Source organism: Bemisia tabaci, chromosome 9, assembly GCF_918797505.1.
Source record: "Bemisia tabaci chromosome 9, PGI_BMITA_v3".
Taxonomy (NCBI): Eukaryota; Metazoa; Arthropoda; class Insecta; order Hemiptera; family Aleyrodidae; genus Bemisia; species Bemisia tabaci.
The window spans coordinates 22,732,498-22,804,169 of NC_092801.1; the positions used below are offsets into that span (position 1 = coordinate 22,732,498).

At 35.8% G+C, this 71,672-nt stretch overlaps 4 protein-coding genes across 5 annotated transcripts; 2 read left to right on the forward strand and 2 right to left on the reverse strand.

Moving 5' to 3' along the window:
- Positions 1–215: 215 nt before the first annotated feature.
- Positions 216–12,380, forward strand: spas (spastin). Its single transcript, XM_019047933.2, has 8 exons — positions 216–1,101; positions 2,164–2,334; positions 3,090–3,253; positions 4,206–4,385; positions 5,347–5,604; positions 6,256–6,446; positions 7,100–7,293; positions 9,735–12,380. Exons 1-8 carry the CDS (start codon positions 660–662, stop codon positions 9,896–9,898), a joined length of 1,764 nt encoding a protein of 587 aa, XP_018903478.2. The 5' UTR covers positions 216–659; the 3' UTR covers positions 9,899–12,380.
- A 4,384-nt stretch (positions 12,381–16,764) lies between these two features.
- Positions 16,765–25,734, reverse strand: Rox8 (TIA1 cytotoxic granule associated RNA binding protein Rox8). Its single transcript, XM_019047953.2, has one exon. It carries the CDS (start codon positions 25,549–25,551, stop codon positions 24,352–24,354), a length of 1,200 nt encoding a protein of 399 aa, XP_018903498.1. The 5' UTR covers positions 25,552–25,734; the 3' UTR covers positions 16,765–24,351.
- A 747-nt stretch (positions 25,735–26,481) lies between these two features.
- Positions 26,482–51,323, forward strand: mmm (missing minor mitochondria). Of its 2 annotated transcripts, none has more exons than XM_019047980.2 (25): positions 26,482–27,148; positions 28,266–28,462; positions 29,683–29,919; positions 30,510–30,671; positions 31,977–32,140; positions 33,701–33,891; positions 34,773–35,023; positions 35,624–35,863; positions 36,696–36,883; positions 37,119–37,214; positions 37,763–37,881; positions 38,655–38,881; positions 39,553–39,732; positions 40,378–40,503; positions 40,992–41,225; positions 41,999–42,143; positions 43,031–43,153; positions 44,022–44,152; positions 45,300–45,477; positions 45,778–45,893; positions 47,296–47,495; positions 48,438–48,525; positions 48,974–49,147; positions 49,934–50,169; positions 50,655–51,323. In XM_019047980.2, exons 1-25 carry the CDS (start codon positions 27,106–27,108, stop codon positions 51,241–51,243), a joined length of 4,635 nt encoding a protein of 1,544 aa, XP_018903525.2. In that variant the 5' UTR covers positions 26,482–27,105; the 3' UTR covers positions 51,244–51,323. The 2 variants fall into 2 exon arrangements, with proteins under 2 accessions (XP_018903525.2, XP_072160221.1); XM_072304120.1 differs by having other exon boundaries at positions 39,553–39,630.
- A 3,356-nt stretch (positions 51,324–54,679) lies between these two features.
- Positions 54,680–65,788, reverse strand: Ent1 (Equilibrative nucleoside transporter 1). Its single transcript, XM_019047981.2, has 10 exons — positions 65,319–65,788; positions 63,931–64,185; positions 63,108–63,202; positions 62,278–62,328; positions 61,476–61,708; positions 60,535–60,669; positions 59,935–60,046; positions 59,336–59,421; positions 58,704–58,912; positions 54,680–56,354 (listed from the first exon to the last, which is right to left on the reverse strand). The coding sequence occupies exons 1-10, from the start codon at positions 65,447–65,449 to the stop codon at positions 56,243–56,245; spliced, it is 1,419 nt and encodes a 472-aa protein (XP_018903526.2). The 5' UTR covers positions 65,450–65,788; the 3' UTR covers positions 54,680–56,242.
- Between the last annotated feature and the right edge of the window lie 5,884 nt (positions 65,789–71,672).

Consider the following 71,672-nt stretch of genomic DNA (forward strand, 5'->3'; position numbering starts at 1 on the left):
TGCAGAAGTACCAATAAGTTTATTGAGATTCTCGATTTCAGGTCCCTTCTCCCGTCGGTGACAATGCATCATTTAAATAAACGAATCAAATAAAAATAAATGAAGTGCCTTTGCGTTAAAGTTTAAGTACTTAATAGCCAAACCATGGCCAAACTACTTGAAGTCATATTCCCATAACAGATTTTAAATATTGGCGCTGAAAATCTTGATCACAAGAGAGCAGCACTGTAGTCCAGTGTTTGTGTTTTCCCGTCTGTAATCCATGAAAAATATCGATCAACTTTTCTAGGTTATTTATTGTGACTTTCCCCGGATTTTCCCCCGTGAAAAGTAGAAGTGGAAAGTTAGTCTTTTTGTAGTACTCTTGTCCTGTTCCATTTTGCCCAATTGTAGCTGTGGATAAAGTTAAATTCATGATCAAACGTCGATTTTCTGTCCGTGTGAAGTTAAAGCACCATGACTTCAACAATATGCAAGCATGTCAGTGCACCCTTTCTTGCATTAAATTATTGAATGTGGTAATCAAAATGATTTCTTTGTGCTGCAACAACTGACGATTTCTTAACTCAGTGCTTTCCCTTCCTAAATCCGTCTTTTGCATTCACCCATTTAGTTTGGTTGGTGTTTTGAGACATCACTCTTTGTTCTGTCCAGTGCTAATGTTTGGAAAAAATTCAGCAAAATGTCATAAGAAAGGGAATCATGCTGAAAAGAAAAACTTACTGCCTGTTACCTCCGTAGTATCCATCCATGAAAAGAATTTACGCTTTGTATCTCTGCCTGTAATCGTTTGTTTTTCCGTAATACATTCTTGTTTGCACTTTTTGCTTGTGCTCTGTAAATACCTTTGGAGCTCCATTGTTAAATTGTACAATCTTCGTAAACTGAAGTTCTTGAATCGTAGAATTGAAAGTTCTGTTGTCATAACTGAACTACCGTGTGAACCTGTTGAAGATCAGCCAGCTGCACCGGACAAAATGAGGTCGAATCTAAGCCACTCTGTCAGTAACAACGTCAATGAGCTGCTAATTAAACAGAAAGAGCATCACCGGAAAGCTTTTGACTGCATTACCAAAGCTCTCAAGATTGATGAAGATAATGGTAAGTGTTGGATTGATTAATGCGCTTGAGATCAGAGCTTTTTTGTGGGTGTGTTTTTTCATTCATGGTCTACCTTTCAGACCCCTATTAGTGAGAAAAAAAGGATATTGTAAGTTGTCTTACATTTGCACAGAGTCTAATCATGGAATCTGTTACCTGCCTTGAAGATTTATTAATTTTAGCACTCAAGATGATATGATTGTAATCTTTGAATCTGATGGCATCATTTGTCTTCAGAAAATATAAGTAAAACTAACATTGCAACCTCAAATCTCAAGTGTAGCAATAAATATTCTTTCGCAAGAGTGCATTAAATAATAATTTGCAAGAAAAATACAACCTGATATATGTGGGCAAAACAACGTAAGTAACAGGATGGGAGAATAGTGCTAAGCCCACACGATTACAGAGGTGCAATCCCTATGCAAATTATCTGGTCGTGATAATGAAAATGTGAAGGCTGCCGAAAAAGAGAATTAAAATGAGAAAGCAGAGCTTGGCACTTTAATTATGAAACACAAATCTTTCAGGGAGAAACTGCTGAGCACATTGCTCTCAGTACTGTATTTACTAAGTTTACACTGAACTGTTCGTTTTATGCAAAGAAAATAGTAAAGCGTGCAGTCTTATGTGGACAGCAATGTGAAGGCTGCCTCAAAATATGTGTGGGGAAGGAAGTCTTATGTGGACAAAAATTTGAAGGCAGCCTCGAAAAGTTGAAGGTAAAAAACTTTCTGCATCCTGCACTTTTCTGCGGGAAAATCATGGCCAGAATATTAAAAAATCAGAATTAAAGTCACGAAACGAACTCTAATTAATTTCAGTGCAAGACTGTGGGTCAGAAGTTTCAGCTCAACTGAGGGATAGAGGTTTCAGCTCAGTTGAAGGATAGAGGTTTCAGCTCCTCAGGCAGAATTATTAAAATACAAAGCTTACAAAGCAAGGGTTATGCCGAAAGAGCCACACCAGTTTGGGTCTTTTTTTTACCCCAGCAGATCAGTCAGTGAGCGCTAGCTTATTAAATGCCAAAGGAAGTTTTTAATTTTTTTTATCTTTTCTCAGGTAACCCCGAGGATGCTGCTAAATTCTATAAGCGAGGCATCGCAGAACTGGAAAAAGGAATTGCAGTGGATTGTAGCGCTGGTCGTGGAGAAGTGTGGGACAAAGCGAGGAAACTCAGTGACAAGATGAAGACTAATTTAGCAATGGCCAAGGATAGACTGAATTATCTTGGTGAGGATCATTCAAACTTCTTTTGAAAGCTCTTCATTTTAAGGACAGTCTTTTCAGTCCAAACAAATTCATCCAACGGATAATTCAACATATCTCTGCCAAAAGAACTCTAGACGAGTAGGAAAAATGGGACGTGCTCTAGAAAGCTGCGCAAGAAAAAATGTTAAAGCGGGCGCGATTCCTTTTGAAGAAATAGAAAAGCTGGATTTTAAATTTTGTCAAACGGAACTATGTGGCACTCATGAGCTGTGGGCATGGAAAAAGAGCGTTGTGGACAGAGCTCATGAGTTGCTTACAGCTATGATCTCTCTTTTAATTTCAAATTTTTTACTTGCTCTTAATTAATTAATCTTAAATTTAGAATTCTGAAATGAAAAAGCTGCTTAAAGCCAGAGGTGCAGAAACTTCTAAGCTTCCACATTTTCACGCGCTCGCCAGCTGGTTTTCCAAATTTTTTTCTCATCAGTTTTCCACAAAATTTCCCACCAATCTTAAAAAAGATGATGTTTTTCTTTGTTTTCCTTTGATTTTCGACTTGTGACCCCTCAAAATGTTCCCTCCTTCCATCATTTTATAGGCTTTTCGAAATTTTCACTCGCTAACCCGGGCGCGCAATCGGGCACTTTCTGCACCCCTGCTATAAGCTTACTAAAGCTGCTCTGTACGTGAATTTAAAGGGGCTTAAAGTCAGAGGGACATGATTGCATCGCAATATTTTGAGTTACACATTTTGACTAACTCATTTTTTCCCTCAGAAACGCACCAAAGATTGCAAGTGATGGGAATCAGAAACAATGGTCGACCAACATTGCCGAAAAGCAAAACTTTGCCTCGATCCATGGGTTCGCGAAACGCTGCTGCATCTATGCAGCCTGGGAACAGATCTAATACTCCGCCTGCGCTCAAAAAACAGCTCTCGGTAAGTGTGAAATGAGAGCTGCAGTTTTATTTTTAATAGTTAATATCATTCCCAATTCATTAATTCCTGTGGAAACACGGATTTCAAATTCATTGCTTAAAAATCCTTCAAATCAGAGGGTCTGGATCCCCTCATGACTGGAAAATTTTTCTTTGATTTTCAGGAATTTTTACCTTTGGACACCTAGAAAAGTCGGACTTTTTTGCGTAGGGCATCGACTCACCAGCCTAATGAAAAAAAAAAAAAAATAATCTAAGTAGAAGTATTTAAAGGTCAAGAATAGTCAGACAATTTGGAATTCCTATAGTCAGTTTAAAGTGAAAAGTCAGGGAATTGGAAAATTACTAAATTCTGGTAACTTTTTTGTGCCTACATGCTGAAATTTAGGCATATTGCAAAAAAGCCTGTGCTTTCTTTGAAGTAGTAATCGATCATTCTATTTCATTGATAGCGGAAGACAATGTCTCTCTTATTTTCCCTCATTTCATACCTTTAAAATAATCCAGTTCTATCAGTATGCAGAAACCAGTTTTCTAGATTTCACTGACTGGACTCCTGAGAACCAGTTTCCCCCTCCACAAATCCTTACTGACACTTCTCAAGTCATTAAACTACTCTCCAGTTAAGTCTTTTTCAACTCCTTTCCTTTCAGTTTTCATTTTCATGGGAAGTATTTACTACATGCTATGTCCCATCTGCGTCACTGTCCAAGAATATAGAGAGAAAAAAAGGATTAAGAAGTTAATCAACAACTCAAATAATTTTAGTTTTACACCTTTCAATCGTCAAAATATTTACTCACTGCGTTTTTGTTTCTTAAGATGATGGTCTAAATGGTTTTGATTTTTCCACCTCAATAGATTTGACTCAATCTGAAAAATGAAAGGAAGAGTCTTTGCTTATGTATTAATGTACTAAATGTCTGTCTTTCTCTCTTCTTTTGTTTATACAGGGTCCAACTAGTTTAAACTGCTCTCCATCACATTCGATGGCGACACGGTCCAAACCTGTCACGCCTCAAAAACCAAGTAACTGCCTGAAAGGAATCGACACGAAGCATGCCCAAATTATTTTAGATGAAGTCTTGGAAGGTGGACCTCCTGTTCACTGGGAGGATATTGCAGGGCAAGAGGTACTGCTTTATCACTGAATCTGTGTCATTTAAAATGTCATTACCGGTTTAAGCCTATGGCTTTATAGGAGTATGTTAATACTAGCTCTAGTCTTATCTAATCTAATCTAACCTAAGGCGGTCAAGGTAATCAAGGATGCCCACAATTTCAGTTTCATATTGAAAGTAGCCAAAGATAATTCTTTTGAAAAATCGTTTACAAGTCCTGTCGGCATTTTTTTTATAAAAATGAACTCCTAAATAGACCATGCAGATTTCCCAACGCCAGAACAGTTCTTTTTAACTTGAACAAACATTTTGCTAAAGCATTAGGGGTGTTCCAAAAGTACTGATAACTTCCTGTTAGGAGGCGAACGGAAGCAGGTATGAAAATATGGTTTTTATAAATTTAAATCCCTGTAAATTACCTAGGAATCAACACCGAATAGAGCCCTGCAAGCCAAAATTTACCGAGTTTTGGAATTTTGCATTGAAGGTACGGAGCTGACTTCGCCCCTTATCAAAATGTGCAATACTTTTGGGACACCCCATGTACCTGTGAACTATCTTTAAATTCCAACTGCTTTGTGTAAATAATATTTGGAAGACTACATCCAGAATCAGCCAAAGAGTATTTCACATCGTTTAATTTCCTCTCGAGTTTAATTTTATTTCTCCAAATAATATGCAACCTGATGCCTTAAAACCTAGTGGGAATTTCTTTGAGAGTACCTATGAGGAAATGTTTCATAAAAAATCAAGGCAGAATTTTGGGAAGTTTTCATTCAAAAAAGTAAAAACACGAAAGGAAACTAGGCAACGTTTAAATCAGTCAAGCTGACTCCAGTTGAAGCTACCCATTTCAACTGTTCTCAAGAGTCAACAGTTCAGAAAACTTGAAACGTTTTAAGTCCGTAGCCACTTTGATAACAAAACTTAATTGCCAGTGAGTTCTAGCAATTTTTTCTAATTTTTATTCCAGGTTGCCAAACAGGCATTACATGAAATGGCAATTCTCCCTGCTCTCCGACCAGAGCTCTTCACTGGTTTACGCTCTCCTGCAAGAGGACTACTTCTCTTCGGACCACCTGGGAATGGTAAAACATTACTAGCCCGAGCAGTGGCTACATCGTGCAATGCTACTTTCTTTAGTATAAGTGCAGCTAGTCTTACTTCAAAGTATGTTGGTGAGGGTGAGAAGTTAGTCCGTTCCTTGTTTGCTGTGGCTCGAGAATTGCAAGTAAGTACATAAATTTCTGCCAAGTATTTCTTCTCTAGCTGTTAATACTTGGGCGACGGACATGTTTTCTAGCGAACATAACCAAGAGTTAAGTGTACTATTGAGTGCTGGCACCTCTGACATGTTTCCAAATCATGGTTCTACTCATTTTTGAACTGGTGTCAGGTATCTTGTGAAAATGTGAATTAGAACCGGTAAACTTGTTTCTAAGATGTTTCGTGGAACTTTCATACAATAGCTTGTGGATGAATTATCGTTTTACGGTCCCATTAAAAATGCCCCATCTCACAATATGCTATGTTATCATGCTGAAAAAGTGAAGGAAGTATGTAAAAAAAATAATAATAAGTAAATACATAAAAAACTGCTAGAGCATGAGACAGGGTCAACATTTTGAAACAGTTTGCATCTATGATGTGCCCAACAGTCGCAAATTTGATCTCCTCATTTTTCATGCGGCAGAATAGTGTTATCCACTTAGTCTGCGCAGCAAAATTAATTTCTAATTTTTATTGTGCACTGTTTTGTCGAAAGAATGGCTTTTTAATCCTCTCTTTTTAAGGTGGTAACTCACATGACATTGTAGCTTTCCAAAAATAACTCTCAAGTAATTACGACATAAATTTCATGAATTTTCATTTTTTGCTGCAGCCATCTATAATATTCGTTGATGAAGTGGACTCATTTCTTAGCGAGAGGAGAGAAGGTGAACACGAGGCCAGTAGAAGACTGAAAACAGAATTTTTAATTGAGTTTGATGGTCTGCACTCGAATTCTGAGCATCGCCTTCTTGTCATGGCAGCAACCAATCGTCCACAAGAACTAGATGAAGCTGTCCTGAGGTAACACATCACATGATTAAACATTCATATTTATGCATTCACTACCACGCGAACCAGTTTTCCATACTTCCTCTGAGATCTTAAATTATTTTTATTCAGTCAGCATGTTCACTGCCGATGTATTTTTGTGAATATGTTCCTGTTAGGCCGGAAAAACCAAAAAACAAAAAACCAAAAAACCAAAAACATAACTCCCTGAAAAAACCAGTAGAATTTAAATGCTTCAAACGACAGTGTCACCTGCTGTAGTGCTGTCTAATTTAGTGTATTAAGTTCAACAAAATTGACGAGTTGTGTCAACTTTTTGAGGCGCCACGATGGCCCAGCCACTTAAGGCAGAACATTGCTTGAAAATATCTAATTTTATAGTTCAAAATTGTTCAAATACTGCACGGTGCCTGCTGTTATGATGGTAATGAGACAAAGTTTGCTGACCTCTGCTCTAAGCGGGTGCTCAATTGTGATTCCAGAAGTTCCGCTGTTCTTTTTGGTCATTGTTTCAAGCAAAAGTCAACGACAAGAGCATTGTTGAAGAACGTGTTCATGCATGCCATATGAACATGTTTTGGCAATTGTGTATTTCCCTCAAAAAATACTTTGAAACTCTCAATGCTTTTCCTCTCTCGTATTCAACTCGCATTGTCTGTTTACAGGAGATTCACAAAGAGGATATACATAAGCTTACCAAACGCTGAAACGAGAAAAGCTTTGCTGCAAAGACTGCTCAGTCGGCATGACAGTCCTTTATCTGAAAGGGAACTAACGCAAGTTGCAAAAATGACCGAAGGTTATTCGGGTAGTGATTTGACTGGTCTAGCCAAGGATGCCGCTCTCGCTCCCATCAGAGGTAAATTTTCCAAAAAAATTTTTTCGCGGTTTTTTTTTTTTTTTTTTTTTTTTTCGCAGAGGGTTTTTTTCGTGGTTTTTTTTTTTTCTGTCTCAAATGTAATCATAATCTTCAGCTGACCAATCAGGATTGCTAAATTGAGTAAAGCTTTTGCAAAATTGAATTCTCTCTTAAATGCTTCAGAGAAATCGAGCAGTATATAGATATTATTCGTTATTGTCTCACTGCAGGTATCGAATACCTAGGGTTGAGATTACCAAATTGTTCTGAGGATAAGAATTGACTGAATCGATTTGATACAATTTTCCTTATTATTCACGATTTTATCAAAGTGGATCTGAACGTAGTGAAGTGGGGGTCAAAGGCTGCGGTTCCTTATTTCTGTCAAACAACGCTCTATTAGCAATGAAATCAAGTCTGTTGTGATGGTAATGCTAAATTACCAAAATTCAATTAGCCAATATTCAAAAATTCAAAACAGTTTCAAATATTTGAAACTTCAACCGCAAGAAGTATCTACTTCTTGCGGCAAAATTCTCAAGATCGCAAAGTCATTTCTATTTCGGGAGCAGAAGACTGCATTCTGAAACGAGAGAATTAAATGGGGGAAAAAAATCAAAAAACCTTTCAGAGCGTATTTTACTCAGCCAGAAAACTTTCAATCCAAAGTATTAAAGTAGTAAAGTAAGTATTCAAGAAGTAATCGATGAATATTGCTTGAAATATCAAATCCAATAGTCCCGCGACTCTGAATTTTTAGAAAAATCAGTCAATTTTAGATATTTTGCCACCATATTATTTTTGCCGGCACTGAATGATTTTTTTTATGGCTAATATTTGGCATTCACGCTACCTTTAGTTGGGGTTTTTTCCACCATCATTTTTAATAATTTTCCAATCATTTTCATCATTTTTTGGAATGAACAATCACATGAAGACAAACAGGAAAAAAAAGAGAAAAAAACGAAAACTAAAGCATTTTTCACCCTTCTGTGTATGCTCTTAAATAAGCTCTCTCTAATCCTTTTTTTTTTTGTCATGGTAAGAAAGTTGAAGTAGGTGGTAAGTAAGATTAACCTAATAGAGCAAAAAATTTAAAATTAAGCTTAAAAATTTACAAATATTGAACTTAAGGGTTGCTCATCTTCTTTCCTAACATTAGTAATTTTTGCAGAAGTGACTTGGCAACTCTGTATTAAACAGCATGGTAGTTCTAGTTTCCTGTTTGGGTCACCAGAGAGCGCATGAGTGTCTATCTGTGGATTTTTAGCTTTTTTATTGCTATTTCGTACAATTAAAAACATATTTACATTTTAAACCACAAGAAATCTTGAGAAAATATACATCCATATGAACTTATGTTTTCTTTCCTAATTTTAGTATCTAATAACCACTCTTTCAGTAATCGAAGCAATCAACCTCAACCATTCCATGCATGCTGGTGAAGTAGGTCTTTTTCTAAGACCTCTGTTTGTCGGGATCTATTTTCTGTGCTGACCAGTCTTACTCAGTAATCACGAATGATGAATTTGTGATGATGATGATGAATAATTTGACGTTCCCCCCAAGGGCTCCATATTATTGACCTCCCTTACAGAGATTATCAGTAATATACATGTCATATCAGAAGTCTTCGATCCCCCTAAAATGTATTGTCTCCTCTCTATCTATCAAGTCATCACAGTCTCTTTATTGAGGTCAACCTGGGAAAGTGATCCAGGAATTGGACAATGTTGATTGTGCTGGTTCAAATCTGACTGGCATACAACTAATAAGCGCCTTACGTTCTAGAGTCAGCGCTCATGTATTATTTCTTTGAAAGTCTTCGCAGAGGTGTTCTGCAAGCATCTGTGAGGCCAACTGCTCACAGATAGACTAGAATTGACTCCAACTTAGATGCTGAAATTCCAATTTTTATTCCCAAATATTTTTTGAAGTTGGTAGTTTTGAAGGGAGAATAGCTCAATATTAAGCTCGAAAAAGTGTCTTCCTGACCATTTGGCTATCTTTTAAACATCTCAGAATTTAAGAAAACATTATTTTAGTAATGGAGCTACATAAATAGAAAAATATGCAAAGTTTACTTTTTCATGCGAAGTTTAGTTTGCACCACTTAGGAAAATCTTTAGAAAAATGGTTCTTTAAGAAAATTTAACTTGGCCATGGTCCCTTTTTGCGTTGATAGTCTTGCACACTTTATTCACGCAACCCTTTATTCAAAACTCAATTTTTGAACTGAAAATTTCTGATTGTTTTAAATCAGGTTTAGCTCAACCTGTCATTTCGTTTCTTGTATAAAAATGCTGTTGAAACACTCCTTTAGTGTTACAAATATCTTGATGTTTTTTGTCACCATGGTCGCTTTTCTTTTTTCTCAGACAGTCGAGGTCTTTCAATAAACTTGTGCAACTTACATATTATTCCTTGATTTTTGTCAACAGAGCTGCAGTTTGATCAAGTGAAAAACATGGACCCGTGTAAAGTTCGCAAGATAACTTTCCAAGACTTTGTCGAATCACTGAAAAGAGTCCGCCGGAGTGTGTCTCCAAGCACTTTGACAGCATATGAAAAATGGAATCAAGACTACGGTGATATTAGTTTATAGGTTGTTTTCAAAATTTTCCGTTTCTTTATTGTTATCATTTTTGCCAGCTGTACCTCTTAATTAAAATTCAGTACCATTCTATCTCAACCAACTGCTCTCTTTTGAGATAGGTCAATTCTTAAAAAAAAAAAAACTGTTCTGTATTGTTTTTAAGTGCCATTATAAGGCATTTGCTTTACCCTCTAATCAAGGCGGATAAAGAATGGTAGTCGCATTTTGCACCTTCTGGACATCACACAGCATCGGGTACGTTTCGGGTACATCCTGATAGCATGGCAAAGCGTGTACCCTCTGCGTGTTACAGCCTCTAAAATGGCGGCTCAACTCGAAATGCGGCCACCTTTCTTATCCGCCTTGCCCTCCAATGTTTGAACACTTTCAACTTTCATAAAAATTTAATTGTCTGCAAATCAATGGCACAAAGAAGCATGGGCTTTTTTCTCTATGAAAGTGATGATTTCCCTGCTGCCTATTGCATCGAATCCCAAGATGGGTCTTTTCCTCTACCCTTTTCGTCGTAAGTCAACCTTACAATTTCAATGTGCCTCGTTCCTCATTCTCTCATTTTGATGATTATGAATGTTACTGACAGAAGAAGTTCCTGCAACATTTGATCTGTACCTTCATTCACATTTGATTTCATATTTACATTTATTCGATACTTGCGATGTTTGTATTTTTAGTTCTTTCCCCTTGTTTTATTTAGCGTAGCTTTTCAATGTTTGTCATGGACCCGGTGCTTTAGATTTTTGTTACTGTTTATATTCTTTACTAACAGGCATATTTTCTTGAATTAATTCAAATTAATTCTGTTCTAAATTGAGCTACTTACACCTTGTTTACACTTATGAACTTGTCCTCAAGCAGCATTAAACAGTCGCTAGGAGAGAAGTCAGTTTGATGATTTAGTTTTAGCCGAGTTAAAGTATTTCTGACAATGAGAAAAGTAAGGCTATCTTTCGACTGTTCTGACTCCTGCTTAAGGCTTTTTAAAGTAGTTTGACAGTAGTTTGTCCTTGTCGGTCCACTCAAAGTGTTTTACCGGCAAGAAATGAGTCCTCCTGCATTTAGTGGCCATCAAAACATGAACATGTTGCCGCCTTTATTTTATTTTATTTCTTTTTATTTTCTTTTTATTTTTTTCCAAGTATATCCTCTGTCATCTTAGTTTAGGTCTTATTTTTTACGGACTTTTACTTTTCCTCACTTGTACCAGTAGGAAGGTAGAAAGTTGATTTATTTACGTTTCTGCTAAAATTTGTTTCTTCCTCTACCTGAAGGGCAAAGAGGAAGTTGGAAAGTTTCAGCAACCCTTAGAATAGAGTTATTTTCTGCAAACAAATCTACTCACCTGCCTACTTTTTTGCTTTTTGGTTCCCCTTCCGACTGTTTTTAACTCGAGTAGGGTTCGGCTCAATCGGGGATCATTGTCAATTTTTAATAATTTTTACCTGTTCCTCCAGATTTTTTTTTTTTTTTTTTTGTGATTTTCTCCTATCCAATGATCATTTTGACCAAACGAAGGCCATCAACAGGCCAAATACTCACGAGGTACACAAGGTTACAGAAAGAGTCAGTTTTATAAAAGTTTTTCAGGTTTTGAATAAAATGATTCCAAAAAAAGAAAAAAAGTGACCACATTAACGTACATTGCGAGTTTAAAGTTCCATGATGATGGCCATTGTTTGGCCAAAATGATCGTAGCCTGGAATAAAATTACAAAAAGAATATCGAAAAGAACATATAAAGTTATTTAACATTTAATTTATTGTTTAAAACTTGACAATCTATATTCACATGAGGACTGTAATAATCTCTCTTTTTACTCCAAGAAGGTTAAATCAACAAAATAGTTGGTTTGAATAAGTGATAAAGTTGCTAGACTGAGAGTGTATGATATTAATTAATGTTGTAATTGCTGTCAACAAGGCAGCATTTCTAATGTCGGTTTTGCAGTGAAAAATTACCAATATACTTTTGATCTTATTTTTGTAAGTGTATTTTGTATCTTTACTTCATAAATATCTCTCTCGGGAGCAGCATGTTTATTCAATTGGCATAATACTTTACTGCTTTACTGCTAAGTGATTTTAAAAATAAGTTAGATGCACTATACTGCTGGCAGTTCAGTACTATATTCTTGCATTGAACCATTGATAAATATTATTTTCTCTATTGGCACATCCTCGGTTTCATAAGACAGCTTTGTGTTTTAAATAATCGCACAGTTACGTACTGTGCTCCAAATTCATTTTTTTTCTCATGATTTTTTCCTCCCTAACTTCAACCTCTCAATTGATAAATTTATGTGGATGGCTATAATCTATGAAAAAAAGCAAGTCAGTCGAAAAATCTCAAAACTTTTGCTCCATTATGCTTTCTCAGAGGGAAACTTACCCATCAATTTCTGATAATAGTTTGCCTTTAGATAGAGAAAATTGTGGAAGTCACAAAAAAACCCTACTCTAATTTCTTCCAACCCCCCCCCCCCCCAAAAAAAAAGAAAAAAAAAAACTTTTAAGTAAGTACCGGTGTTAGTTCTCCTTTTCATTTCCACATCAAATTTTCATGTTCAAATTTATTTTAAAATGTGCCGCTGATCAAATTGTTTCGCTTTATTATCAATATTGACAAGTTAATTAACTGTTCGAGCATCCGTCCAATTCAAATTCAATTGCGTGATGTGCTTTGAGCACACACAATCTACTTTGTACAAAATTCAATTGCTTATAATGTCTTAAAACGTATGCAATTACTTTATACTTCTTTTAGTGAAAGCTTTATCATGCAGCTGCAATAAAATAATTACTCTTGTACGACCAACAACAACAAGTTAAAACGAGTCGTGAATTATATTGAAAACCTTTGCAAATACTTGAATTATTCTTTTTTGCTACACTTATTATTACTCAGATTTTATTTACATCGCCGTTCCGTGGACAAAAGGACGTAACTCCACCTTCATGTTGCCAAATTTCTGCTCTAAATGTGTATTTCTATTAAAAAACAATATACAGTTCTTTTCACTGAAAATTTCAGTTTTTTCCACTGATTACTATAAAAATCCCCAAAATTTGAGGCTGCAATCGATAACTCGTTTAAGTTACTCATATATGTGAAAATAAAATTGTGTTAGTAGATTTTGTAACCCTGGAATGGAGATACGTTCTTTCGTCTGGCACACGACGCCAAAAGAGCTTTTAGTTTCAGCTGATCAGGAATTCGTTTGGAAACCGACAACATTTTTCATATTTGTAGGCTATATTCGTCTGCCTTACAGTCTCTTCTTTTATTAAGCACCGATGTATGTTAGGAAAAATTGCTCATATTTGTAGAAGCTTTGCTTCTGCATTTTGCCTTTGTTACTCAAATTGATTCACGTTACTATAAGAAAAATTATATTAAGTTTTTTTAGTTGTAAGAAGAAGCCAGTAGATGCGATATAGTCTCTGCTTAGATAAACATATTCAACTTGTATATAATTCCTAGTCTTAATTGGAGCAGATCATATGATATGCTTTCAGCTGTGATTTATATTTTGTCTGATCTTATTAAAATTCATCCTAGAAAGGAATCTTTCCTTTCCATTTAAGGTTGTTCCTGAGCACCTCATAGAGCGATTTAATCGCGGATGGATCAACTGATAATTTCTGGATTTTAGAACATTTTTCAAGAACTTCCAAGCATCTTACTACGCCGTGGTGCATCAGGTATTTGAACACAAAATATGATCAAGAAGCAAGTCAAAATGACCCCAAAAGTTCGGTTTGAGTGAATACCGCTAATGGATCGACAGAATGATTTGCAATGTTCATTTGGACTGTGCTGTTTTGAAGAGTATTTTTTTGCCAGAAATACCTGACGCAGTGCAGCGAAATGAGATGCTTGGAAGTTCTTAAGGAATGTCCTATAATCCAGAAATCATCAATTGATTGATCGACAGTTGAATCGTTTTCCAAAAAGCTGAAGAACCACCTTAAGGGAGATGATTAGCAGAAGAAGCAGAAGCAGAAGATTAGAAACAGAAACTTTTTGTTGAAATATGGAGACTGAAGAATAATTAATTTTTGAGCGTGGAGAAAATGCAGGAGTGGGTGGCCAGTTAAGATTCAAAGGCCATTCTCCGCATCATTTGATGATGTTACTGGATATGACAGGGTGAATTTCCAGTTTTTAAGAAAAAGCTACCTTTTACAGCAAAATTGACCAATATTAAAGTTCAATTAGTTCAAGCATGGTGCCAAAGTAAAGGGAAACATAGTTTTGGTGATTGTCTATGTCCATGTGCCTAGTCTCTATCTTTGTTCATGTGTGCAACACCGGTGGGAGAATCCTCAATCGACCATCATTTTCTGTAATCTCTCTGTAATATTTGTTTGTTCTCTCCGGCCCCTATAATATTTTAGTCCCTTGCGATCAATTTTTTTAATATTAAGGTATGCTGTAGTTGTTGCATTCTAATTTTATGAAGTAAATTTCTCTATGGGAAGTGTGCCAGAAATTTCGCATCGACCAATCATGATTTAGTTTTTCTCAACATTTATAAATATAAAGGTAGGCATGTTAATCAGAGTAAAAGTGTGGACAAAGCTCAGGAGACTCATTTGATAGGCTGCTAAAAAAACGGGCAACCTTATCACTTTTTTCAAACACAGAGTCAGTTTACATCAGCTCTGTTACTACATTAGTAAATTACACTGAGAGTATGTTAAAATGCCCCACTGCTATTGCCACCCAATTGTTATCGGGTGAATTTCTTTCTCATTATGATCTACCGTATTAGCAACATATATGCCATTCCTTCTTGTACCAGGAGTGGCCAGAATTTTCATCTTAAAAATCCCCGACCCTTTATACATCGCAAGCTATGTAAGATTCAAGGTCCCAGGCTAAACATAAACATGCCTCTGCGACATAGTGTCAAGCTTATGAGGCAGAAGTCAGCCAGCTGTTATCAACCTCAAACCAGTTGTGAACAAATATTTTTTTGACCCTGGCTTCAGTGCTTTTTTTCAACTGCTGTCAAAATTTTAACCATGTTTTACAGGCCCCAAGCGAACACTTGCTAGAGACACATTGGCATGTAATGTGTTGACATTCCTCAAATTTTTAGATTTTAGTTCTCGGTCAAAAGATTTTTTATTCTGTATAGATCATGCGGCCTTGAAAAGTGCTTGATCATTTTCTTACAGTCAATTGTGTTAGGTCCTTCATTACATTTAAGCAATGTGACAACATCTTATTAACTCGAAGAGTCAAGACTAATCCACACAGGTGAGTCATTCCATTAAACAAGTTTCGAGACCCTTTTGCACATTAGTGCAGGAAGTTTGAAGGCAATGCATTCCTTACGGTAGAAGCCCATTCCATGTCGCACTGGCTGCGGTTGAGTGAAGGTCAGATGCGCGATGACTGACCTGTGAGGATTGGTTTTGTTTGAGAGTGTTAATTTTAAATCTGAAATGCAGGAAAAGTTCTTTTCTGTTCATAACGGTATTTTCTAAAGAATCCAGAGGCTTAGAGAGATGATCACAGCTTAATATTGCAATTCATCAATATTGTGGGAAAATATTTGAAAATCCCTGTAGGAAGTGATAGAAATTTGCTTGTACTATGCTTTGAGGCTCCATCTGAAAAGCCGTTTTCCCGTCAGCAGTCAATTAAAATTGGAAAGAGTTAAGCGGTCACATACATACTGACGTGTTTCAAAATCTAATTTCCTACCTATTTCAGTTTTTTGGAAGGAAACCAACCAGCAAATTTACTTGAAAATTTTTCTTGCCCGCAAGAAGATCATACCGTAAAATTATAAAATTGTAAGCGAAAATGTCGGTTGGTTCCCTTCCAAAATGTTAAAATAGCAGATGAGGTTTTGAAACGTTGCAATGTAGATATGACTGTATCACTTAGCTCCATTCATTCAAGTAGACGACTTTCAAATTTAATCAGTACTTGTCACGGTACAATTTTCCTATTCTAAATCCAATTTTTGACTTATTTTTTTAGCTTAGTAGCAAAAGAGCTGGTTTACAGAAATATGTCATTTTTTTTTTTTTAATATACTGATCGGCGAGTATTTCAAAAGATGAGTAGCACTCCCTATTGTCTTTTTTTAGTCGGAGCTCTCTTTCTTTAAGTCTCTAAGTAAATTTCTAAACTTTGAACATTAATTCAACAGAAGCTTTCCAGGTAAACCATTCAATAGTTAATTTGGAGGGTTAATATAGGAACTTTCCAGAACTTTATGGAGGCAATAGTACTTATTAAGCAACAGGATGGTTGACCATGAATTTTTTGAAAGAGAAATTTTTTCATTCCTGCAAGTGCTCTTCTCATTCATCTGTGTTATGGAAGTAAATGTAACTTTTCATACTTGCTAATTGTAAATTTTTATGCTGATGTTTCTGAATACATGCATTTTTGTTATATTCGTTCCTGCTGATTATTACATCACCAAACAGGAAAGAAATTTGAATTCCTCAAAGACTTTCATTTGCAAATATGCTACTATTTCCGAATCACAACTAGATGTATTTCTGCCTAACGGAAATATGTATTATGACATGAGCCTTGTTATGCATATATTCTTATGAGTCTCAGGGCTCATGTCCTAATGCACATAGTTCTGTTTGGCAGAAATACGTCTAATTGAAATGTTCAGTCTCATGAAGGTTGGAGGCTGGTCTTTCTAACATTGCCAAAATGTTACCATGGACCAGTAAACATTGTCTGAGCTGAATTTTTTACCTTGCAGCATTTGCAGACATCTGAAATATTTTTAATATGTACAGGAGAGTACTTAAAATAATGAAGAGCCTCATTAATCCCGGTCATGGAGGGGCAACAGGAGGAAAAACGTCTAATAGTTATTTTTAAATAATTTATTTTCTTCTGAACTTAATCACATGCGGATGATTATTTACAAAAAGGTGCACGGTCAAAGCACCTTGAGAGACCAATCTGTACAAGAATAGAACTACTTTTTCACAATTCTTTTTTTTAAATTTGTACAATTTTTAACCAACTAAAAGTAGATACTTAATAGTAGATTCGAACTCCTGTAAAATTATTTAAAAATAGAGCCTTCTCTACTTTTACTTCATGTTGCTTTCCAACAAACGTCTTTGAATTCATATCACTGAAGAGACAGTCAATATAAATAGAGGAACGTCTCTTTGCTGAATGTGCTATTGGAATCATGACTTGGTGCGTGTTTTCTTTTCGTAGTCAAAATTGGAGCGCAAGATATTTACAAAGAGTAGAATTATCGTTAAGTTACAGTAACTCTATACGAGGCATGGGGAGGGGACTGGGAGGAAGTAAAAAAAGTAGTAAATTAATAAGATGGGTCCATTTTCAGACAGCTAGTGTGGATTGCTTACCACTTTGACAGATTCACAAGGAAGCTTGCTTAAGATGAAACAGTTTTGAAATGCTAACAGGAGATTTCATTTTTGCCCTTTTCTTACGAGATGTAATGCGTGAACAATAATGTTGAAGACACCGCGGACTAAGAGGGGGGGGGGGGGGGGGGAACGGAAATCATGTTTGGAACATACTATCTTAAGTTCCAAAACAGGACCCTACAAGAACAAAGTCACAAGAATGGATCACTAGAGTTCACAGGGAAGGCATTTACAAACAAATAAGGAACATACTTAGAACCTTGAAACTTAAAAAAGTAGGTAAGAATAAGCAGTCACGTACTAAAGAGTCAAAACGTGGTGGGACTTGAGCCCAGAAATCTGTTGGTGCACCACATGATAAGGGAAACAGAGAGAATAAAAAGGAAATAAAATGAAAAAAAGGAGGAAATTAACAGTAGAAAAAGGAGAAAAAGAAAGTATAAATGAAAAGAGGGAAATAAAACGAAATAGAAAGGAAAAAAATAAGAATGAGGTGAGGATCTTAACTCTGAGGACGATAAGTATGTACACTTTTAGGATTCAATGTTAGCAGTCAACGATTTGTCAAATTTTGTTTAGAAAAGTTGAGAATAAGAAGAGAGAAAATAAAGTATGGATTTTAACGCTGAATATGGTAAATATGTACAGTCTTGCGATTCAATGTCAGCAGTGTGTGATTTGTTGAGGACCTTGTAAATTTTGAAGGTGAAATTCGCTAGGGCGAATTCGGGAAGGATTTCAAATACATGGGGCTTTCATACAGAAAAGAGGTAGGGTATCTTTTTCTATCATGAAAAAGGAGACCTCACGTCACAGTTCCTGGGAATGGAAAAACGAACGAAAACATTTTTAGTTGCGTAGAAAGGACAATTGTAAGAACTGCGAAAACTGGAAACAAATAAGATGCGTTTGTCAAAATCAATTTTTAACAGAGGAATCTCATAGATTTTTAATGAGATTGGTGTTATCTGTTGCAATTGTCATTTTAGCAGGTTTTTATATTTTTGTTCTACCAGGAAAGGTACAAAAATCAGTTAAAATATGCACAATGCTGATAGATCAAAGTTGGAAGAAATTATCATATTCTTGAAGACCACTTTGGATGACATAAAGATCACTGTGATCCTTCTTTGACGAATTGGAACAAAAAAAAGACTTAGTCATTTGAACGGATCTTATTCATTCCAGCTCTTAAAGAAGCTCCAACCTTAAGAATACGATGTAATACACAACGCAACTTAAACATATATATAGACGCTACAATAAAAACCTTGGGGTATCAATCCACTACTTAGAGACTTTTTTAAGATGTCAAAGCAATTCTGTTGCTTCTTCACAGAAATGTTTTCGAACTAACAGAACGCCCAGGGTCCACACATTTGGTCAACAACATTCATGCTATTGAGAACAGCCTAATGTTAAGAGTGTACGGACTAAAACTTAAGAGGTAGATTGTTCCAAATTTAGATTCCGTAAGGAGGGGGAAGGTGATTGAAACGAGACAAAGTTTTCAAGATACAGTTTCTTATTATGCTAGATTTACATAACTTGGCTCAACTAAATGGTAACATTTCTCATTTCGTTTGTCGAAGTTATTACATTTCAAAAGGAAGACTAGAATTTCTGCTTCCTACTAGGTATTAAGTGACGACACTTAATTTTTCATCTTAAGGGTGTGAAAAACCAAGAAGATCTTCTGGATCAACTTTCAATGCAGAATACATTACAACTGACTTCAAAAATGAGCCATCTTAATCTACAATATAAATTACCTACCTACTTACGAAAAACAATAAAAAAATAAAGTAAAACTTATGCAAACAGTTAAGGGTGTCAACTGTCTTGAAATCTTGAAGACAATAGTGCGCCCTCTGCTTTTCGATATTTCTATTTTTTCTATTTACAAGTAAGTCGTGTTAACCTTTGTAACAGTTAATTTTCTTCAAAGAACAGAGAAAAGCTGTTAAGCTTACTAACTCACACTCAGGAGGAAAAATCTTCGAATTTCTCACTCTCAGTACTTCTTTTCCAATCGACACTCAAAATACTAAGGCATCAAAAACGATATTTTTCTAAATCGTGGGATCCAAAAATATATGTTTCTGAAATAAAATGGAGCCACACACACCACGTGGTCTTCCAATGGTGCAAAAATACATCTTCATCTTACAGCTGTGTCTTTAGAATTTGATCTCTACAATTTTTCGTAGCTTTTATACTTTTCTCAGATTTTGAATTTTGGAGAAGATAACTCAAATGCTCCCCGAGATTTCTGTGAAAGTGCATGTTTCAGTTAAAGAGATACTGACAAATTCAAATTTCTTTTCTACAAAGAGATAGGGTGGGCTAAGTCGAATCAAATTTTGAATTGAAACAAAAATTTAGAATCAACAAGGGCAATCTACCATTCAGAAATTCAGGAAACAAATAATATTATAAAAGTTTTTTCGAGTTGGAGTAAGATCAGAATCATAATTGGATACTTAATAGCTTTTCTCTACTTTGCAGATCCTTTATCAGAGTCATGATAAAAAAAAAGATTAACTGTATGATCAACCATCCAGGGATTAAAGGGGAACTTTGGAGAAATCATAAAATTGTAATTTACTTGTCTAAACTTACTGACACTAAAGAATAAGCTGTTCAAAAAATAAGATAAAAAATTGAGATCTTACAGGTAGCCTTTGGGACGAGGCTCCTTATCCTATTTAATTTCTTCAGGAAACAATTTGTATGAAAATTACTTTCGATGGAACATTTAAAATAGATTAAGACTCTCCTCAGAACTTTCAAATGGATTTCTCTGAGGTCAATTTCATAAGTTGGGTAAAGTTGGCTAGTCTAGGCAACTAAAAAGCTGTTTCGGGGTGTGATGAGAGCGAAGAGGTTATTTCCGAATTTTTTCGGTGAGCCTGAAAACTGGAATATTTGTTGCTTACAAAAAATAGACTAAACTTTTATGCACTACCTACACTCACATTTAAAGCTATGTAACAGCAATTCATACAAAAATCTTCATCACAAAGTTTCTGAAAAACATCAAGACAAATTTACACAGAAATAAATGATTCTCGGAGATAGGCACAAAAATCCAATCTGGGGATGAGTAAAAAAATATAAAAATACGTGAATTTTAATCTGCAGATTTTGATTGTATGTTCTAAAAATTAGAAAGGATACTAAACCGATTTAAAAGAGTTAATATATTGTACCAGTTGAAAATTATAAAAACTAATTTTTGATTGGAGACAGCCTGACTTCCGATATTTTTTGAGAGGTAAGTGATTAAGTAGGTACGGAGAACATAAAATTTAATAAAAATGAGCTTCTTTTCTTAATTCAGCTTTCCTGTTCGATTATTGGCCCCTGGTACTTGGTTTCATGTACCTATATATAGTCTTAAAGTTTACCTTCTTCATTTCAGGGTATAATGAACAGAAATGAAAATGATTACCCATGAATGGAAATAAATCTACAGTTTTAAATGAACCATTGTATATTTCAACACATTTACGAAAGGCAGCAGCACACAACCTTGGGCTCAGAGAGGGGATGACGGGTGGGGGGAGGGGGAGACTAGTTTTACGATTTTGAGGAAATGCTAATATTTTTACGAAAATATAATTCTGACATACAAATATTGAAGAAAAAAACTCGGCATTAACTGAGGGAAGCGTTGCTTGACCCTGCGCTAAATTTTTGCTATTTCTTTGGAATTAACTGACAACATCAAAGTGTATTTAATTTAATAAAATAAAAAAAAAGTATTACCATGACAAATGGAAGATTTTTGTAGCCGAGTTAGTAAAAGATTGCATGAGGCTAGTCATTTAGGGGATCATAAAGGCAGCTTAGTGGGATACATTTCTTAGAAGATAAAATGTTGCATAGAGCCAACAAAACCAACATAATTACCAGGCATGATCAAGTTTTGAACTATGAACTAAATAAAAAATTTAGAGGGGACATATCTAGTGAGCTAATTTTATTCCCCAGAAAAAAAAAACAAAAAAACAATGATTGAATATTTATACACCTTCTTGATTACTTTTGTATTCATTCTGTTTGCATTAATTTTCAAAGGAAAAATTACTTTTTGTTTCTCCCTGACTTAATAAGATTTAGGGCTGTATTCATAGTTGTTTCTCAAACTTTGGAGCTTGTGATACTTGCGTTGGTTAAGGATGCCCTAAAACCAAAGGAGCAATTGAGAATACAACCTACATTGTAATGTCAGGACAGCCGCAGAATATTGTTAGTGAGATGCAGGGTCTACCCAAAAAGTTTGATTACAAACCAGGAAAAAATTAAAAAAAAGAGAGACCTTCTTTCTCACCATTCAAACAGAACGAAACGAGCGAACCAATCAGAGTCCACACGGTGCTACCAAATTTTGGCATAATGTTTTCGACATTGAGCATTGCTTCTATATTTAAGAGAGCTGAGGAAGTAAGTAATACTAAATCCTAAATCTTAATCTGAAGAATAGAGTTACCTGACAGAACTTAAGAAAAGACGAAAATGACAGATGAAACCTGAGTGAAAAACAAAATATTTTGGGAGTAAATAAATTTTGTCTTGACGGGCTTTTCTTAACGAATATCGAAATAGGTAAATCCTAACAAGTGAACGTATTTCTGTCAAATGGAACTATGTGCATTAAGCCATGAGCCCCAAGATCCATAAGAATATACGAATAACAGGGCTCACGTCATACTGCACATAGTTCCGTTTGGCAGAAATACGTCCAAGTAAGGCTGAGGATGCTACATTTGAGTGGCTAGCAGTGAAGCAGCATTAAAAAGTTTATTTACCTACTGGAACCCTTCCGAAAGTTTTTGAACTGAAGAATACATGCCCAAAGGTGGTTCCCAAACCTTGTGGAAATAATTTTGGGATGTCACATGCAGGCTCCTTAAGTTCTCAAATTTTAACTTTGATTTAAAGCAATCAATCACGGCGTCATAAATATTTTAATTCAACTGTACCAAAGGCAGATCATTTTAGCAAAATGAACAAAAACATTTGAATTTGTCGTATGGACAGTAGTTTTAATTCTAACAGCTCATGAGCTGATGAACTGCACGCAAACAAGACATGCTTCACCATTGTTCTCTTCATTTTCTAACTTGCTCTCTGCACTGCACCGCTGCGAAATTCACGCAAGTCCATCCTCGAAAAGTAGCTAGAGCTGGGGAAGGAAAAGAACGGACAAATGTTGTATCGAGCTGAATGCATTAATCATCAAGTGACTCATTGGTTAGCAAATTGATTTCTGTTAGGTGGTGCCATTTTCTGATGTGACATTTGTCCATTCTTTTCCCGCCACTTCTAATGCCTGCTTCTCTCTCCTTGCGCTGCAATTCAAGCCTTTCATGGCTACTTACAAACGAGTAAGTTTCGGGGCATATTTTGTGAAGAAAACAAGGTTCGAAGAGGAAGTAACTTAGCTTATTTGGACTCCTTCTGAATTTAATACGTTAATTACAAAAGAACCAAAAAAGAAAAGCTTGTTTAACGCTGCTTTCTGTTGGTGTGAAAAACTACAATCATCTCAATCCGGCAAGGTGAATATAGAATATTCTTATCAATAAATGAAATTTACTTGGATATTTTAATACAAATACAGTTCCTTAGTTTGCCAGTTTACTCGATAATTGTCAAACTGTACAGCAAAGCACAGGGAATAGTCACTATTTTTTAAAGAAACTGGCAATCTAGGATTCTTCACTTAAAAATGCACAATAAAGCTTGATGGCTTTAACAGAGCTGAGGCAAGATTGTCGACAAGTTTCATACCTAAGTACTATTGGAGAAAATTCCACTGAACCAGATTAGGATTTTAAAACCGCATTCAATCGATTGAATTGTGTTGAATTTAATGACTAAACAGTACTTGAAGAAGAAGAAAAAAAAATACAAAAAATACCAACATGCAAAATACAGAGCGGGAGGTACTTATTTGCTATCAAGTTCTGATTGGAATCTGTGGTTAGATATTTAAGTACTTGGATAAATTTCATGAAAATACCACATAAGATTATCCTTTACGTTGAGTTATGGTTTCATTAATCTTAGCTGATTCAGTGTTTTTTTCATTAAAATGTTTTTACTTAAAGTGGGTCCATGGATCAAACTGGGTCAACGAGACAAGTTACAAAATACGGTAAACAAAAAGAAAATTAAGACAGCAGAGTGCTGCATCAATGCATTTCGATAGGAATGTTCGCATCATTGAAAAACTGTCTGAATAACTAAGATGAAAATGGTGCAAGAAAGATTGAGTCCAATTGGAACATTTCTTCTTTTTCAGTGTTGGCTTGTAGATCAGCAGGCAAGTACATCATGAACAACACGAAAGACCATTTTCATTAGAACTTTAAAAAAAGATGGGATTGGCGAGAGAATCACACTGACCAGACTTAATATTGATCATTCGGCTTACGGGGCAAAGATGTACCTAACAAATAGAAATTAGAAAGAAAAGGAGGAAGGGAGGCCATGTTATAGTATCTTTCTCTGTACAATTTTCGATGAGGAGCTCATTGACAGGGACCTAATTTCATTAAAAGCTTACTGCAAAACCTAAGTAAGTGAAGTGACGAAACAAAAGCGTTAACTTTTCAGTGCAAAGGAATTTTACTTCCAAACAAAAGAGCTATACCGTGACTCGCAAAATTTCAAAGGAAAAAGGTTACATCTTTGCTTTTTTAGCACTTGTTTGGCAGCACTATGGTCATTTCAGAAAACTTCTTAAAGCACATCGAGACTGTTGTCAGGTCTTCAGAGAACGTAAGAAGTTACGGATATTAATGGGGCTTAGAAGAAGAGCAAAAACACTTTGAATTCAAAGAGCGATTTTAAATCATAATATTTTACACAGGATGAACGTTACAGCTTAGTCATAAAGTTCAAGGTTCAACCACATTGGCATTGAGTATTTACAGGAACGCAGACGTTCAATTTAAAATCCCTTCGCTTTACAAAAAAAAAATCCAACAAAAAAGTCTGCCAATATCACACAAATTAAAGCACTAAACCATTAACTCACTGTGTTTGGAACTGCGGCATCGTGTACATCATGGCTCCGGGTTGTTGCATGGCAGCACCTTGTGCCGCGACGGCCATTTGGGGACCAGCACCTGGGGTCTGGGACGGTAATCCTTGCCATCCGGGTAGTGTCATCCTAGCATAACTCTGAGGATAGCCGAATTGTCCGTAGGCTAGACCTGACTGCATTCCTTGGAAATACTGACCTTGCATGCCAGCAGCATAACCTTGCGGATACCAATAGCCCATTTGCTGAGTGTAGAGATTGTATGGGTACTGCGTTGCATTGGCTCCAGATCCTGGCGGTTGTGGTGTTGTTGAAGGAGTGTTGTTTGTATTGTTGGTGGTTGGGTCGTTGGACTCTTTACCCCAGAAACACTTTACCACTTGCCCGTTGATCTCTGTGTTGTGTACTGCTTCAATAGCTCTCGTGGCTGAATCCTTCGTTGAGAACTTGATAAAAGCGTAACCCTTATCTTTGAAAGCACGAATGTCGACGATAGTACCATAAGGAGAAAAAACTTTTTGAATTAGTTCGTCAGATAGTCCATTCGTAAATCCTCCACAATATACAGTACAATTTGTTGGGCTAGACTGGTTATAGACTTCTTCATAGGTGGGGGCTTTAGTGTTATTAGTGGACCTGGACCTTTCATTACGTGGAGGAGGAGGTTTCCTTGTCGACCAGTTAGTTCTAATACTTCTGGTGCCCAGCCACTGTCCATTCATTGCTGCTATTGCATTCTCCGCTTCAGCCTTCTTGACGTATGAAACAAACGCATAACCTTTCGATTTCAGGGTTTGAGGATCACGAACAATTCTACAATTGGAAATCTCTCCAAATGGTGCAAAAGCATCTTTGAGGGTCTGTGTTTCAATTTCAGGACTTAGATCACCAACAAAAATGTGATAGTGGTTGCTTGTGTCTTGCTTAGGCTGATTACCAGGGGAAGTGGCCCAGTTAACCTTCATTTCTTTGTCAAGGAATACACGTTTATTCATTGCACTGAGGGCAGTTGCAGCCCCTTGATGTGTTGTAAATTCTAGAAAGGCATACGGATCATTACCTGGTTCTCTAATGACTTTGCATCCTTTCACGGGGCCTATCTGGGAAAATAATGTACAAAGCAATTCGTCCGACACAGATTGGTCTAAATTACCGACATACAACGTCTTCGGATGACTTTCGTCACTCATCTTGGATGTAATATATATGCGGGGATGGTAAAATGAAGATAAATTGATCTAAAGTTCGCGAATTTTTAAACACCGCTAGTCGGCAAACAAATAAAAACAATTCACAACCACTGCATTGAATTCAGCCTACACAACTACCATTTTCCGAAACCGCTTCACGAAAAAGGAAAGGGGAAGATGAGCATCATCAACCGCCCGAAAACATCGACCACCGAAAGATGATAGGCACTATTTCCGGAAAATAATTAAAAAAAACTCTCCAATAATTGTTCCCAGACTTTTATCTTATTTAAATGATCTATATATAACGAAAAAATAAACTCATGAATTTCTAAGTTTATATTAATGTCTTACATAAAATTCATAATGATTTGAATTTCAACCATGCGTGCACACATGACAAAATTATGCAACCCGCCAGACCCGCCGTACGCAGAAAACCCGCGAATATTCAAATTTCGAAACTTTTACCAGCATGAGTCAAAAGTTTTAGTACACACTCTGTTACTTCAATAAAAGTTCAAGTGCGCCAGTGAAATTCAAATTTCAACATTTCAAATTAGATACTTTAAAAATGTCTACATTCGTCTGGATAAGGCAATGTATCCTGCCCAAAATTCCCTAATAATGATTTTCGAAGGAAAAGGAAGTCCGATGACAGATGAATTTAATTTTTTAACATTATACTTTGATAATTACTTGCATACGATGAAAATAGGAGAGAAAAACGTGTCTATTGATACATTGCGATGAATTTTGCGGGAGTTCAACACCCTTGGCGTTATCGGTGGGGGAGGGGGGGCTGAATGTCGGGACCCGCTGGAAGTTCAGATCCACAGAGATATTAACTCTGAATATTTCATCCCGTATTTCTGCTTTTCTTTTTAAATCCCTGCTGTAATTACTTCATTCCTTCACCCCTCCTCGCCACCCACCACTTTCCTTAATGATGTACTTTCCCCTCCCACCTGTGACACTGCGGCAGTACTGCGGCATTTGCGGCGGCGAGGACTTTCAGCTCCCGGCCAGCTATGCAACATGCCAAGCAAAGTGTAAACAAAAATCCGCAAACCGGCAGCCCTTATCACTACATACTTAATTAGTTTGTTATCAATTATAGAAATCCATAATTAATAATTGCGATCAGTCCCGGTCGTGCAATACATACAGTAGTAATCAAATTTCATCACGATCAATGTAACGGTGAGTTTAATGTTTTATCTCTCCGAAATTGAGAGTAAAACTGATTGTCTGAAGTCTTTCTTATCATAACGTGGGTACTCGCATTTTCACCCTCAAACTAAACACTCACCCCTCGACCGTTCCTGTTGCTCTGCTGTGTGCGTGTGTTTAATCAATATCAGCAGGTTTCCTAGAGATGCCACCTGTTACTTACCGCCACAAAGATGATAAGTTTGACTTTCATGTCAAAGATTCTGGACTGTCCTTCCTCGTTGGTTACAAACAATCTATGATAGCAAAACTGTTAGCTCTCCGTAGCATGCAGATTTCCACCGCTTTGCAATTTGAAAAAAATGAAATGAGAAGAAGTAGATGTCGTCAGTCCAAGAGTCAGAAACCAAAAGCGCCAGTTCAGGTATTGTTGGATTTTTTTTATGGTCACGTCGACTTTGGTTGACATGTCGTTTTGATGAAAGATATGTCATCTTGATGGTAGATGAAATTGAGATGATAGTTCTGAATATACATCGTTCAAATGAATGAAATGATGCACCATGAACTTTACCAGTCCACTCGTTCCAAAGAGAAAACAAGTGCCGCAATACAAATTGCGGGCCGAGTGGCACCCCCCAGTTTTACGATTGACCAATCCGCTTGGTGCTCACTTGCTGGAGCCCTCAAAACAAAAAAGTCAGGGTTCTTTTTCGGTCTAAAATACCTAGAAAACAGAAAAATTTATACCTACAGGAGAGATTTCAAAAATCAATTTTCAAATTTTTCTAAAGATTAGATTTTTTTTTTATTCATTTAATCAGAAAATAAGTATATATTACGGTAAAATAATGTAAGCAAGTACAACAAATTTGCCAAGAGGTCCAACCGTGTGTGACATAGGTAGTAAAATATATAAAAAAAAAATTATAATCGATAACAAGGAAAATATTGAACGATTGGCACCACTGCCTAACTATAGCTTATGTGTATTTAATTCAGTGACAATATAAAGAGAGGAAAAGAAAAAAAAAATTTAAACAGTAGTTGATGGTATTGCAGGAATGAAGGTATAGAAAGAAAATAAAGGGATGGTCTATCTAGCAGACAGGAAGGTGGAAGCAAATTGATGATTATTTAAGAAACATTTCTGAGCCACTCTCTGAGGAGACAGGGCGCGTTCAACCCGCCCTCCGTGATCAACCTATGTCTGAAAGCATCAGGCAGTAGGCTGAACTCCAAGGGCAAATTGAAGGCAACATTCTTCTCTAGAAAAGATTGATGGGTATTAGATGACACTTTTTTCTCCAACACACCGAAAAGCTGGACCTGGAATTTAACTCGAAGTATGACACTTGGCGGAAAGCTAAAAGCTCTACATTCCAGCTTAAATATTATCTCTTACGTATTGTAATAAATCTTCATGTTCCATAAAATTCACTGATCAAGGCATCATTTAATTTTAGGATTCATGATTTCCAGGAGCAAAATTCTTCAACTCTTTATTGTTAACAGCATTGACTTTTTTATCATTATTTCAGATGCGGAAAAATGTGCAGAGAGTGGAGTTTTCCCTGTTGTCCTACCCGCAGAGAAGCAAGCTCAGCTGAAATGTCAAGTAGGAAAAAACCTTTTCATTGATAAAACATGGACCAAGGTCAACTATGCAGAGATTCTTCAAGATCTGGAGGAAAACCAAGCCAAATCTTGCTTCTGGAATTTGAAGAAATATTTTAAGGTTTGTCTGAATGCTCTTTTTGGTTTTATTTCCGTCAGCGGAAATTTTCATATGCAGGCTTTATTTATACTCTCCAGTCTTTCTAGTAAAAAGGGTGGCAAAAAAAAGTTATTCTGTAAAAATTAAATACAATTAAGATTTAAGCTCTGTAAGAAAGCTAACTGGTTAATTTTCCTGTCTTAAACTTCATTTCTTCTTGAAAGTTACTCCTGTAAATTGAAATATTTTTGAAGATTTTGAATTTTAGACAAACCTTTAAGGGATAGTAACTGTTAAGATATCATTTAAAACAATGTAAGTACGAAACTTTCAATATTTGGTGGAAAAAAAGGAAAGCCAGCGAACAGTTTGCATTAAAATTCTCTATAAATTTTCTTAACTCATTAAAAAAAACGATACAACATTTTAAGGGAACTTTTTCATTACTTAGTCATCTCCAAAGAGAGTAAATCGTTACTGGAGATTTTTAAATCTATGTAAATGAATTATGTGTTTCCTGCATCTAGCCATCAATATTTAACCTTCCTTAATTCTCATATTAAAAGTGATCTTTCACAAGAGAAAGAATGCTGATTAAGGAGGATAATTTTCGGTAAAAAGAATCAGGACAAATAATTAGATTTTGAGATCTTTACCGAAGCCCCCTCTTAGGTCCTTATAAATAAATTTGTGTGCCCAAAAAGGGTGTTCAGTTGCATCATAATTTTGGAATTTTGAACACATGACAAATTAATCTCGAATAGCTTTTTACCAAGTCTGTGTTTTTGAATTGCCAACTTGAGACTGTTCTAACTCCATTGGGGTTTGACATTTTCAGGCACTTTTTGTCCCAAAATAACTGTAAGATACTCCAATATGCTCTGTTATCAACAACTCAATTCTGAGTTATCGTCTAAGGTCACTTTTCCCATGGACAGTCATAAATGGACTACATTTTGCAATAAGGAACCACTATTTCTGGTTCATTTTAGAAACAACATATATGCCATTGGATTCTCTATGCAGATATGTGCTTTCATAGAAGAGACAGGGATAAACATTCCTTATTGCAAAATGTAATCCAAATGTTCGTATGTTTGCAATTTTTTTTTGTGAAATTTTAAAATATCTGTACATATCCTGATATATTATCATGAATTCAAATATTCTCAGCTTCTAAAATCTCCTCCTTCAAACAAAATTTTTCTTATTTATTTATTTATTTTTATTTTTTTTTGCAGAGGTATAAGAATGATGATGTTTTAATTGGTTATGAGCCATTTCGCAGCAAAGAAAATGAGTTTATCATTTGCGTCACAGAAGATGCAAAGAATGGTATCCTGGAAAAATTGCAGAGCAAGCACAAGGAATTTTTGCGAAGAATTCAGTCATCAAAAAATGTTGTTCCCAGACCATGGAAGTCACTGGGAAGCGAACTGGAGATTGCGGATTGTCAAGTTTCTGATGAACGAGACGTGGTGAGTGTATTTTTCGGAATAGGTCAAGTCCAGGTTCAGAAGGATAGGACTGACTGAATTCTGGGTGACATTCAGTTAAAAATGTCCTCTAAACTCAAAAACTTAAACTCTAAAACTCAATTTTTCAATCTTTCAGGCAATTCTGGTCGAAAAGCATTAAAATAATTAAAAGTTGAGTAACTTTAGCCTCAACTGCTTTATTCTTTTCTGCAGAATCATCAGTGATGTTCTTTGAAATATAAGCACAAAGACCTGTTGCTATAGGAGGTGCAGCGGCTGGTCTCTCTATTTTGCAGAATCATCAGTGATGTCATTATGAAAGTATATTTGTTAAAAATTTGAAAAGCAAATCTTTGTTATGCTCACATGAAGGAAATCTTGACCGGGGAAAAAGGACCAAAGATTACATCTCTGCAAAATAGAAAAATTACGTTGATATTAGCTGAACATCACATTGTTTGTCTTTTCGCAAAGTTCCCCGAAGATTTCATTAGGTACAATTTATGGGTAGCTTTTTGATTGATATCATCAGTAAGGCTGTACGAAGTGCCTTCTTAATTTTCATAATTTTTTTTTTAAAACATTTTTAGATTAGCTATGAATGGATTGGGGATACAAGTGCAAGACGGAAGACTATTATTTTTGAAGATTTACCACTGTCTGAGGTGCAAAAACTATCCGTCTCACTTGTCGCACATCAAGATGACAAATTTGTAATCAAGGAGAGCACTGTCTTTGATGTTGGTGTGCAAGTAAGTCAGAATTTTACAAATATTTAGTGTGTAAGAAATTAAGCATCGAACACAATTCTTATCAAAGTCTGTTATTGTTGTATTGTATAACCATTTTTTAATTGGATTTTTTAATCAACGAATTCCAAGTTCTCATAAAAAATGCAACAATGTTAATTTAGTAATATAGTTCAGATAACAGGATAACTGCCCAAGTAGCAGAGGTTGCAACAACTTGCAACAAAATCGTTTAATTCTTGCAACTAATAGATTGATGTGCAGATTGCCTACTCTCTCCCCCGAAGGAGCTATCATTTTTGGAACTAGTTGCAATTAAGTTGAAACATGTTTCAACTTCAAAGTATTGCTGGTTGCCTATCTTTAGATTTTAAACAACTTTGGTTCAGCAATTTTGCAATCTCGGTAGGTTGCAACTTTGTCTTCCGATCAGATCGCTGAAAATCGGCACTTATCGACCAAAAGTTGACCGAACATTATTGTTTCAACATTGTTTCAACTTGTTACAACTTTTACATTGAAAAATGCTACTTGAGTGATATATTGACGTTGAGTTTAACTACAGAGCTAAAATTCTGATTAAGTAGTATTTCATTTCGATAGTTCAGCGAATTATTATTTTTTTTCTCTCTCTCTCTCTTTGAAGAAAAAGGAAATGTAATCTTATCTCTGTAATGAGAATTTCAGTTGTACACTGAATTTATTGCATGTAGCAAAATCCTTCAACTGTCTAAATGACTCATGCATTGAATCGTACTTAATCTGTTCGTAGTAACACTGCCTTACTAAAGGCTTCAGCTGAGCTGTTCAGATTATTGCGAACTAAATTGCGCAAGTTTGCATGCCCTAATCCTGGTCTGGTTTTTATGACCCCTCTGAGCTTGAAAGCAGAAAAATCAGAAGGCTGTGCTGCAATGATAATGTGTCCAATCAGACCTGAAACTTATCTACAATTGCCTTCCTGATCGGTCATAAGTACTGTTCCTACAAACAGCATATCTCTACAGGGGATTATTGTGCTCATATGTGTTCTCATGTTCTTTAATGAGAATTTTAGTCGTGCACTGAATCCATTGCGCAAGGCAAAATCACCAACTCTATCAGAAGGTCTGTGCGTCAAACCGCAATCTGTTTGTTGTGCCGTATATTATGTTCAGTGCTTTTCGAGGTAAGTGCAAAAAACGTTTGCACAATGTGGAATCGTTTACTTTATTTATCAAGTTTTGCTTTAAATGTCTTTTGTGTAATGATAGTGTTTCAGGTTTTTACATTTACATCATGATAAAATTTTATTCTTTCTAATAAAAGGCGATTCCGCATGTTGCTGAAGAGGAAGTCCAAACACACCCTACAATACCAACCAATGCTTGCACCCAGTATGCCCCGGAAAGTCAAGTTGCTGTTTCGAGCGATCAAGAGAAGACCGTCGAGCTTCATGAACTGGATGCGTTTTGCAAAAAATACAGAGATGAGTTAGTGTCGACTTAAAGTTTTTTTATCAAGTTTTCTCATTTGCCTCTTTCGCCATTACTTACCTACTTGAGAGGTACTTTATTTATTTCAAGCATCAAAACCTCTGTTCCTCAACATTAGTTACAGTAGATGCTCACAGAGAAATGGCACTGATTTACTAATCTCACACCACTTAAGATCCAGTTTGGGTCATAAGCATAGTTTTTTAATGCTTATTGTATGCCTATGGATTCTCTCAACTTTTGACAAACATGCTGTTCGACTTATTACTGACTGCTCAGTAATAATACCCTCTTGACTGATCTAGAAAAACTGGTCCAATAATCATGAAAAGTTCCAAAATTTGTATCAATAATTCTGAAGACACCCAGTAGTTTTTTTTTTTTTTTCAATTAAACGAATTATTTATTATTTATTTTACATTGTGGAACCATAATTGGACAGAATTATGGCCGAAGGCCTATATAATGTACATGCTAATAGTGTTAGAAGTTCCTATAATATTTACATATTGGTTCCCCCAAGTAGTTTCCCTTTATAGACTTATTTTATAGATTAAGTTACATTTGAAGATCCTCAGTCTTCTATATGTTTATAAGTAATCTTCGTTTTCCTCGGAATTGTCTATTGACTTGTCGTCGAGGGAGGAGGGTTGGGTCGCATCGAGGTTTGGTCCTGTTACATCATCGGTTTTATTGAGGGCTTGCTGTTTCTGTTTTAGGATGGTGGTTACAAAGTCTTGTATGATTTTCCATTTGCTTTTTGATAATGTCATCAGATATACGGTATTCTCTGGTGTTAAAGGTTCTTTCAGTTGATTTTGTAGTTGTAATCTAAGTGGTTGAAATGTATTGCAATGATAGAAGGTGTGTTCTGCATTGTCGATGGATTGAGTGTTGCATAATGGGCAAAAGGGGTTGTCTCTTTTTTTAAATCGGTGTAAATATTGCGCATAGGCACCGTGTCCTGTTAGGAACTGCGTGATGTAGTAGTTAACTGTGCCGTGTTTTCTGTTAAGCCAGGTGTATAGTTCAGGAATTAGTCTTCTGATCCATTTGTTTCCCTTTTCCTGTTCCCACTGTAATTGCCATCTGATTTTCTTGTTTTGTTCGATATCATAAGTGTCTTCTTTGTAATATTTCTCTATTTTTTCTTTAATTAATATTTCGGTTGGTGGAATTCCAGATAGAGTATCGAGACAGAAATCAGAAACTGTGCGGTATGCGCAGCACATTGCTAGTTTTAATGGTCTTAATGTTTTTCTGATTTCGTTAATATTTCTTTTTGTTTTGCAAGATGGTCCCCAGAAAGCAACTCCATAAAAGATGATTGAGATGACTGAATAGATCATTATTTTCCGTTGGATAAACGCTGGTCCATTAAGATTCGGAAGGAGAGGTCTATAGTGTGAAGAAACTCTTTTTGCTTTTGAGCATACGTCCTTTATGTGTTGAGTAAGACACCCAGTAGTAGCCAATCATCAAAATTAACCGTGCATTTATCTCCTCCTTAAAACGCCTACTAATTTTTTAAGGACCCCTTATTATCTCTCCTTCTAGGTTCCATCAAGTCCTGTCGTACAATGAGGTTTATGACCTTTACCACGATGACTATCCTGCTCTTGTAAAAGACAAACAAAATCTCTCAGCTTCTTTCTGTGGAACTTACACCGAGTATCAGTGTCTGAATAATGTTGCAGCCTCTGAAGGAAAACATGTTTCATGTATAGCATGGCACACTGCCTTAACAGGTAAGACTCAGCATTAACATGAGCAGATTCATTGCCATCTCATATCTCTAAAATATTGGTGTCCCTCTCCATGGAATTTTTTTAAAAGACGAGATACCGATGAAAGCGGTTTTTGGGCCCATCCTAGCTAAATTTCCTCAACTCTACAATTTTTTTTGCTCATTGGAGGTCTTTATTTTACAATATGCACCATATTTTTGTGAACCCCGGTCTCTTTATGAGTCTATTACTGGCATAAACTGAGTCTAAATGGAGGTTTTGGCGAAAAATGCGGACTTTTCGGCGTTTGTCCTCAAACCAGCAAAACCCGAATCTTTCGTCAAAATCGGCCCTCAGACCCATGTTTAGGTTTCTATCTATCAGACCTGAAAAGAGACTGGAATTTACCAAGTCATGATGCATTTCGCAAAATATACACCATAAATTAGCAAAAAATTGTAGAGTTGAGGAAATTCAGGGTGAGCCCAATGACAGCCCGCACCGATACCCTTCTTTTATTACATTCATCAAATGTTGGAGCACCCCCTTTTTTTTCTTTTTTTTAAATCCATATCGTCACTGACTATAACCAAAAGGGCCCAACTGAAATTACGATTTCATGTGTTAGCAATTTTTTCCCCTAGTGTGGTTGCATTAAGCTTCTGCTTTGTGACACTAAAAAAAGATCTTATCACAAGAGAAAAACTCAAAATATGTACCGTTGCACAGAAGAGTTTTTTACAAATATTTTTGGACAGAAATGACCAAAAAATTCAATTCAAACTGGAGCTTTAAGGGTACCAGCAAAGTTTGTATTCAAAATATGCCGTAGTGAAAGGAGAAACTACGCATCAAATACTCTAAGTTTTAATTAAAGTAGAGAAATTCATTTTTCTTCGTAGGCGTCTTGGCTGTGGCTTATGTTTCAAAGCACCGTTGTGAAACAAAGACTACTGAGTCAAGCGATGAAAATTCCAACAGTGAAAAATCTCTTCAAAATGGAGCAGAAGAGTCTGAAAAGAAAGTGAAAATCAATATGACAAACAAGTACTTGCCCGATCATCACGACATAAAGAGTCCAGCGACCGCTGATCAAGATCCGACAGAATATGAAAAAGATGTTGAAAGATTGAAGAATTTGCAGAAAGGCTCGGTAAGTAGCAGAATTGTCTGTGGGTAAGACCTCAGGAGTCAATTTTCAAAATAAGATTTAGTTTTTATTCTACACTTTTTGTTCCCAAAACACTTTCTCTCAGAGCTATGGCTCCTTAAGTTTGAAAGGGACACATTTGCTTACATCGCGATGGCAACAATTATTTATTGAACAAGATCAAAATGTGCAAATTGAGGTAGTTGTGAGTTCTCTCTTTATTTTTGAACGCACAGAAGAGGATTGTTATTAGAAAATTCGAGGGGCTTATGAAAAAACCGTATTTTAACTCAAACAATTAACTCCTGAAATCTGTGTAGATTTGATTCCCTCCAATTGAAAATCTAATATTTTTCATCCAAGACTTCAAGAGCTTGATTCTTTTTCTAGGACTCTTTAAAACCAGTGACGAGGCGCGAATGATCGATTATCGATATTTTCCCATTTGAAGCTATGGTAAAGAATCGACTATTAAGGCGTTTGCTGCCGACACCCTATAAATCGATCCTCTTTCATAGGTTTAAATGGTAGATCAATCGATATATTGCAATACTTGCCACGCCACTGCTTAAAACTCTTGTCTTTCTCCCAAAAAATTTTCAGAAAGGACAAGCCAAAAGACTTGGGCTGCGCAAAAAGCTAGCTGCTCACGTCGCTTTCTCAGAGCATCTCGAACTGAAAAAGCAGCCAAGAGTAATGGATGTGAGGAAAACTGTGTTGCTACCAAAAAAAGTGGAAGAAGTTCCTCAACTTATTGATGAACTTAGTGACACTTCCGAGAGTAGTGATGGCAATGATTCAGAGGAATCTATTTTACCGCAAGCGGATGAAGCTTCAGGTGAGGTAAGTTTGGATTTTTTTACCTTCTGTTCAAGGTTGAAGTTCATCCTCACTGTTTTGAAGAATTTCATTTTTATGGTTGCTTGACAGACTGCTGTTTTTTTTCAGCTAGAAATTTTTTGGTATTCAAAGTTGCTTGATTATCTCTCTCATTGCAGAACCCAGGAACCAAGTTTTGCAAAGAGGCATGAAGCCGAAGTTACTTTTCTGTGTCCAATTAACAATTATGTCATTGCTATAGGGTACTTTTCGGAGGATGGAGCTCAACAATGACAGATTTCCTTAGATTGAAAAGTTAGAAATGTTTTTCAGACTTTCCTCTAATGCAATTTTTGAGCCATTTTTAACTAGAGTACCTACATAGCGAGAGTATGGACAGATCGCTTAATGGAGGGCTTAGGGCCCAAAAGTGCATCCATTCTTCTAACCAACTCGTAACACACAAAATTTCACTGCCAATCTTCAGAGTCTGCAGATTCCAATTCTAACCAAGATGGCCAAGAATGTACATAAATAAGCGTTCTTCCGCAAAAATGAGTAAATGTATGCAAAAACTAAGTCAACTACGTGCTTTATAAACGCCGGTTCCTAACAATTATATTAGTAAATCGCTCTGGATAAATGAAATTCATAGGTTGGCTGCATTTCTGGGCCCTAACTTTGTTCGCGGAGGCATCGGTGAAGGCCTGATGGATTTTTGGAGTTTCACATCTGTCTATACTCCCTCTACTTGCTGCAGGGAAATGTTTGAAACGGATCATCAACTCTGCAATGATTAAGTAACTGTCTACTTTACAAATTGCATGATCGTATCTGATGATTGTTCTTTTTGCAGGAGTCAAGTGATTTTGACAGAAATGTTGAAGTTCTTGAAAATATCATCATCGGTGATTTTGAGACCTCTGACCTCAGCAGCACGGAATCAGAAACAATGCATTTACCACCGATAAAACAAAAACCTAGTAAATCTTTAGATGTTACAAAACTTCACAGAGGGAGCTTATTTCCTCCGGTGAAAGATAAGTGAGTAAATTGTAGATTTTTGTCGATAGTACATTATTTAGATGACAATCTGATTACTTATAAACTAGAAAACCAGACAAAAGTAAAATTTGAAAAAGTTATATCTTTGCCGTTACAACCATTCACGTCATTGCTGATACTGTCGTGTCTGCTCTAAGAATTTAGCATAATGTATTGATCCTTTTTAATCCAAGCTCTATTTATATCTGTTTTATTTCTATTTTAAATTTTACAGGACTCCAAAAGGAAGACGACAATCAGCTGCACCTCAATTACCAGCTCTTACGAAGCAAAAAGAACAAAAAAAGAAGGATAAGAAAACAGAAATCAGGTAAAATTTTGAACTGTTTTCCTCTAAAATTATGCGGGTAATTAGAATAAATATTAAAGCAAGTTTTAGAAATGGGTGGTCCATAAAGCTAATACCAGGCAAAATAAAAATAGAAGTAAAGTAAAGTTTACTGCAATCCTGCAGAATTATTTTGCAGCAATGCTTTAAATTTCTCAAAAATAATGGTTGTAATGTTCATGTGAAAGTTTAGCAACAAAACAACCTGTCCATAAAAAGTTATCTCACGAATTTTAATATTTAACCTAAAAACAGCAGCCAAAGAAGATGCTTGATTGGGTTCATCCTGAGAGGAGACGAAAGGGACGCCCAGTGAAAGGGCGGCAATAGGGAGTTTTGGAAGAAATGAGGGAGTATCAACTTTCTGATGGGCTTCGAGAGGATGGGGGACTTTGGCGGCTGGGTGTTGCAGAGCGCCAGAGAGTGCTATAAAAGCGGCTCTATGTATGTATGTAACATAGGAGTATTTGGAGAAATGTCTTGGCTGAGGAATGATTTCCATTTTGATTAGCTGTTTTTACTCATTCCAGACCGGCTAGTGGAAAGCACGATTCATTAGACAAAGGTATTTTAAGTGCGTTAGGTCTAGATGTGAAGGAATATTTGAAGGAATATCTGTCACCCATCAACAAAAGTCAAAGTTGTGATCGTAAGTCCTTCTAAATTACAGTATTCATATTGCGCAAGTTTACATTCAGTAGCAGTTTGATGCACTCCAAGACTCGCGCAGAGTTACTTTTTCGTTCTTTCTTTTGCACCACAGTTTATTCTTCATAATACAAAATGCAAGGGACTAAAGAAAAAGTACTAAGAAGAGCTTCATATTGGTGAAATTTTTAAATTGGTAAGGCTTTCAAACTTTCTAAATGTCAGCCACTGATCATGAACTAGTACTTTTTTATCACGGAATGTTTTAATTTCTTTGAAATTTCCAGTTTCAAAATTTCCTAATTTTCCAAACTTTTCGCAGAAATACCCAAGCTTTCTAAGAGAGGTCATCACTTTTTAAAGATTTTTTTCAATGGCTTGTCATTGCTCTAGTGCATGCTTGCCTTGAACTGCAGATCGCGAGGTTGGGCATTTACTGAATCTCTGTTGCGCACGGCTTCAGTATCAATCATATTTTGAAAAGCTTAAAAGGTTTGAATCTTCGAGCTATTGATGTCGCTTTTAGCTACTACTCATTTATTCTGTAAGTTTTCTTGCAGCACCTATCACTAGACGCTATTCCATCCAGATTTCTCACCATTAGACTCTAACCAGGTACCTGCAAGGATTTTTGCATCCCACATTGTTGTATGTAATTTTCTTTTCTAAAAAGAAATTCACATTGCTAGCTGCTGTAGATGGCCCCATCTTAACCATATCTTCTGGTTTGTTTTAACAATTAAATGCCTGATGAAAGTTTCTTCCCGTTTTCAGGTTCTAGCTCAAAATCTTTTGAGTCGGGGATTTCAGCTCTCTCAGCCAGTTTCTCTGACGGAACAGAAAGTGATGGGGAAAGCTTAGAGCCAGGTTTTGAGTTTGAGCAACCACCTGACGATGATTTTAATGACAATAATTTGGAAGAGGATGAAATTGCCCCTCAAATTTTAGAGCCCAAAAATCCGGTCCTCATTTGGAGTTTTGATGATGATATTAAACCAAAAGTATGTTCAAAGGTCTTGCATTCGACGGTATAAGTTGGCAATCCCATAACTCGTTTGCGGCGTCTGAAAATCTACGCCTCTATGTTACTTTTTTAAAAAAGAACAAATTGACATCAATCCTTAAAATTTATGCAGAATTTTCTTCGGACAGAGAAGAAAAATCACGGCAGTTTTAAAGAATTGCCGTTGAGTATTGTTCTGTTAAAAAAATAAAGTATGACAGGAAGTCTGCGACGTCGCAAACCGAGTTATGTGATTGCCGATTTACACCGTCGATTCATCTGTGTCCTTCTTTTGTCTGATGTAGTGCCATCCATGTGCTCTAAAGTTGTTGAATGAATCACTGAGTTCTCTTCTATTTACATTCAAGACCATATTTTTAGGCTTTTCCTGGAAGAACAAAAGATGTACATACTACAGATTTGATAGTTTGGCTGGACCACTCAACAGGGCACAAATCCATCGTTTTCTCAGTGAAATTTTGATAAGAAAATATACATCATAATTATTACTTAAACCCTCACCTTGTCTAGTGTTCCATTGAACTAAAATTTCATAATTTTTGAGTAAAAAAATGTTTGTAGTTCACTTTGATAAAAAAACAAGTGATAGTTGGGAAACATGTCTCCTTGATATTAACATGGACTCTATATTCGATTTTTCATTTTCAGGTGTGCCTTGACAGTCCTTATGAGCTTCAATGCATTAAATTCTGTCCTCACAACGGCAATCTGCTGGCCGGAGGGAGCGTAAGTGGCATAGTAGTTTTGTGGGACTTGGCAGGGAAACTTAGAAGTACTGCTAGCTCTAAAAAGAAGTCGAAAGAGAAGTCAGAATACATGCTGTTGCTTGTGAGTCGAATTTTTAAAAGATTTTGTCCATTTGGATAGTTATATCGATTTTTCAGCCAAGTATGTAATTAAATTTTATATTTCCAACATTCATCTGCAGATGAGCAATTTTTTTTTAGTGTGTGTGTGTAATTCTTTAGTACACTTCTTGAACGCATTTTAGCAAATTTTAAATTTTTTAACGAGGTATGAGTCCATTAAATTCTCACCAAATTTTACTAATACAGAATTTGCAGGTGTCTGAAATTTGATGAATTTCGTGTTTAAGTGGAAATTACTGAGTGAACTGAACTCGAGGATACCTTTGGTTCATGAATTGAACAATTATTGGAGAAGATAAAATGATCTAATCTGCTAAAATGCGTTTGTTTAAAAGGGAAATGCCGCCAGATGACGTCACTAGGCGGTGCATTTTCTCACTTTTAAATCTATTTTTATACTATTTCCCATATCAGAAAAAATTTATAAAAAATACTGCGATATCAGCTCTTTAAGCATTTCCAGATGAAGCAATAAAACAATTTGCATGCAAATTCTCCATTTGAGCTCTTTGTTTATTGGTTCTGTTTTTTTAGTACTTTACCATTTTCTTTCAAACATGATAAAATTTATTCAGCACACGATAAAATAATTGATATTCAACAGGAAAGTATGATGCAATGGCAACAGGATTATTCATGGGAAAAAGTGCGACCAACCGCAATCAGCAATCGAAGCGTCTCTCACTTGGATGCCATAACTTGTCTAGACTGGGTTCATCCCTTCATTCAGGTAGCCATCAAACTTTTTTCTAGTATTTCCATAAAATCAACACTCTTTGTTGCTATCTGCTGAGTCACTGTATGATCTTTAAGTATGTCACTGTTCACAGAAATAAGGGCTCTAGTTTTTGTACATATAGGCAAGATTTACAGTGGAACGATTTGTAATGGGTTTGACTTAGGAATTGGATTTTTAGATTTGAACAGAAAAGACTCTCAAATGTTCTGAAAAATAAGTTGCAAGTGGTTTTTTTAGTTTTTGTGTCAATATTGGGAATAACTTTGCAGCATGCTCTGGCAATTCGGTGCCTTGAACATGACAAATGAGAGTTTTAAGTAGCTTTTTCTTGAAACTGTGTTCTTTGAATCACAAACCTTAAACTGCTGTAACTTCGGTTTTTGCTGACTTTTTGGATGTTCTTTATCTTTAGCAAAAAAAAGCTCCCCTTGCAGTCCTCTCTTTTACTTTTCAGCATAATTTAAAGCTTGTTTTTTCAGATAACACCAAATGGTAGGCTGTGCTCACTTCCGAAGGATTTAAAATCCTTACAGCTCATAACAGGGTCTTTGGACGGAACCTTGAAAGTATGGGATTTGACGTTTAATGCTGAAAAAGAATCAAGTGAAGAATGTCAGGAGAAAACAGCGAGTCCTCAGGATAAGGAAAGATTGAAGAAAAAGAGGGTCTCTATTTTCCAGAAATTGTGCAAAGACTGGTCGCCTATTTACACTGTAAGTTTCGCCTGAATATTTTTTGGTACTTCCACCATGCATATTACTGGAAATTCAGACTAAATTAAACTAACTGTGATGTCGCTAGTAGTCTTCAATAATTGGATGTATTTTTCTAAAGGTGCTTTGTTTTCCATTATTTATTTGTACTCTTAAATTTATTCCTTAATCCTGTGCAAACTGCAACCCGCTAGCTTTTTTTGTTCGTCTTCTCAAGGGTAGGCTCATCTCAAGACAGATCTCTACACCAAATAAGTTTGAACTTTTTTAAAATGGAACAGAAAATCTATCTTCAGTTTTGCATTGCTACTTCAAGGATTAAGATGCCGAATTTTTTGTCTCACTTTAAAAGTGTTAAGACTCGTTCAGTGTGAATTCTAATTGGATTACATTTTGCAATAAGGAACCACTATTTTTGGCCCATTTCAGAAACAACATACATGTCATTTGTTTCCCGTTGTAGATATGCGCTTTTATGGAAGAGTGAGAGATAGTGGTTCCTTATTGCAAAATGTAATCCAATTGTAACACATTGGAAGTCGTTTCTTTCAGCTTATAAATAGCTAAAATATCTGAAAATTTCAAAGGAAAATATGCATAGTTCTCCTCCAATAAATTTCTTATCCTGGGAAATTTGACAACATTCGCATGTTGAAAGGCGATTCTCCTTAGCATGGCAATAAGGTCTGATAAGGCTTGCAAAATCCATGCTTCAAAGAAGCTAAACTGCCCGCCAAAATTTGGATGTCAAACTAGTATAAAATATGTTTCAGTTGAAGGTGATAAACAACAAAATGATGCTTCAGCCCGTTCATAAATTTCACTTCAATTTCCCTGCATTGAAATTCAAGAGACAACCATCATCATCATCCCGGAATCACGCAGAAACCCTCGAGGATCAGATTTCTTTCTCCTTTGGTGCGTTTGTTTTCTTTTGATAAAAGAAATTTTAAAAATTTGATTAAAGTAGCCAGTGTTTTGCGAATTTATGTTACTAAATTTTATTTGGACTGTGGAACTTGGAGATTCTCGGCCTGCTGAGGCTCTTCATCAGAGGTGGAATATATCCATTAAAGTGAAGGATCAACTGGGAAAAGAACTATACATTTTTTGAGCAATACATTTCTGAATCATCATCAAAAAACAAAAATATCAGAAATAGCATGGATTGCAGAAATGAATCAGACGGTAAAATTGGAAGAGCGGTGTATCAAAAGCAAATTACATTAACAACAACATTATGGTGTTGCCACCAAATGTTATGGTTAGATTAGTTACATATCTTACTTCGTAATATGAAATCATAAGAGCAATGCGTGATGTACTACTATTGAGGCGTGAAACCTTGTAAATATATCAAGAGAAATTCAGCACACAAAAAATATACTTTAATTGCAAAACAGGCCAAAATTAGTTCAGTATGTGATTTGATGCAAGTAGATCTAGGTGAATCGGCCAGTGAGTATGCAGTTTAAAGTGACTGTAGCTATTTTTGATAGCAAAGCCTATTAGTTAGATTAACTCATTAAGGAGAAAATACCTAGCAACAAAAAGCTGTACAGGGCTGTAAAGTTTTTACAAGTGGCCAAAACAAAGAATGGTAATTTTTCTTTTGGTAATTTATACTGTTGAACTTGAAAATTTGTCATAAAAGCATCATTTTCATGCAAAACTTTGCTAAGAGATCACGTATTTCGTTGCTCCATGCCTTACCCTTTATGCTTGTTCATTTTTATACCCAATTTTCCGTCATTCTGGTATCCTAGCTCAGTTTTTATTTCATTTTATCTGCTTTTTATTCACAGATGGTACCACATTATCCAACGAAGATCTCATTTATGAAATAGTCATTGCCACTGGTAGTGATTTTGGAGTTTATTCTTGGGAGGGATTTGAATTTGAGACCGGGAATGCTCCGAAAGAAGAGTGTAAGCTGATTTTTCTTTAGTTGAAAATTATCACAGTTGTTATATCTATCAATTTAGCAGCCAAATTCCCTTTTTCTATTACCCACAACGTAGCATATTTCCTCTCGGAAAAATAAGCTTTTTGATCATTGGAATTCCTCAAGATGTTTACAGAAACTTGGATTCCATCTTTGATGCTGGAATGTCTTGCATCCATTTCAAGGAATGGTGTTGAAGGAGTTGACTAAAAAAAAATCTCCGTATCTTCGTTTGTTTTGTATCTTCTGGATCCCTCGTATCTGTTGTAAAGAAGACCATTTAAGATAGCTCCTTGAAAGTTTTTTTTCTTCAATATTTTCAGATAAGTTTTTTTTTTTTTTTTTTTTTTTATTCTTCAAGTACATGTTACAACCACCTACTAGGTGTAAATTAACTTTTTTTTACAAATAAGGTAACTTAGAAATTGACTACGTCTAATTTTTGTTTTTAGCTTTAAATCAGATAAGTGAGAAAATTTTTTAGAAAAATGTCGGGTTGGCTCCCTTTAAAAAAAAAAGAAAAAAAAAGAGCACCGGTGGAGGGTTGTAAAATTGCAATCAGATGGCTGCATTTTTCGATTATAGTCATTAATGTACTATAATGTTGATGTGAAAGCATCAATGCCTGTTACTAAGCTTTGACAATTTGCATTTCAATATTTTTTGAACATTCAAAATTAACTTTCCAATAACTATATCTTCTCCTTTTTTTTTTTGATTTTTTTTAATTTTGCACCTAAAAACTATTATCAAAAACAGCATGCTGCCAAAAAAACAGAAAACATCTCTTGCTTTTTTTTTGGTCCTTAATTTAATTTTTGTATGTTTCATTTGATTATTACCCAATGCAGTTGCCAAGCGTTTGTGGGTCAATATGATTCATGATGGAGAAATTGTTTCATTGCATCGGAGCACTTCCTTTACAAACGTAGTCGCTACGGCAGGAGGCCATATCATCGCTCTATGGCACATTGATTATGAGGTAAATTTTAATCATTCATTGTTCTCTCTTTATCTTTTAAATTGAACTTGATGAATCTGTCATGATAATGATTTGCATCCTCTTAATAACCTGATGACCTAATGAGTATCTTGAAGCATCGTCAAGGCATAGAGAAAAAAAAGGAGGTGTTTGCATCTTGAGGTTTGTTTACCCTGTGATGTAGGTCGGTGCAGCCTTGCCAGCGAAATCTGGAATTCGAAATATGAAAAACGGACCATAATGTCCGATTTTTTTACTTAAATCAATTCATTATATAATTTCAAGCACTTTTTATAGAATGACTTTTTTTCTTAAATTACACCATTTCCAAGAAAATCGACAGGATAAACTTCGCAGTACCGACCTACGTCATCAAATCATCAAAAAAATTCAAGATGCCTGAAATGCAAACACCTCCTTTTTTTTCTCTATGTTGTCAAGGTTGTGCCTGTTTCTTGAGATCAATTTTTTCTGACATTAGTTGGTATTACACATTGTGGGTATCAGATACGCAGTTTGAATAGTGAATATTCTATCAAATGAGTGCTTAACGATGATGCCACCTTCCGGCCAAAGTATCATAAGCGTTCGGCCATCTGTGCTTAAGCAATATGTTGCCAACGTTCTCAAACTCATCCAATTTTTCCGAAAAAACTAATAAACAAAATCCTTTAAATATTTTTTTCAATATTTCCTCTGTCATCAAAATTTTCCATGAAATTTGTTAAAAGTAAGTGCTAAAGTTTTAATGGGAAAATTTAAACGATATTGAGATGTCAAGCAACATAGTGTTTAAACATAAATGGCGCTCTAGATACTGTGGGCAGAAAGTGACAATGTGATGATTTTAATGATACAAGATGAATGATCCATGAATGATACATGATCATAATACATGTTCCTAAGGGTCAGAGTCCAACTTGTTTTTTCGTCTTTGCGCTATCTGCTTGATTTTAAATTTCTAGTAAATTATAGTACACATAGTAATACACGATTTACTCCATCCTCTTTTTGATAAATCGTAAGTTAAAGCTTCTCTTGGAGGAAGTGAGACAAAATGTTTCTCAATTACGAAACAAATAATCGATGAAGTTCCAATAGCAAGAGTTGTGCTGATGTTTTTTTCACAACGATAATTCTGTTTTAGGATGGTCCTATATGGTGGAAAAGGTACCCTGTGTCAGTGACATCCATTCAGTTTTCTCAATACAAACCAACGGCTTTTATTGTTAGCCGAGCTGATGGGTTTGTTGAAATATTTGATTTAATTCGCCAGTCTCACAACAGTGTCCATAGCTTTTTCATCTCTGGAGAGGTTATAACAGGTAGAGTTTGCCAAATTTCCTCACTTCGAGTTTCCTTTTTGTTGAGAAAACACAAAAAATAGGCATTGCCTTATCAAAACTAAAAAAAAGTGTATTCTGGTTTTCAATGTTGAAAAGTTGTAACTTTATTTTAGCACTAAGCAGGAAGGCCTACCAATGAAATTTCATTTGGATTTTCCGTAAATGTCTAGAAATATTCTCCCATAATTCTTTTTTTTTGAAGAGCAGAAGTAAAAGTAGATATAATTTCAATGGCTCTTTAGGTTAAACTTTTCATTTTTTTGGTCTTTTCATTTTTAGAAATTGCTGAACCAATTCTCCCATTTGTATCTGGTCTTTGCGCTGTTGCTGATTATACTGGAATAATCAGGTTGTTTCATGTCCCACAAAAGTATCATCATATCAACCCGCGAGAGGCAAGTGCTTTGATACCAGTCTCATCAACTGGATTGCATTCAGCAAAAAGGAACCACCGCGATTACAGTGTTGTAAAAATGTTGCTTCTTCATAATTATCAAAAAAATCTCCCAGAACTGTAAATATTTTTGCTTTCGACCAAAAAATTGTTAATTTTAAAGGAAAATCGTGTAAATTTTAATACGTACTGTACATAATTTGAGTATTTTCATGAGAAAAGAAGAAGTTGCACAATTTTGAAAACACTGCAAATCAGGCTGGTTCCATTTTGCTAAATGCGATCCAACTTGACTTTACTTACTATTGCAACAAAGGGCCTCTTTTGCATGTTATGTAAGCTCGTGTTGATGTTGAAATGTACTTAATCAGCCGAAAAAAGACAAAAGAGTGTAAATGTCGAAAATTGATGTCTAATAGCTACTGAGACATCGCTACAACTTCAATATACATTTTCGATACCGTCGTATCATTTTGAGATTATATGAGAGAAAATAACACTAAGAAATGGCCCGAAACTGTATGAAATAAGGTGGAAAAATGGTGCTGGGTCCAAATCATTTCGCGGGGAAAACAAAGCCAAAAAGTTCCAAAAATTATAATTAAAGTTAAAATTGTTTTTTCTTTTCTTTTGGAAGATTCGTTTTTTTGGAGATTATTTCGTTTTTTTTGGAGACTATAGACCGAATATTTTATCATTTAGGATAAACTCATGACAGATCGTAACAGCATAACAGTCTTTACCCGTCAAAGTGGATTTTTCTAACCAAAGCTAATATTATGCCTGTATCGAGACATTCAAGGCAATGAGTCTGATGCATTAGTTGTAAAATCCTGTCTGATCGTTTAAGCTCATTGATTAACTGATATTCATAGGATCTGTCCGAACACTAAATGTCTACATCGAATATAAACGGAAATATTGCTCATGGAAAACCACGATGTATCATATCATGCCCCAAGGTAGTCCTATTCAACATGGGTCTCATCCATGTTAAGAAGCAAGCAACGAGTATCAAATTTTTGTATCTTTGATTGATGAAAGGAAGGTGAGAGAAACCAAGGTATTCACTACCATGGTTGATGATGTCAAACACTGTGTTTTTCAATGAGCCATATCTTTGTTGATATTCGTCGTTATCATGTAGGTTTTGGACAGATTTTATTATATGAGTTTAACCCATCAGAATACAATTCCATGACCCGCACATTTGATCCATTCTCTTGATTTTTTGCTAGAAGGACTTATAACTTCATTGAAAATTCCTTTCAAAGATATTTTTTTGAAAAGGAATCTCTCATTCTTCTGTTTAATAGAAATCATTTAAATGGTTTTAAAAGTAAACTTCCCTTCTCTTTCTACTCGCTGATTATTGTTAGTAAATGTTTGTTATCTTTATACAGATCGAAACAGTGAGAGCATTTTTAGACCGAGAACCTGAACGAAGACGTGCAATGAGCGAATGGAATAAATCTTTTAAAGATAATAAAGGCCACATTGCACAAATAGAATCATACCAGAGCACAAAAGAAGACAAATCAAAAGCATCTAAACCTCTATCAGCATTTAAAAGAGCAGCGAAGTATCAGGAAGAAGTTTTCAAGTAAGTCAAGGTTTACGGTCCGCATGATAACTTCATTTATACAATATTTGCAAGTAACTCATAAATTAAGCAAAATCTCACCCTTTCAAAATTCACATTATTGGTTATTGATTGTAAAAATCTCACTGGAAAGAGTTGAAGTTCTGTCTTGAAGAAAAAGCTGAGCTATTAGCTGACTTTACAAATATAATATGCAATAATTGCTACTCAGACCCTCCTTTAATAAAAAAGAAAAAAAAAAAAAAAACAATGTGCAAGAGGATTTTAATATATTTACAATTTGCACATTCTTTTTTTATTAAAGCAGGGTCTGAGTAGCAATTATTGCATATTATATTTGTAAAGTCGGCTAATAGCTCAGCTTTTTCTTCGCAGTATGAGTAACCGAAAACCTAAAAATCTTGTCCTGCCTCAATCACACTAGCAAGAAGGACCGCCAGGTCCTAGGATTTATCTGCGCTGCCATTGACAATTCCCAGAACTAAACAAGCACTCTTAATTCACTAAATGATGATGCGTCTCCTATAAGAGATGTATGCAGTTTACGGGTAGCAGAACTGGGAACAGCAGAAAAGGGGAACTGGGAATTCCTCGTTGTAGCTAAAGTGCGAAGTTATCACTGTCTGCTAGCAGGCAAAAGTTGCAGCTTGTAGACATTTTCATTGACAAAGGGCATGAATTCTAATGGCTTGATATCGGTGGTAGTGACCTCCGTTTGTTTGAGACTCAAGTTTTAAGAGGGTCAAAAATCACCATATGAGACCAGCCTCTTAGGATCAAAACTGCCTCCGATCGATCTGCTGATCTTGCTCACTTAAGTGTGAGTCTGAGCTTGGGTTTCATTAGAGCCTCAACTCATGATATAGTTAAAATCCTTGGACAATATCATTAAACTCTCTTTGCATGTCATCTGCTTCTAACTATTTTCCTGTTTTTGTCCAGGTGGTATATCAGACGAAGGGGATCTTTTCCATGGATTCGTAAGAAGATAGAAGAGTTGGAAAAAAGAGAAGAAAAATATGTCCTTCAGGTTAGTTCCATCTCGTCTTAAGTTGAGATTTTAAATGTTCTATTAGGTATGAAAATCAAATGACATGAATTCATCTAAAATTTGATTTTAGCTTTATCTTTGTAAAGTATACTTATACATACCTAATTGAATTTTTATTGCTGAAGCAAAAAAATGTGTATCTTTATTGTTCCATTTCAAAATTTCCAATTCTGTTTTATTTTTTCAAAAAGAAGCTAATCAAAATATCTCCTTGTAGTTTTCTACAACAAAATTTAAATGGAAAAAGAAAATTCACAGAACATTTTGGTTGAATAGTTTTTTTAATAAAAGAAAATGAAAGATAAACAAAGATTTGCGACTTAGCAATCGTAGGTACCAATTGTTTTACTGTAAAAGCATTGATACTTATACCAAAAAACTCAAGTTGCTCTTTTGTTATTATCAATTATTGCTTCTATGATTTCAGACTGTCATAAATCAGAAGAAAGTCAATCGCAAAGAAATGAACTTGTTAATGCGACCGATAATTCAGGAGGAACAAGAAAAAGTTGAGAAGTATGCCAAAGCAGAGAAAAGGATCAAAGAAGCCGACAGAATTTTCCAAGCGGCTGTCAACCTCCTGTTCCCAAAACCTCCTCATGTAAGAACTTCATTTTATATGTTCATATATTTTAATCATTGAATCATCATCTTAGAGTGTAATTCCTATAAATTAACCCATCATGTCAGCAAGAACGATAACAAATCAGTGGTGAAATTGCAGAAAAGCGTATCTCAGTTTGCGGCTTTGGAGACTTCTTGTCATACCTTTCCTTTTACTTTACTTAACTTTTACTTTCCATATGTGAAACTACTGAACGTTATTTTTCTCTATCATGAGAAGAATATTCTGTAAAAATATCAAGCCATGATGTTGCTTCAGCTTTTACATGATAACTGAAGTACAAATGATAACATTTGTTATCATTTCTTACCAATCGGTCCCTCTGTAAAACAGATCAAGTAAAGCTTGTAGTACAGCTCAGATGTTTTGATTTTATGATTATTGTATTATCTGTAACCTTAATTTATTTTATCAAGAAACCTTGGCATTGTTGCCGGAAGAGCTAGCGTTGCTTTGTTAGAGTGGTTTTTCTTCCTTGTGTCAAAAGCAAGATTGCAAAAACGTTCATCTCAGTTGAGATGTACTAACATTTCCACTCATTCTTTATTCTTTCAAAAGAATATTACTACACACGTTTGTACGACATCTTCAGAGAATATGTTTGAAGGAACCTGAGAAAAATCACGAGATACTTTTTTTAAATAACAAAAAATTATCACCTATCCTCCAAAAAGTAAAATCTAAATTTACAATATTGCCAATCAAGATGGGTAATTTTTTTTAGTTTCACCCTTTGGTCTCTTTTTTTTTTTTTTTTTTTAGAAGTTTGAGCAAGAAATGAAACCGCAAAAACGGGATCCGTCAATTGATGAGATGGAAACTCAGATTATCGCACACTTTGGTCCGAATAGTCAGGAGCGAGATGCTGAAGTTTTGAAACGAATCAAAGAAAATCCATGGATACCTGAGGAATATGATTGGGGAAATGTCCTAGAAAAACACGACTCATTGAGAAGAGTTTTCAATGATCCTTCTCGAAAACGAGATAAGAAGTTGAGGTATGCGTTTTTCCATTCTTGTTTGAAAAGACCTGTAGCGTGAAATGAAGTGTGTCCGGAAGTGCTACCAACCAAATTTGTAGATCTCATGGAAAATTCTTATAATATGTGATAGCCACAGGAGAAGAGACCTCAGTGCCAATATTTTCAAAACTGAAGTATCAATACTGCAGTCTTGGGGAATGTTTTAAGAATGTTTTGTTCCTAAAAACGCCCAAAACTTTTCAGTTAAACTGAGGGTACGAATTTTTAAAGCTTCACCAGGAAATTCAGTGGTATTATCATGTTTCACCCAAAAGTTTACATGAGCGAAAGTACTCAAGTTCCAAATCCCAGACGTATGCAAGAGCTTTAATATGTTTCTACCTTCTAGTTATGGATCCTAATCTACCATTCATTTAAATTAAAATCCACGCATAACGCGATTTTTTCTTATTTTTGTTTTTTTCCTTCCGTCTAATCTACATAGTGTTACCGTTTTTTAGGTGGCTGAGGAAGAAATTAATCAAAATCGCCAAGGAAGAAAACTGTCCCATTTATCGGCACAGAAACCATTACGAACGATATTCGCGCAGGAAGCTTGTGAATCGTTACAACCAGCTTGAACATCTTAAAAACATATATGGTGTGGATTATGACTTGAACTGGACAACTGACGCTCATGTCCGAAAAAAACTAGCTTCCGAATCAGCGGAGAAGTCAGACCAGATCATACTGGAACCATCGGAAGCAGAGACTCATTCAGACCTTGAAATTACACCTCCGGACTCAGATGTTGAGCTTGAGGTGATGACTGATTTGAAAGATAAACCACAAGAGCGCTCGCAGGCACAACAGTTGGAATTCTTGAAGTCGCTTTTTTCTCCTGCGCAGCTTAAGAACTATAAGTCAATAGCTAGACCTGAACGCAAGAAGCCCAAGTCAATGCTACGATTACTAGATGCATCGCAGCTGACATCACTTCTGAGTGAGTCAATCTTGGTTGACCAACTTAATGAGCTGACGTTTTTGAGTGATGAAGAGGATGGAGCTGTGCCGGTAAAGGAGGAACAAGGGAAAATTTTGAAGTCATAGTTATTGGAAGAATGGAAACTGAATCAGAATAATTATGCAATGAATAAATGTATGCAGTAATATGATGCAAAATTGTTCAATTTGTTCTTTTTTTTCTCTTTCTGAATACTGAGAGATTTTGTCTCAGAATAGTCCATGATGATGCCCTGCTTTAAATTGAGTGTTTGGATTTTCTTCGCCTCCGCCATCACTTAAGTTTGGGCCATCTTTAAAATGCACTGTAATGCTGTTGTTAACTTCTTTTCCCCCAAAAGTACAAAATGTTCAGAATAAGCCTTGCAATATGACTATGCACAGTGAACCAAAAATAGCAGATACCCATTATAAAAATACAAGAAAAAATGAGAAGACAGAATGAAAATAAAGAATGAGAAGTCAAAAATCTACAAATAATGCACTGTGATTTTAATATATGTATTACTTCTTAGGGGTCAAATTATAAAGGTTGGCATCATTCACCCATACTGTACTGATGACTAAATCGTTATTCATTACACGTGACAAAATTCAAATACGAGAAAATCACTAAGAGGGTTATTCAAAATCGGCGATTTTACCCTACGCTTGGATTTTGCCCGGAGTTGGATATGTTGTTCCCTATCACAAGACACGCCTTTTTCCGGCATTGGCAAGTTCACCCGAAATTTTTCCCGCGCGCTACTGCGTTGCCAAGTTGACAACAGGCAAATTCCGTAAGTGGCATCAAAATTGAGCTATGAAGTTGCGGTTTTAACGAAAATTCTCTAAAAATTACGCACTTTTAGGAAATAACCATGTTTTTAATGTCGCATTAATTTTAACATGCATTATTGCCAAATTTCCGATTTTTAAATTCGACAAATGTTACATAGGTATCCGCAAATACCCAAAAAGGCTATCTTCAAATTTGAATAAAAAGTTGTCTAATCGATAGTTCGTTTGATTCCGCATCCATCGATATATTATAGATCGCTGGGAAACTTTTGGTTCGCGAGATATCATCATTTTTGTGAACAGCTTTATGGAGCGACGACGCTTTTTGAGTCCGGGCGGATAGCCTCCAAAAACACCGGGTAGCATTAATTCCATGGTTTCCTATGTAATTTTTGGCGCTGAATCCGAATTTGACCATTTCATAAAAAAATTGTCACCAAGATGTTGCCAAATTTGGCAAAAATTGCTTAAAATCGGCCTTTTTGGCGGATTATAGCCTGTGACTTGCCAGGAGTTGATCAGACGACAAAATTGGTTATTTCCACAGTTAAAACTCGTTAAACTATCTACAAGCTGAGTCAAATTCTTTCTGCTCACGGTAAAATTAAACGCGCGACAAGCAGCAAACTGAAAAAAAGACACCAAAATTGGCGCTTTTGCGGTTTTTGTCGTAAGTTTCTTGTATTCCGATTAAGAGAATGTTTCTTGACTATACTAATGAACAACATGAGCAGAATTTAATAAAATTGAACAATAAAATAAGATCGAACATATTCCAATGTTGCCAAGTTTAAACAAAATAGGTACTTTAATTTTCGCTGGTTTTTTCGATATAATTGTCCTATATTCTTTGTTCACCTCTTATTTTTAAATTTTATAAATGTATCTCTCTTGCAAAATAATACACTTCTGTAGAATAATTTAATTTTCAACTTAGATGTATACTAATAAGTAGGGTATTTAGTTCAGAGAGGAAAAATTCATAAAATAGTGAGTTTTATCGAATCGTGTCAATAAACCACATTTTGAAACAATAATGGAAAATTTTCTGCTAAAAATTAATGAATAAAATGTACTCCTCAGACTGACTTCATTAAAACAAGACAAAACGCATTGCAATATAGCCAAAATTACGTACAAATCGTTGAATTTTGGCGGTATTTGACCGTTATTATTCATTACACTATATTTAGTACCTATACAATTTTATTTTATAATTCTGAGATAATGGAGTTTAATAGAAAAAAGTAACGACACCAAACTGAAGAAGACGCCCAAGAAAGGACAATAAGGGGCTTAAAAAGGAACAAGGGCGCTCCAAATTACTGAGGACCTGTGGGTGGACAAGGGACTATGGCGGTTAGGCGTCGCGGGGCCCAAGAGACCGCTGTTAAAGCGACTCTTTATCTATATATTATGTAACAATACAATAGTTTGTCGTTACACTCGGCGTAATTCAGATTTTCCTAAGAAATTTAAAAATAAGAGGTGAACAAAGAATATAGGACAATTATATCGAAAAAACCAGCGAAAATTAAAGTACCTATTTTGTTTAAACTTGGCAACATTGGAATATGTTCGATCTTATTTTATTGTTCAATTTTATTAAATTCTGCTCATGTTGTTCATTAGTATAGTCAAGAAACATTCTCTTAATCGGAATACAAGAAACTTACGACAAAAACCGCAAAAGCGCCAATTTTGGTGTCTTTTTTTCAGTTTGCTGCTTGTCGCGCGTTTAATTTTACCGTGAGCAGAAAGAATTTGACTCAGCTTGTAGATAGTTTAACGAGTTTTAACTGTGGAAATAACCAATTTTGTCGTCTGATCAACTCCTGGCAAGTCACAGGCTATAATCCGCCAAAAAGGCCGATTTTAAGCAATTTTTGCCAAATTTGGCAACATCTTGGTGACAATTTTTTTATGAAATGGTCAAATTCGGATTCAGCGCCAAAAATTACATAGGAAACCATGGAATTAATGCTACCCGGTGTTTTTGGAGGCTATCCGCCCGGACTCAAAAAGCGTCGTCGCTCCATAAAGCTGTTCACAAAAATGATGATATCTCGCGAACCAAAAGTTTCCCAGCGATCTATAATATATCGATGGATGCGGAATCAAACGAACTATCGATTAGACAACTTTTTATTCAAATTTGAAGATAGCCTTTTTGGGTATTTGCGGATACCTATGTAACATTTGTCGAATTTAAAAATCGGAAATTTGGCAATAATGCATGTTAAAATTAATGCGACATTAAAAACATGGTTATTTCCTAAAAGTGCGTAATTTTTAGAGAATTTTCGTTAAAACCGCAACTTCATAGCTCAATTTTGATGCCACTTACGGAATTTGCCTGTTGTCAACTTGGCAACGCAGTAGCGCGCGGGAAAAATTTCGGGTGAACTTGCCAATGCCGGAAAAAGGCGTGTCTTGTGATAGGGAACAACATATCCAACTCCGGGCAAAATCCAAGCGTAGGGTAAAATCGCCGATTTTGAATAACCCTCTTTAAATTGACCAGTTCTAAATCTTATATCTCCTAATGTTGGTTGGTTGATACAGTTTTTACTGTTTTTCTTGCATTTTTATTTCTGGCGCTTAACTATTTTTAAAAAAGGTTAATTCAAATATGTTCTGTAACACTAAAAAATTAAATTGGGAATGGAGCTAATGATCCATATTTTCTTGAGGGAAAGTTAGAGGGTGAAAATGTTAAAAGTGACTAATAAAAGAAGGCTGATAAAAGAAAACATAAAATTTTATTGATAAAAAGTAAGGTCGGAACAAATTTTAATAGCAATAATCGAAATTTACATGTAATCACAATTTGATATCACTCAGCCTAAAAAACGTAACTTTCTTGAACAATTATGCAGAGCATGCACAGGTAAACATTAAACTATCACTATGAGTATGACACAAAATAAATGAATTGCAATATTACGTTAAGAGTAATTTCACTTTTTAATTTCTAAGGATCTAATATAATACAGGGACTTATCAGGTTATGCCACTAATTTTATCACAGGTTAGATTCAATATGAGAAGCAGTTGAATGTGAGATTTGGATATCAATGATGAAGCTGGAAATAAATTTGTTTAATTATCTCATTGCATATCAAGGGCTAAGGAACAGTACCGCTTAACGGACAATTTTGATTAAAATGAGAAAGCAACTTTGCCGGTATAAAATACACAAGGTGATTTTTTAATTTTTTCCAATGACCCATATGAACGCTAAAGTGGTGCTGTAATGTTTAAAAAAAAAAAATTGAAAAATCTAACTTCAAAATTAAAAAAATGACAGTCTCTTCTTTGTCCTGTAAAATCGTCCGTTTGCAGCTAAGCGATATTGTTCCCCAGCCATCAATACCTCCCATCAAATTTTATTTCATGAAAAACAAAGCAACGTCATCTCTTGCAAATTTCCACAATTTTTCCATTTCTGTGTGAAAGATATTCTATGAAAATTTGAAATAACAAATTCAGCTCGTTTTCCTTGAAAAATAATGAGGGGAAAATTCAGAAAATGTTCATGCAGATACTCGTTTTTCTCCTATCATAATTGGTCTATTTTGATTTTATGGGAGTTGATGTTAAAACCTATTTAATTACAGTAAAAGAAAAAAGTCAAAAAAAGATAATACTGCCTTAAGTCTTTTTGCTGCAGGGTATTGCACCTCCCATTACGCTCAGAAAACCTAATTGGAATCATTCGACGGAAGCATTATATTACTGAGTATTGAAGAATTCCAATAAGCTCAACATGAAACATTATAGATTCAACTTAATTCATAAAGAAACATAGCCATTGAAACTACTCTGATTGCCTGAATTACGACAGAAGACTCTGACAGTTGCCCAAAAGTTGAGCCAAATTTTTTGCCGAAGATAATTCGTCGATCAAGATTGACAAGTTACAAACCATTTCTGCTATCAGCCTCTTCGACCCCACAAGAAATGTTAAAACATTTCTTTTTTTTAAAATTGAGAATTAGCTCAGAACTTAGGGGTTAGTAAGGTACAAACATCATTTCCTGATAAAACACACACTTAACAATGAAAAACCTAAATGTAATAGTCAGGAGATAAAACGACTCATCAATAATTCAATCATGTAAGCAGAGACTAACAAAAATACAGGGATAGAAAAAAATAAGTTGTCATTGCTAAAACTTTCTTAGGTCCTAATTTAAAATCGAGGGGACGTTCAAAAACAGATCAGGTATAAAAATTTTAAAACTAAGCGAGTAAAAATGAGAAGACAATGAATAAATGCTCAACAGCTCACTTAAGATCGATCTCAGAGAAGTCGGACCCATAGGAGACCAAGTCCTGAGCCCATAGAAAGACCTGTTCCCAGGAAAGCTGTCATGAAAGATGAGGCTACTTCCTGTTCATGCGGATCCACAGTCCTGAAAAGAGGTAAAAACCATTTAATTCATATAAATAGGTTAAAATTTCTAAAACAGTAGCCTGTGACAATGGTGATGTCAAACACATAGGGGGAAAAATGGGAAACAAGGCTAAATATTACACATAAAAAACCCGAGACGTTTCGGCCCAAAACTGAGCCATCTCCGTCGGAGGAATAAAAATAAAATATAAAAATTCCGAATAGAAACCTGCAGACTACATGATGGCTGAGAAAATCAAAACAAAGAGACAACTTTTTTTTATATTTGGAATTTTTACATTTTATTTTTATTCTTCCGACTGAAAATGGCTCAGGTACGGGCCAAACATCACAGGTTTTTTATGTGTAATTATTAGCCTTGTTTCCAACTTTTTATCCTATGTTTTTGACGATTCATATAAATATACATGCTAATAAAGCAACTCGATCATTGAATAGAGAAAAAAAAGGAGGTGTTTCTATCTTGAGGATTGTTTACCCCAAGACCTATGTCGGTTCAGTGCTCGAGCAAAATTTGGAATTCGAAATATGAAAAATGGGCCATAACGTCCGATTTTTTTTATTAGATCAACTCATGATAGAATTTTGGACACTTTATATAGAATGACTTTTTTCCATAGACTACAAAATTTCCAAGAGAATCGATGATGAGAATCTTCTGTGGCAACCTACCTACATCACTCAAAAATTCCAAGATGCCCGAAATTCAAACACCTCCTTTTTTTCTTCATCCGATCATCGATATAATTTGTTTGGCTGGTGGGCAGAAGTGGACTGAGATAAAATGGAGCTGTGTGATTGGTCGGCTGTGTCAATTAGACAACTGACAACCGCGTCAAAAGCTCTTTGTTGAGCCAAATAAACAACTGGTTCTCAGTCAGCGAGAAGGTACCTTTAGCTAGTCAATTGTTCGGCTAGATAAGGGCTCTTAATGTGGTTAGCTTGTGATACACAATCGAAACCAGCCATCCAATTGCCGCTGGTATTTTAGATAAAGTCGTGCGCCCTCTTTGGTCTTATTCGCTTTACTGCTAGATTTGATCACATGACACTGGCTGTTGCCAATCGAACCCTTGACACAAACGACCCATCACATTGCTCTGTTACATCATATTCTAGTCTCATTCACCAAACAAACTCTTAGTTTCAATAATTAGCCTGTACACAAGGATAAAAGGAAAGCATGAGACATGAGGGCTTTTTTTTATTATCCATGGAACGCATGGATCAGGATCCTTAAATTTCAAAGTGGTTCGACCCAGGTCTAGGATCGCTCGCAATCCACCTCGTGAAAAGGTTGATTCTACCGTTTTACTTGGGACGCAAGGAAAGGGCTGGACCAAGTGGACCAGAATAAAAAAGTGAGGCGTTTCATTGTGATCCTTTGTAGTTTGGATAAAAAAGAAGCCCTTTTAACTGTAAAGGACTCCGTCAAGAGAACTTCAATGGTTTGTTAGCCTATCCTACAGGAGATAGTTTATGATTTTACTTCACTGCCTCAGGTCTCCCTGAGCAGTAGACCACTTAGGCTGGGAAAGAGTTTAACTTGCGTACAGTTGCATTTACCTGAAAAGCTTGAGAAATTCAGTTGCAAAAAGCTATTCTAAGAGACAATTTGCTGATGAAAAAAGGAATTTTGCCCGAAGGGGATTTCAGAAAATCTTCACTGATTTGCATACTTAGTGGTAGAACTACAAAGCCCACAAGGCAAGAGTTAGTGAAGCACTTCCCTCCTCCATAGAGGATTTGAACAGCTTCTTTGCTACAGCAACACATAATTGTTTTTGTTGCATAATATTCCTACAGCAACTTTGGTAAAAATTAAGGACCATGAAGTTTCAAGTTCAGTGAAAAAAAATGTGAAAGCATCTTAACTAAGAGAGCATTAGCATACTTTTTAAAGAGCTAATTAACAGTTATGATTAAAAGTTAAGTAAAAATTAAAAAAAAAAGTATGTCACGTTAGTTTTGAATCAGCAAAAGATTTAAGTAGGCATCGTTTGTTTTCACATAGATTTCACAAATACTGCAGACAATTATTCAGGAAATGGACAAGACACTGTCAGATCTTTAATTTTCTAGGCCAGTCTTCCTCTTGATGATTTGGAGATTTCTCCTTGGTTAGTTATGATAGAGTAGTAATTTTTGGTGCTCTTTCAGAAAAGCGTTCTGATTTTAATTCCATAAAAAACCGTACTTTAATTATCAAGCGGTAATAACAAGCAGCTTCCTCCAATTAGGAGCTTGCATACTAAGACCCTCCGGTAGACCATTCATTTCAACCACGAATCAGTCGTCAGTCCCCGTAAAAGTATGCAACCGCCTTAGGACAAGAAAAGAAACTTACTTTGACACAATGATCATGACTATATTGGCCAGATATCCATTAGACAGACCAAAAAGGACTGTGATCGCGGAATACCAAACATCAGACGCGATCAGTACAGGCAAATGTTGTCTTCCTGTTTTTGGCTGGGCATTGCAAAACATGAACAGAGGGATGAAGACTGTTCTGAGGAGAGCAAACGTCCCGACTTTCCAGTCACTTTTTGTGGGCTAAAATACAATAAACAAATCGTATATGAGTAAAAAAGCAATACTAAAAGTACTAGGAATCCATACTTTCAGAGACATTGAGAAATATGCATATCTTCAAAAAACCACTCATGGAATACCAAGAAATTCTGTGCCGGCTAAATTTGGAGATTTTTTAATATGATGCTCCTAACAATCTTCTGAGTATGATGATGAGTAAGATTAAAATCAAACTTTCTATGTGCCAATCTCGAGAAACTTTACACACAATATCTGGTAGAAAAATGGTACATAACTAGAAGAAAAATCCACATTTAGAGAGCATTTAGCAGCACTGCCATACTTTTGACAGTAACTTAACAAAATTTATACGTGCTAAACCATTAGAGATTTTAGATTTTATAAACAGGCTGATTAGATAGTAGATACTAGAAAATTACTTACATAATGAATTATGCCGGCAAGCATACGCCCCAAACAGTCACATGAAGAATAAAGAAGATACGTTATGACAGGCTGGAAATAGGTATCTGAAAAATATATCATGTGTGTTATTAATGGTTTAAAGATAGAGAAACCAAAAACTCAGAGAGAAAACCTTTAAATAGGGATCTTTGGTCTCTTTTTCAATTTTCAAATTGATTATTCATTATTCATCTTCGTACATTTTTCACCTTGCATTGATAAAAAATTGATTGCAAACATGAATTATTAAATCGTTTGAAAGTTATTAATTTGAGGATGTTCTCTTCATCTTCCGTAGAGTTATTTACATTTACCGCTTCTGGACTTTTTTAGTGTATTTTCCTAAGAAAGTACACAAATTTATCTTCAAGCACTTTTTAGATAAAGCGACTTAGAATTTTCGGGTAATTTGCCCCATTTTCCATCCTTTCTCTGGAAATTTTCATGGCAGTTTTTTTGCCAAATTTTGAAGCTGGGACGCACAGCCCTTTTGAGCAAGAAGTGCTGAATATTTGTAAAAAGAATGAAATATTGGCAGTGTAGATAATTGTTTGCTGATTGAAAGCAATTCAACTCACCAGTCCACACATTTCCTCTTTCAGAGACAGGCTGAACGGTAACTGTGACACTTGGGAATAATGATATCGAGACGAAGAAACACATCCAAACGGAGAATGCGCAAATCCAGATCTGAAAAAGAGAGAAATTTAATGACTTTTTCTTATGAGTTTTCCAGTTAAAAAAGAGAGAGAGAAAGAGAAAAAAAAAATCAGTAGTCGATAGGAGACTAGCTGAAGTCAGAAAGAAAACATTGCACTATGTGATTTCTTTTCATAATTTTAAGCAGTAAAATCTAACTATTTTCAGAGAACACTGATTTTTTTCCCTTTTTTCTTCAAGGATCTGAGACCAAAACTTGCTAATTTGATTAAGATTAAAAACATTATGAAACCTGCCACAGGTAATTTCTTGAAGCTTTATATGACTTATGTCCTTTACTTGTTTCTAAAATAGATACACAGGAATAAGAAAAATGAATAATAATACTTCATGTTTTTTATTCACAATATTTTTCATGGATTTTCTATTACTAGTCAATTCAATGTAAAAAAACAAGAGAAAAAACAATGAAGAAAAAAAAGGGAGAAAAAGATGACAGAAAAAACAATTGCTCTTACTTTTTTCATAATGACGGTGTAATCAACTCTACGGATGACTAAAGATCCTGTGTTACTTAGAGAGGGCAACTGCTCATACTGAATAGATCCCCCTGGTGCAGAATTAGACTGTGACTGATAAAATTTGAAGAATTTCTGAAAAAGAGACAAATTCATTCAATAAAGGGGATGAAATGAGTGCCCAAATACATTGAAAGGTATCTTTTGTTCATAATAACAAAAAAAATTAAATACTGTAAGCACGCCGGCACAAAGTTCTGTTGAAGGAACTCGCTTGGATTTTTTTTAACTGACAGTAATGCCACCTTTGGTCACCAAGAGACGCACCTTAAGCGCAACCCAAAGGCAATCAAAATTGCATCATTAACAGAGATTTAATTGTATGTATTGATGATAGTTAAGGAATGGATACATAATTTGCAGTTCACTAAATTGGTTGATCAAATTAAAGAATATGTTTACAAGGCTGCCCAGAGAGGGATGAACAGGACTTTCTTCCAGAGTTGGAGTGCCAAAGGGGCTTGCTGGGGTCGAATTGGCTCTTAAAATTTTTGAGGAATCGGAGTAATTGTTAATTCGAGCAATCTCTTGGGTGGGCACAAATTTGAGTTTTATCTAAGTTCAGGGCCCTCTTTGCAGTCTGTCGGGCCCCTTAACGTTTCATTGCGAAATTTTGTTTGAAAATGTGTGTAACTTTTGTGACCGAAGAAATTGAAAATTTAGGTACTTTCGCATTTTAAGTAAAGCTATTTAGAGGCTTAAAATTTACATTCAGTAAGCTCAAAATTGTATCTTTAGTACTTTCATGTTTGAAAATTTTCCAAGGGAGGCCCCACAGATCCCCCCTTTTCTACCTGTAGGTTACCCTCCTCCCTTAGACTCTCCTGGGCCCATATTGTATTTGGATGGCCCTGTCTATTTGAGATAAAAAGATCACTCACCGTCCTTTGCGTAATCAAAAAACAGATGAAGGATAAGGCAATGAAGACATCTGCGATGATGAAGTACACAAATGCACTTCCAGTTGCTGAAGCACCCACCCACAGGGACACTATTTGAGCAATAGCCGCAAACACACCTCCAATAGCTAATCCTGTGATGATCGCACTGATGTATCTTGGAGGAAACAGTGAGGCCACACTAAAGATGGTAACTTGAAGAATTGCTGATGAAACTTTAGGAAAGAAATAGATGTACATCAGCTAGTGAGATACAAATTGTAAAAATGTAAATAAATAAAATTTCTTAAACTTAATTAAGATTTCTGATTAATAAAGCGAACTGATTCTCACAAATGATCAAATTATGTGATAAATGAAATTTAAAATAAATTAGTCATGTGGGTATGTAAAAGGGGGAAAAACCCATTCTTTTAAAGATTGTAGGTAAAAATGACTCCTTGTTCTTAGGTAGAGGTTTTTATCACTTTGTCAGGTGAGGTGTCTTGTTAAGACTGATGATTCACTTACTTAAGGTCTTGAGCTGTAGAGGATAAAAATAATTAAATTACCCATATGATGATCAATTTAAGCATTTTAATCATCATTTTCAGGTATACTTCAACAAAAAATTTGTGTCTCTTATACTTTTGTGTGTGATTTTTGTGTAAGAATTTATCGTTATACTCAAGGATGAGCATTTTTTTGATTGACTAACTGCTTTTGATGTGAGGACTTTCAAGAGCAAACACATTCTGATCAAATTAGTTCAACACTGAACAATAAAATATATTTGTAGACTTACAGTTAAGAAGCATGATTGTTCCCAGTGTTAAGTAGAAAAAATTATCTTGCCCTGGAAATAAGAATGATAAAGCAGTGTAAACATAGTATAAAAAGATTTAATAGCTTCAAATGCAGTCACAAACCAAGATGTGTGTTTTTGTAGTTGCATTACATCTTTGATATAGAATTGCTAGAGAACAAATATTCTCTACGGATTCACAGCTTCTTAATATAGAAACAGAGAAGTGTTGAATCAATGAGTTTCCGATTTTAAGGCATTGATATCTTCATTGATGCTTTGCTACACGTCAATGCTATAAAAAATTCAAACCAAGTTTTTTCCGTGTGAAGTTTTCCTCTGAATGCCTAGCATATCTCAGGTTACATTAAAATTTCAGAGACATTTAAAAAAAGAAAAAAGTCTATTAAATCAACCTCCTTCGGTTTACATATTTGTGCCACTAAAGGAGAAATCCATGCACAGTAACTGGAGAATGCAGAGGGAAATAGTATAAGAAGTGCTCTCTTCCTTTGTGCCACCACTGCGTAGGATACTCAGCGATAGTCTCATGACCAGAGGTTGAATTAAAATATAACGGGTGATCCAAAAGTCCTATGCCATCTATAACTGCCAAGGGTTTTGTCAGGAAAACCTTTATCACAAGGTGAACTTTCTGAAAAAAGGGGGGGGGGGGAGAGAGGTCTCAAAAGTCGTTTCCTTCAACCTAGGAGCCAAAAAAGTTCAAGTCCGTATCTTTTGTTCAAAAGTTTCAGGGGTGATGCCAAGTGCTGGTGGTGTGGGACTTTCAGATCACCCTGTGTAATACATGGTAAATATGTAATACTCACAATGATCAGTGTCAACTTTCACTAGAGCAGTTGTGATGACAAATAGCAGGAACATGTTGAAGAGAGAGAAATACATTTTAGAACTGAGAGAAAATCTGTAAAAAAAAAAAGAGAGAGAAGTTGATTACTGAGGTTGAAAATTACAGGCTCAAAAAATAGAAAACCCAGGAGAATAAAATCTTTAATATCCCAAGGGCATACATTGATTAAAACTTCGTCAAAATTTCACTAAAACACAGTTTTTCCCCTGTCTTTTATTTCCCTATTTTATTTTTCTTTCCTATTTCTGCATTTCTTCAAAGTTCTTCTGAGCTGTTACCTGGCTAGTTTTAAGCATGGTGCCTTCATCCTTTTCAATGACCAGTGGTTAAGGAATTATTTATTACCTGTCTCTTGTTTGTGATTGCTTAAGTATTAATAACTTTAACAGGAGTGCAGAAAGTTCCAGATCACATGCCCAAACAGGTACATGAAAAATTGAAGAGGTCCTAAAAATGTGGAGGGAGCAAACATTTTCAAAGGGCAAAAGTCAAGGAAAAACGGGAAAAAAGGTCATTCTTCTTCGAAATTAGGAGCAAAAGTTTGCAGGTGGTTGATGAGAAAATGTGAAAAGCCAGCAGACGGACCTAAGAAAATGTGAAATTATGGAAGATTCTGCATGGCCCCGATTTTAAAGGAGTTTCATTCATAAAGTAGCAGGAAAAGGAATGTTTACAATGATGGTGAAAATTAGGTATACATATTTAAAATAATGTAAAAGATTAATATGCGCTATTTTTTTTTTGGACGAGTTAACCTACTTAGACAGAGTAATCATACTTACTTCCGGCCGACAAACGGATAGATACACAATGTCACAGTTGATGACATGGTTGCTACCAGACTTAAATATCCCATGAAAACTGTTTGCAAATCTGAGATATCATCATCGTCACCAAGAATATCATGGAGGAGAGTGTCATTCTGAGGCAGGAGCCGGAATTTGTACATCCAATAAGTGTATGCCGTTAGAAAAAAGAACCAAGGTAGTAGTATTCCAATGCCCAGTAAGTAGAATGTAATTAGCACAAAGTTCCACCTGTGATAACGAAGCATATTATGAATCTATGAAATATGATGACATTAAAAAAATTCTTTCTTCATAAACTTAGGATATAGAGGAATAATGGTAGTATTGAAACCTGCGAATGTCTGGATTAGTGATACGATCAGTACAACGAAACAAGTCCTTGAACCCACATCATTTGTTGAAAAATCACCGGTAAATATATCGAAGAGTTTAATTTTCTTGAAATAAAATAACTTAAACTACTTGCTTGATGAGCATGTTAAAAAGTGAACTTATTTTATTTACCTAAATTATTTTCAGTCATTGGAGGTGTCTTAAAACTGAGGTTTAGAGGAATTTTGACCCCCAAGAGGCCCCCAAAAACTTTTTTTGAATTTTCTTCAGCATCTGTCCACATTTTACATTGTAACTTTCACAGTTTTCCATGCATTTTAACAGAATTAAAAGTTGTCAGAATTTACATCAAATAGATACGTTACGTACTGGCAGATTTGTTCATAGAAAAAAATAGAATTCAGTGCAAAGGTAGAGCGGACTCATCGTATGTTGCGACAAAAGTGAAGTGTTGTTTAGGTCACCACTCATCAGTGGTGCCATCTGACTGCATGTATTAACCTGTTAAGTGGTGCTGATTCGGAGGTAATCAGAGACATTGACACTTGTCTCGACATAGGATATGTACGCTCTAGATTACTATGAGGAGTATTGTTGTCAGAAGATGGTTGCCAACAATTGAAGAGTTTAGTGAAAATTAATTCTTGAGATGGGTAATCACTCAGTATTAGATAACTGTAGATGATGAGTGACCATCTAAGGATTCGATTTTTTTCAATCAAGAGGTTAGAAAATTACTCTGAGTTAGCCAATGTTACGTTGCGACGAAAGTCAATCTCGAACAAGTTACACATTTGCACCATACAACAGGTAATCATAAGTTTTAATGCAGCCATTAGTGAGTGTTGACTAATTCAAAATTTGGCTTCGTCCTCAAAGCTTAACGCATGACTCCTGAATTGCCATGAGCCCTGCGATTTAATGAGTAGCATATAGCTTATGAACTGTAACATTTCGATTTCATGATGAAAAAGGTTGTAATATGGGTTCTTTATCCTTGAAAATAAATGAATAATTTGGATATATACCTGTCTTTAGGAAAGATCTGAAGATTCTTTCTATCGGAAGAATCTACAGGTGGTGTGTTCTGCGGTACCATCATTCCGTCAATTGAGCTATCGTCTGCTGGCTGTGTCATTATTTCTGGGTTGGGATCCATTTGGTCAAATTGTAAAATGAACGACTAAAGTTTTAAAAACTGGAAAAATCTCCGTTAATCCTCGGAAATAACACTTTGCGAGCGGACAATAGGCTCTGAAGAAACACCGTTTCAATGATTCCAAGAAACATTCATACACATCACATTTTCTGTTACCAACCGATGAGTTAGACAAAGTTCACTGTAAAAATAGAAGACACTAAAAGAATCTAGCATGATTCATCCAGTTACGAAGTTACTAGCAGATAAGAATGTGGATTAAAGTCATATTTATTTACGATTGTGTTCAGTGTGTGGATAAAAGCACTACCAAAACAAAACAAAACACTAATGGTTAGATAACAAATGGGGATGTTTACTTTTTGCAGGCAAAGACCCCCTACGATGTGCAGGCAAGATGGCTGCGTCGCGCGACGGGAACTCAGGGCAGTTCGAGCACTCTCTGCCCAATACCTACTCTAACTAACTAAACCCATCCTATCGTCTTCCGTCTCCCCACCTTATCCATCCAAATAATCATGTTTCCAATGAATCAGTGAGTTCGGAAACACTCCAACACGGGTTTTTTTCGATTTTCACTTTTTACGCAAAAGGATATTTCGAAATTGCATTTTCGGAAGTGCTCGAAACGGCGACGGGAAAAGGGAAGAATCGAAGAATTTCATTGGAAATACCAATTTTTGGCCGATCAAGGGAAACGGGCGACTAATCCGATGCGGTTTTCTTTTTTCGGTTCAGTATACCTTGTGCCAACAAGTTATATAAATATTCAAGCGTTATTCAGGTCAAAAAATATAAATTTTTCAGGGCAGACTATGAAAAATCAGTATCTGAAACTTGGTGCGTTAAAGTCTCTAGAGTACTTCTTGCGTCCTTTGGCACCAAAAAAGTTTTTCTTAAACTAACTTCTTCGCCCGCTGCGAAGTTTTAGGTGTTTCCTGAAATTTTTTTTTTTCCGAGTTGGTGTATTTTCGAACTCACTGATTCAAATGTCATCTTAGGTACCTAATGCTATATTTATGCTCCCATATTTCACCCCTTGATGCCTGACTCGTAAAATTCACCACTTTTTGGATCGTTATGTACTTTTGCAGGTATAAGTTATCAAAAGCAGAAATGTGCAAAGATATTTTTTTAGCAAATTTTTCAAGAAATATGCTAAGTGCCTCGTTACCTTTAACAGGATGTTTCCCAGAAGTTGTACCATTGTGCCACAAAAAAAATTTATAAATTTGTGCGAATGCTGAGTTAAATTTTTAGCTTGATGGTTCATCTTCACATGGAAATATTTTTGGTAGAATTACAAATTCCACAATGAAAGTCTAGCAACACAGCTAACTTAGCAAAAGCCCTCATATTTCTTGAAGTCAGGAGAGGGTAATATTTCTCCCCCCTCCTCCTAACTAGTTCCCCCAATGCTCCTGAAAACATCTCTGCTGAGCGCAAAAATCCTCAAACTCATCCCTCATCATCTGGCATCCCCATGGCTCAGATATAAATGAAGCCCCTCCCCCTCTTATTTTCCATCAAAATTCAAAATGTAAGTAGGTACGTTTAGAATTTGATTTCAATGCCTCAGAACGCTGCGGGGCCCCCACACAAGCTTGTGATTTCTCCAGATATGCTAAAGATTTTCCCTCCTTAGGTAATCCTTAAATTATATCAGAAAAATGTCTTGCCAAAGAATTTTGAGAATTGCCCTGGTTAGTACTTGGTTTGAACTCTTTTAGAAATTTAATCCCGATCAAAAAGGTCAATTCCCTGAGCTGAGCAGTTTAATTTTTCTCCGAGAGTGAAATTTGTGCTTGGCGCCATTATGTGATGTGCAAAGAGTAGAGGAGAGGAGAGAGCAACAGAGTATAATCATGGAGTCCGAGCGAGCTTCATGCACGCTCCACCAGCTACTCCCGCTCTGTGATCGCCTGCACATCGTAGGGGGTCTTTGCCTGCAAAAACGCTCAATCAACAAATGGGCGCACGCACGCACACCAACGCATGACCTTTACAATGTTGCTCAGGAAAAAGATATCAAAATATTAATAATTAATTGCCAACAACGTAAGAAAACGCCAAACTTGACACCAGTGTTAGTCTCCAGATGATTCAGTTCCAGCGTTGCCAGTGGTGTAAGGTATGTACTTGAATGAATATGAAGTATCCGATTCGATTCAAAAAGAGGAAAGCAGGGTGAGAGAAACCAAAATTTCATGAATCCATATAATTCCGATTAAAACATTTAGAAGAGGTAAAAGTGTACAGTAATTCGATTATCCGGCGATTTGGCTACCCGACGGGTGGCGACGCGCAGCCGAAATCGGCTTTTTTATGAGAGGCATGGCAACAGCCGAATGTAACAAAGTTGATTCATGCAAAGTAGGCACTTAAAAAAGTTTAAAAAAAAAGACGTTAGGAAACGCAGCTAGAAAGAAAATAGGAAGAACAAGTAAGGCTTTTATTTTTGCGTCTACATTCTTCGTCAAAAAACTATGTAAATCAATCGCATTACTAACTACAATTCTTCACTGTTGATTGGTTTTTTCAAGAGATGCAACTATTCGGCCTCCGCGGCCACGCTAGGAAGTATCTTTTCAAAATGAAGGCGTTTCTTTTGCGTCGACATTCTTCGTCAAAAAACTATGTAAATCAATCGCATTACTAACTACAATGCTTCACTGTTGATTGGTTTTTTTCAAGAGAGATGCAACTATTCGGCCTCCGCAGCCACGCTAGGAAGTATCTTTTCACAATAAAGGCGTTTCTTTTGTGTCAACAATCTCTATCATATTATCATCTGAACAACCGCAGCTACAATCTACGCCGCCTACAATGTTGATGGGGGTTTTAAATGATGCATGATGCAACTATTCGGCCTCCGCGGCCACGCTAGGAAGTATCTTTTCACAATGAAGGCGTTTCTTTTGTGTCAACAATCTCTATCATATTATCATCTGAACAACCGCAGCTACAATCTACGCCCCCTACAATGTTGATGGGGGTTTTAAATGATGAATGATGCAACTACTCGGCCTCCGCGGCCACGCTAGGAAGTATCTTTTCACAATAAAGGCGTTTCTTTTGTGTCAACAATCTCTATCATATTATCATCTGAACAACCGCAGCTACAATCTACGCCGCCTACAATGTTGATGGGGGTTTTAAATGATGAATGATGCAACTATTCGGCCTCCGCGGCCACGCTAGGAAGTATCTTTTCATAATGGAGGCGTTCCTTATGCGTCGACACACTTCATGAAAAAATTATCTAAAGCAACGGCAATACTAACGAAAATATGCTGACTACGCTGTGATTGTTTTTTTTTTTTTTTTTTTTTTTTTTTTTCAAAGTGTGCAATATTCACTCTGAAAAAAAATGGTAGATTTTACCATACTCTGACTCAGCGATACGAGTACCGATGGTAATAAATACCAGACTCTATGGTAGCAATCACTATATTACGGTATCACCTGAGGGCTGGTGAATACTGCCATAATTCTGGTTGTTTCCATTGAATAGTATCACTTTTTGAATAAAAATCAAGTAGATTCATAGTAGCTGTTACCATACTTTTCTTTCAGAGCGGACGTCTCCAAGTACGCCTTTTGTCAGGAAGAGGCGCCAACAAGAGCGCCTTCTTTTCGAAGAGAGACACGAGACGGTACGCCACCAAGATTCTTCCGCCCTTATTAACCCTTTACGGCATAGCGTTACGAATTCGTAACAGCGTATTTTCGGGGTTTTTAAAAATTGAATCTTTCCCCTGTGGCATGATTTTGCAAAATTTCATTAGTTTTTTCTCTTTTTGAAAAATTAATTCTCTTAACTTTAATACGTATTTTTTTAAAAAAAAAATGTGAACTCTATATTATGTATGGAAGCTACAAATATGTAGATTAGTGCCCCCTAGAATCTGATATCCAAAATTAATTCATGCCATCGAGAGTTAACTACAAACAGCATGAGTAGGCAGTCATGCATTCATGTCCAGGATGCGACTCTAGATGCAAAAGATCTAGCGTTTGCCTGAAGTGAAAGCAAATCTTGATCGATGCGTATCAGAAGCAATGGGTCTTCGGTAATACAAAATATTATTTTATTCGATGGGCTTTCTGCGATCTCAACCTGATAAAATAACAATTTAGGCGTCTGGTGGGGGAGGGGGTTAGCGGCGGAACTAGGATTTTTTTCCTAAGGGGCGTGCTGAGGGGCGCCTCTTAAAAAGGGGCTGGAATGTACAGATTGGCATCCCACCAAGGGGGATGAAAATTGGGGTTGATTTTATAACCAAACAAATTCAAAGTATTAGCATTTTTGATAGTAAAAACTGCAAAAATTCCGATGTTGTATCAGGCCCGCCACATCCCATCTCGGGCCCTGGTACCAGTTTTCTGGCCCGGGCCCCTAGCACAGAGAGGGGTCCGGGGGGCCTTTCCCGGGAAATTTTTGAAATTTTAAATCTATTTGGACGTTTTGCGAAGCTCTTATGATGGAGATTTTCCATCAATTTCTGTAGAACAATTACGCCTTTTTTTTTACTTTCAGCACCCTCAAATTCCCCGTCACGGGCCCCTCCAGGGCCCGGGCTCCGGTACCAAGGACCCATTATCCCCCCCCCCCCCCCCCTTGTGGCGGGTCTGCGGCACAAATAGAATATAACTAGCAACCAACCCGTGCTTCGCACGGTGATAAACCGTCATTAATGAAATTACACCATGTTATAACAATAACTTTTGTATTAATATATTTAACTATACCTATCATGCCCATATTTATATTTTTTAATATAATTATTCAGAAGCTACAAAATATTTTTACATATGGGGGCTGTTGTTGTACCCATCAGCAAAAACAAAAAACATGTTTGCGAGTATCAATTTTGTAAATATGGTAGTAATTTATAGACTCAGCAGTCTTGAAATTAAAAAATAAATAACTGTTGTAAGAAGATGTATTTATTAATTTCAATAAATAAAAAAGGCAAATTTTGAGATGTTGCTCTACACTAAAAACATTAAATGAAAAATCATACAAAAGAATAAACTTAAAAAATGTAAAATCATGAGTGTGACAGACATTTTGAGATCTTGCGCTAGACCTAAAAAAGTAGTTAAGTAATTTATTTTAATTGAATAGCAACTTGAATTGACAATAAATTTTGAAAGAAGATATAACATGCTCTGAAATTTTGTAAATTGCAATTGGAATTTTGAATTTATCATCATTTAATAACAATTTAAATTTATAATCTGGAAAAATTAAATTATTCCGGAAAATAATTTCGGACTTTTAAATGTGAAGTACTAGTATTGTGATGCCTTGCATTTCAAAAAAGAGGAGGTGAACGGCCATTTTAACAGATGCTGTCATAATGGTCTTCTCAGACTTGCCGAGCCTGGAATCGAAGACCAACTTCGCGACCTCTTCTCCAAACCTATTTTCATGACCAACATTTTGAGGTACAACAGTTGTATGGCTTTTGCATCTCTGTCTGCTTCCAAAGCTCATATAATTTTGAACCAAATCTTCTGCTATTGAATACGAAAAATTATGGAGAATTTAAGTTTTATGTTGACCAGCTTCTCGAAAGAAAAATAAAATTTCTAAGGAAGTCTGCAACGTCGCAAAAGAAGAAACGTCGTCTCTCATTTTGCCCAAAAATATGTATGTATAAAATTGAAGGCATTATGACTGGCCTCTCTCAACTTATATTCGTATGTAATGATAAACAATGGGACGCGTTTGCTACGGCGCCTTGATACAACTATATAACCTCGACGGATGTCCGTATTGCGTTCAAAAAATTGAAGGCGTTTTGACCCCCTGCTCATACTACCTGTAGTGGATTCGATCGACAAACGCGTTTTTCGGCGGTGACGGGGACTTGATGCATTTTTTTAAACTTGATGGATGTCCTTATCGCACCGACTGTAGTGCGAAACCACGTATCTCCATCGCGGTATTTCAAAATTTCCCGTTCTTAATTCATCTCTTCTATGAGAAACAATCCAAATTTACGACTATACATTTTGAACCAAATCTTCTGCAATCGCATACGAAAAATCATGGAGAATTTAAGTTTTTTTGTTAACCAGCTTCTCGAAAGAAAAATAAAATTTCAAAGGAAGTCTGCAACGTCGCAAAAGAAGAAACGTCGTCTCTCATTTTGCCCAAAAATATGTATGCATAAAATTGATGGCATCATGACTGGCCTCTCTCAACTTATAT

What these genes read in the sequence shown, in the direction of transcription:
- Ent1 (XM_019047981.2), bottom strand. Translation starts at nt 65,449, where the DNA reads ATGGATCCCAACCCAGAAATAATGACACAGCCAGCAGACGATAGCTCA. An exon ending in GAAAGTTGACACTGATCATT is followed by an intron (nt 62,329 to 63,107) that starts GTGAGTATTACA and finishes TCTTATTTCCAG; the next exon opens with GGCAAGATAATTTTTTCTAC. An exon ending in TTTTGATTACGCAAAGGACG is followed by an intron (nt 60,670 to 61,475) that starts GTGAGTGATCTT and finishes TCTCTTTTTCAG; the next exon opens with AAATTCTTCAAATTTTATCA.
- spas (XM_019047933.2), top strand. Translation starts at nt 660, where the DNA reads ATGTTTGGAAAAAATTCAGCAAAATGTCATAAGAAAGGGAATCATGCT. An exon ending in GGATAGACTGAATTATCTTG is followed by an intron (nt 2,335 to 3,089) that starts GTGAGGATCATT and finishes TTTTTCCCTCAG; the next exon opens with AAACGCACCAAAGATTGCAA. An exon ending in CGCTCTCGCTCCCATCAGAG is followed by an intron (nt 7,294 to 9,734) that starts GTAAATTTTCCA and finishes TTTTGTCAACAG; the next exon opens with AGCTGCAGTTTGATCAAGTG.
- Rox8 (XM_019047953.2), bottom strand. Translation starts at nt 25,551, where the DNA reads ATGAGTGACGAAAGTCATCCGAAGACGTTGTATGTCGGTAATTTAGAC.
- mmm (XM_019047980.2), top strand. Translation starts at nt 27,106, where the DNA reads ATGTCGTCAGTCCAAGAGTCAGAAACCAAAAGCGCCAGTTCAG. An exon ending in ATGGCACACTGCCTTAACAG is followed by an intron (nt 33,892 to 34,772) that starts GTAAGACTCAGC and finishes TTTTCTTCGTAG; the next exon opens with GCGTCTTGGCTGTGGCTTAT. An exon ending in CTCTGGAGAGGTTATAACAG is followed by an intron (nt 45,478 to 45,777) that starts GTAGAGTTTGCC and finishes TTTCATTTTTAG; the next exon opens with AAATTGCTGAACCAATTCTC.